At 48.5% G+C, this 72,089-nt stretch overlaps 1 pseudogene; it reads left to right on the top strand.

The window, feature by feature from the left end:
- Positions 1–35,129: 35,129 nt before the first annotated feature.
- LOC146177654 (uncharacterized) lies at positions 35,130–50,885 on the top strand (annotated as a pseudogene).
- Positions 50,886–72,089: the final 21,204 nt, after the last annotated feature.

Here is a 72,089-nt window from a genome sequence, read left to right as displayed (position 1 = left end):
GAACCTTACACCTGTAACCTAGCAGATTGATGGGAAAACGAGATCAGTTGATCTCCCCAGAAAGCCACTACGATCCGGTTTACGATATGCGAAGATTATAGGATTGAAGAAGGATTATAAACAATAAATAATGAAGACTTATAGTATATAATAGATGCGCATCTCCATACGCTAGCCGGATATCTGCTGTATTTTAACGGTACGGAGTACAAGGCTGCGTTTTGAGTTTTTTTTTTTAAATCCGGTCTTGTAGGCGTTATGGGCAAAATATTGTCGCGTAAATGAGACCCCTCACAGTTGCGCCGGGGCAGGCTCAGAGTTCAGAAACAGCATTAGAGCTCAGTCTTGGTGCTGGCACACTTCGTTCTCTCACACCTCTGCGCGTCTTCGTCGCCAGCACATGCTGCATTAGCCCCCCCCTTTCGAGAAGCATCGGCGCGATGCTAAATTGAAGTGGGAGCAGAATAGTACAGTCCCTGTTGCCTGGCATGAAAAGGTTTCAACAGGACCACGTGGACCACTTCAGAACGCTTGGGATGTCGGGGTTCTGGTTCCTCATGAGGAACGACTTCATAGTCCAGATCACCAACGCGTCGAAGAACGCGATAGGGACCGAAATAACGGCGCAAGAGTTTTTCACTGAGTCCGCGTCGTTGAATAGGGTACCAAATCCAGACAAGGTCACCTGGAAGATAATATTGCCAGGGGGCGCTCGCAGCGAAAGACGTTGAAGTGGCGCTCGGAGAAAAAGGACGAAGTGAATCGGCTCCGGACTAGAAGGACGTACCTAAAGCTTGGACCTTATAATTCCACCTGCACCGGCTCTGATAGCCTAGCCCTAGCCGCCAATATCGTGACAAATCTGGTGGAGGTCAGGTCTGATGTCCCGCACCCCTCCGCTAAGCAGGAGTGCTGGTCATGTATTCGAAGAAACGCCTGTTCACCGCACCAGCCGCAGGCAATGAGGCCTACCACCTGAGTTTTCCCCATCGGCTATGACTACCGGCAGCCACGACGTCGTCGCAATGCCTGGAGCGGCCCCTACTTACGTGACGTTTCAGAACCCCCGCGTCCCAAAGACCTTTCACGGGGACACCTATGAAGACGTCGACGACTGGTTGCAGCACTACGAAAGGGTAGCTGCCTTCAACCTCTGGGATGACGCCGCCCGGCTTCGCAACGCCTACTTCAGCCTTGAAGATGGCGCTCGGACATGGTTCGAGAACCATGAAGACCAGCTGTCATCCTGGAGTGAGTTCAAGCGTCATCTTGCGGCTGCTTACGGTAGCTCAGATCGCCGCGAACGGGCCGAACGCGCTCTCCAATCTCGGGTTCAAATGCCTAACGAGACGGTCGCGGCAAATATCGAAGACATGACACGCCTCTTCAAGCGGGCAGACCCTACAATGTCCGAGGACAAAAAGCTGCGCTACCTTATCCTTGGCGTTAAAGAGCAGCTTTTTGCTGGCCTGGTGCGCAGCCCACCGAAAACTGTCGCAGAATTCCTTGCGGAAACATCCACAATAGAAAGAGTGCTTCAGCAGCGAGCTTCGGCACAGAATCGTACCGTCCACGCCACCTCCGTCTCTGCCGAGTTACCATCGCATGGCACGGACGCATCGGCGCTACGTGAGCTCGTACGTTCGATTGTGCGCGACGAACTCAGACTGCTGTATGGCGCACATCAACCAGCTTCTACCTCCATTGCGAGCGTTGTCCGCGACGAAGTGCAGCAAGCGCTCCGGCCTCCGTTTCCAAGCGGTGAACCTCACCCTGCTCCTCCCCTTACGCCACCTGAGTGCCAGCGTCCCACATACGCCGAGGTGCTACAATACTCGCCACCCCAGTCGCCGACTCTCATTCCTGCTAACGTAGCTGCACCAACAGCTCCGGCTCCCGTGATCCAGTACGTAACGGATTCCCGACAGTCTAGACGGAAAGCAGACGAGTGGCGTACCCCCGACCGACGGCCTTTATGCTTTGACTGTGGCGAACCAGGACATGTCTATCGGCGCTGTCCCTACCGTCGACTGGGCCTCGAAGGTTTTTCCGCCGATTCTCCGCGGCCTCGCTACGGCGAACGGCCCCGAGCCGTTGAAGATTTCCTCAATGACCAGCGCCGTGGTGTTCCGTCTCGTCTGCGGCAATCTCGATCACCGTCGCCCAGGGCTCGCCCTTCGCCATCTGCTGCGAGGTCCTCATGGGCAGCGCAGGGCCGATTGCCCAGCCCCCAGCGGGAAAACTGAAACCAGCGACCTTCGGGGGTAGGCTCGCTGGACATCGCTGCGCGGGAGACCCCCCATCGACGCGGACACGGAAACTCTACGAATCGACATTGGAAAAGTCCGCGGTTGCCGATTATAACGCTACCTCGACGCCACCACGACGCACCCGCAACGACGACGAATTGCCGGTGGAACCGACGACGCACCAACGCACCCGCAACAACGACGAATTGCCGGTGAAACAGACAACGCAACAATGCACCCGCAACAACGACGAATTGCCGGTGAAACAGACGACGCAACAACGCACCCGCAACAACGACGCATTGCCGGTGGAACAGATGACACGACATCGCACCCGCAACGACGAAGAATTGCCGGTGGAACGGACACCGCAACAACGCGCCTGCAACAACGACGAATTGCAGGTGAAGCATACCGCGTACACCGACGGAGAGCACTCAAACACTCAGAAGCCTGATATTCGCGAGAAGCTGTCGTTGGACATACCAGTAATACTGGATGGTCGCCATGTTCGAGCTTTGTTGGATACTGGCGCTGATTATTCTATTTTGAGCAGCCAGTTTGCCGCGATTCTCAAGAAGGTTTTGACTCCGTGGGCTGGCACACACGTTCGCACTGCGGGTGGTCATCTGGTTACTCCTCTAGGCATGTGCACGGCCAGGGTTCAAATTCAAGAGTCGACATTTGTGGTAAGCTGCCTCGTTCTGAAAAGCTGCTCACGTGACCTAATTCTGGGCGTAGATTTTCTTCGTGAATATGGCGCAATTATTGACCCCCGGGATTTTAAGGTCTCGTTTTCAACTGAGAAAGCAGTGGCCCTCAGCAGTACACAGCGACCACTCAATGTGCTTTGAGTTTATGCGGACAGTGTCACGCTGCCACCCCGAACCAGCACCTTCGTTAATGTCAAATGCAATGCACTTCACGATGGTGATGCAATAGCCGAAACTAACCTCTCGTTACTGTTGACGCAGGGAGTCTGCGTGGCTCGCAGTTTGATCCATCTTAACTGTGGCCAGTCCAAGGTACTTGTTACCAATTTTTCGCACGAGTATCGACACCTTTTTCGGAATACTTCCGTAGCTTTCGCGGAACGCATATCTGAAGTCTCCGAGTGCTTGTCCACAGAAACCGTACCACCGCCCACATCCCTCGACAACCTCGATATTAGCTCAGAGCTATCGGTGAACCAGCGTGAACAGCTGTTTTCATTGTTACTTGAATTCAGAGAGTGTTTTGCATCATCGTCAAAAGTGCATCAGACTCCCATTGCCAAGCACCAGATCGTGACGTTCGACGATGTCCACCCAATTCACCAGCAACCCTACCGCGTCTCTTCAACCGAGCGCGAAGTTATTAAGTCACAAGTTAAACAAATGCTCGAAGATGATGTTATCCAGCCTTCAAATAGCCCATGGTCCTCCCCAGTCGTTCTAGTTAAAAAGAAAGACGGCAGGTTACGTTTTTGCGTCGATTACCGCAAGCTGAACGCCGTAACCAAGAAGGATGTATACCCCTTGCCGCGGATTGACGACTCTCTCGACCGCCTTCGGCGTGCGAAGTACTTTTCGTCAATCGATCTAAAAAGTGGCTATTGGCAGATTGAGGTAGATGAGCGAGATCGTGAAAAAAACGGCCTTTGTCACACCCGACGGAGTTTACGAATTTAAAGTTCTACCTTTCGGACTTTGTTCCGCGTCGGCCACATTTCAGCGGATGATGGACACTGTCCTCGCCGGGCTTAAATGGCAGTGTTGCCTAGTCTACCTAGATGACGTGGTGGTCTTCGCAGAATCGTTTTCACAACATCTTAAACGCCTGCGGTCAGTACTCGAAGCCCTTCGATCCGCTAACTTGACGCTTAAGCCACAGAAATGTCACTTTGGCTACCAAGAGCTTAAATTCCTCGGTCATGTCGTAAGCGCCGCCGGCGTAAAGCCCGACCCTGACAAGCTTACTGCTGTTGCGAAATTTCCGATTCCACGTGACAAGAAAGCTGTTCGCAGATTTCTCGGCTTGTGCAGTTATTACCGCCGTTTTATCTATAACTTCGCTGATCTTGCTGAACCGCTGACTCGGCTCACCCGGGGAGACACCCCTTTTGTTTGGAGTCACGAGCAAGAAGCTGCTTTTACCGAGTTGCGTCTCCATCTCCAATCGCCGCCTATTCTAGCCCATTTCGATGAGCACGGTGAAACAGAAATCCACACTGACGCCAGTAACATTGGCCTTGGGGCGGTTCTCGTGCAACATCAAGAGGGTGTGGAACGAGTCGTCGCCTATGCCAGCCGTGCTTTATCCCGCGCCGAGATGAACTATTCAACTACTGAGAAGGAATGCCTCGCCATAATTTGGGCGGCTGCAAAATTTCGCCCCTACCTTTATGGTCGCCCATTTAAAGTGGTCACTGACCACCATTCCTTGTGTTGGCTGGCCAACCTGCGTGACCCATGCGGCCGCCTGGTGCGATGGAGCCTTCGCCTACAGGAGTTTGACCTTACTATAGTCTGCAAGTCTGGACATAAACATGAAGGTGCTGACGCGCTCTCTCGTGCGCCCGTCGACCTCGCTTCACCACATACGGGTGACTCTGGCAGTTTTCTCGGAGCTGTTGATGCTTCAGATATGTCTCATCAGCAGCGTGCTGATCCAGAGTTACGAGCCCTGATCGATTATTTAGAAGGTCAGCCAGCCACAATACCTAAGTGCTTTTCTCAGAGCCTCTCAACTTTCTGCCTGAGAAGTGGTGTACTCTATAAGCACAGCTCTAGATCCGATTCGAGAACCTACCTCCTCGTGGTACCCGCAGCTCTGCGAGAGGAAATCCTTTCCGCGTGCCACGATGAACCAACTTCTGGCCACTTGGGCTATACTCGCACACTTGCTAGAATACGAAAAACATTCTACTGGCCTAACCTTGCAACTGTCGTTAAGCGCTATGTTAAGAGCTGTCGGCAATGTCAGCGTCGGAAGGTTCCGCAATCAAAGCCTGCAGGCCTTCTCGTGCCCATAATACCACCACGCGCACCGTTTGATCAAGTCGGCATGGACCTTCTCGGTCCTTTCCCTCGATCCTCCGGGGGCAACCGCTGGATAATCATCGCCACAAACTACCTGACTCGATATGCCGAGACCAAAGCGTTACCTAGTGGTACAGCATAGGAGGTTGCCCATTTCTTTGTACACCAGATCATGCTGCGGCACGGTGCTCCGACCTGTATTATTACTGACAGAGGGACTGCCTTTACTTCACAAATGATGGCCGAAGTTTTTCATCTCAGCGGTACGGCGCATCGAAAAGCTACTGCTTACCATCCGCAGACCAATGGGCTGACTGAAAGGCTTAATAAGACCATTGCGGACATGCTGGCGATGTATGTCGACGCCCAGCACAAGACTTGAGATGCTATCCTACAATATGTGACATTCGCGTACAATACGGCAGTCCAAGAGACGACACGCTTCACGCCGTTTCGCCTAGTTTACGGCAGAGAGGTTCGGACGATGCTGGACGCAATGCTCCCTTGCGAAACAGATACCGAGCTTTCTACTGACACCGAACACTTTGCCCAACATGCTGAGCAAGCACGCCAACTAGCACGCGTCCACATCGCCCAGCAACAGGACAAGGATTCACGCCGGTACAACCTCCGCCACAAACAAGCTTCCTACAACACCGGGGACCAGGTGTGGGTGTGGACTCCTGTTCGACGCCGTGGCCTATCAGAAAAGCTGATTTGCCGTTACTTCAGACCATATAAAGTCTTGCGGCGCCTCAGCGACGTTAACTATGAGGTCCTCCCAGATGGCCCAGAGCAGAGAGGCCGTCGGCTACCTCGTCCAGAGAAAGTTCATGTCCTACGCATGAAGCCGTATTTTACGCGGTAACTGAAAGACGGCATCTGCAAACTTTTTTTTTTTTCATTTGCTTTTGTCCACCTGTGTGCACGTGTGCCGTGTGCGTCACGCTTAAGGAGGGAGGAATGCCAGGGGGCGCTCGCAGCGAAAGACGTTGAAGTAGCGCTCGGAGAAAAAGGACGAAGTGAATCGGCTCCGGACTAGAAGGACGTACCTAAAGCTTGGACCTTATAATTCCACCTGCACCGGCTCTGATAGCCTAGCCCTAGTCGCCAATATCGTGATATTCAGTGCGCCGCCGCAGGTTGTAGCGTTCTGCATCTCGGCCTTGCTGCTGCTGAATCCGCACTCGGGCAAGTTGGCGGGCCTCTTCGGCACGCTGTAAAAAAGAAGCGACATCGTCATTTGGATTTTCGTCTATATGAGGCAGCATGGCGTCGAGCGCAGTCATCACTTCTCGTCCGTAAATTAGGCTGAACGGAGTTATGTATTATATGCAAATGTTACGTAAGGTAATACTTCGTCCCACGTCTTGTGATGGACGTCCACATACATCGACAGCATGTTGGCAATGGTCTTGTTCAGACGTTCCGCCAGGCCGTTTGTTTGGGGATGATTGCAATTGTACGGAAATGGTTGGTGCCACTATTAATAAGGATATGCTGGATGAGCTCTGCAGAAAATGCTGCTCCTCTTTCTGTAATCAGGCCCTGTGGTGCTCCATGTCTAAGGAGAATTTGAAGGACGAAGAGTTTAGCAACTTCAAAGACGGTAGCAAAAGGAATAGCAGCGGTTTCCGCTTAGCGGGTCAGGTAGTCAGTAGCTACTATAATGCACTTGTTCCCAAAGGTGGAAGTAAGGAACGGTCCAAGCAAGTCCATCCCTATTAGCTGGAATGGTCTGAACGGTGGTGTAATGGGCTTTAAAAGACCGGCTGGCTTCAGAGGAGGAACCTTTCGGCGCTGGCAGTCACGGCAAGTTCGAACATAATGTGTGACATCGCTTCACAAACGAGGCCGATAATACCGTACTTTAATTCTGGATAGCTTGCGAGTGACTCCAAGGTGGCTGGATGTGGGTTCATCGTGACAGGCTTGAAAAATTTCGTCCCGTAAGCTTGCTGGTGCAACGAGTAGGTATTGGCGACTGTTGGCGACAAAATTTTTCTCGACGAGAACGCCGTCACGTAAACACAGAGAGGACATAGTGCGACGAAAAGATTTAGGGATCATGTTACCGGCACCTTGAAGAAAGTCGATTACCTGGCGAAGCTCGGGATCGTTGCGTTTACTATTGGCAAAGTTGGCTGTACTGATTGCATTCAGAAATGCGTCGTCATTACCAACTGCGTCCGACGCTGGTTGCGCAGGAGCACGAGACAGGCAGTCCGCGTTTAAATGCTTGGTCGGTCACCAATTTAAAGGGTCTGCCGTATAGGTATGGTCGGAACATCGAAACAGAACACACGATGGCGAGGCATTCCTTCTCAGCGGCAGAGTAGTTTGCCTCGGCTTTAGACAAAGCCCGACTAGCGTAGGCGAACACACGCGTTTGGCTGTGCTGTATCTGGACTAGGACAGCGCCCAAACCTACATTGTTTGCATCGGTGTGCAGTTCGCTGTCTGCCGTTTCATCGAAATGTGCTAGAACTGGAGGTCACTGCAGACGACGTTGAAGCTTGTGAACTGCTTGCATTTGCTGTTCTCCCCACGTGAACGGTATATCAGCCTTAGTAAGAAGTGTAAGGGGGGCGGCTATTTTGGAAACGTTTTTCACGAAACGCCAGTAATATGCACATAATCCAAGAAAGCGCTGAACTTCTTTCTGGTCCCGTGGTGTCGGAAAGTTGACTATCGCAACAGTGTTTATCCGAATCCGGCAGAGCTCCCTCCTGGTAAAGACGTGGCCTAAAAACTTGAGCTCTTCGTAGCCGAAATGACATTTTTCGGCTTTCAGAGTGAGGCCCGACGATTGGATGGCTTCTAGTACTGCGTCTAGGCGACGAAGGTGCTCCTCGAAATTCGGGGCAAACACAATTACGTCGTCCAAGTATAGAAGACAAGTCGCCCGCTTCTGATCTGCAAGAACGGTGTCCATGAGCCGCTGAAAGGTTGCGGGCGCGTAACAAAGGCAGAAGGGCATAACTTGGAATTCGTATAGACCATCAGGTGCAATCAAAGCCGTCTTTTCGCGGTCCCTCTCATCGACCTCTAGCTACTGGCTCTGTAGCTGAGCCACCTCCGCTGCCTCTGATGTATTTATAGGAAGGGAAAGGTGAGGTAACTGCCTCACTTGTTTTCTGTGGACACCGCAACCGCGCCGTAAGGGAAGGGAGGAAGATGGGAGTGAAAGTGGAAAGAGAGAAAAGGGAGCCTTAGTGGAGGGCTACGGAGTAATTTCGACCACCTGGGGATCTTTAACGTGCGCTGACATCGCACAGCACACAGACGCCTCTTCGTTTCGCCTCCATCGAAACGCAGCCGCCGAGGTCGGGTTCGAACCCGGGTACTCCGGCACAGTAGTCGGGCGTCTTACCACTGCACCTGACTACTGTGCCGGAGTACCCGGGTTTGGACCCGACACCTCGTGCGCACAGAAGAGAAAATAGAGAAAGGCAAAAGCAGAGGGACAGAAAGACACGCGCCGCAACAACAGCCGTCGTCCAGCACCGCAGCAGTGGCGGGTGCAATAACGGCTTACAACAGAGTGGCTGGCTAGCCTCAGCCGCAAGCGGCGTTGACCTACCGTCCCAGCCCCGTAGGGCTAGGACTGCCACACTTCACCATCTCCTCTGCCCTCCAAGCTCGCAGTATATAGCTGCGGCGACGCTCTTTCAACACACATCTGGGTGCAGTCGAGTGAGCGAGACGCATGGCGCTAAAGCGGGCTAGAGACTGCGTGGCAAGCGGTATAGACAAATGGCGACGGACGCCTGATTCCCCCAAAACGAAATGTGAGAAGGAGGATCAATTTTGTTGCCCCATTTCCGGTTCCGGCGTTTCCTCCAATCAGAAGACTCCAGATCAGGAATACAGCGACAGTTTCGATAACGACGCAAACTCGGAATACGGACCCAGAGGCAGACGCAGTAAAGCAAGAACCAGAGGCGTTTCAAACAAACGCTTTCGCCTCATCGCACTTTAGTTATTCTAAGAGCCTCATAATATTTAACCACTGCGCTCGTTTCCAATAGTTATTGTATATGGCGCTTCAGATTATGACCTGTAATGACACTATGGTTTTAAGGCTCTACTTGTTACGTAGCTGTTGTTAATGTATGACTGTTCTATGTTTAGACAAAAATTGGCTAAAAATGTGACAAAAAAAATTACAAGGGTTCAACGCTAATAATAATAATTGGTTCACAGGAAGGGAAAGGCGCAGTATCTGTCGACTTATTTCTGCGGACACCTGTACCACGCCGTAAGGGTAGGGAAGAAGGTGGGAGTGAATGTGGATAGAAGGAAAGAGGAGCCGTAGTGGAGGGCTACGGAGTAATTTCGACCAACGCTGCTAAACCAAATATTGAGCGAAAGCACCAGCTGCGGTTGACCGAGCGTTCTTCTTTTCTTTTTCTTCTTCCTGAGTCCACATATAAAGTCCCGCTTTAACGAAGCCGTATTAACGTGCTTTAATGACCTACATGGGTAACGTGAATGCCAGGGTTCTAGCAGGCTAAAACTGATTGTTATAGGAAGGGAAAGGCGCGGTAACTGTCTCACTTGTTTTCTGTGGACACCTCCACCGCACCGCAATGGAAGGGAGGAAGGTGGGAGTGAAAGTGAAAAGAGAGAAAGAGGAGCGGTAGTGGAGGGCTATGTATAATTTCGACCACCTGGGGATTGACGTGCGCTGACATCGCACAGCACACGGACGCCTCTTCGTTTCGCCTGCATCGAAACGCAGCCGCCGAGGTCGGGTTCGAGCCCGAGTACTCCGGCACAGTAGTCGGACGTCTTGCCACTGCACCACCCCGGCGGGGCCCTAGAAGGCTAAAAACTGATTTATTTATGGGAAGGGAAAGGCGCGGTAACTGTCTCACTTGATTTCTGTGGACACCGCAACCGCGCCGTAAGGAAAGGGAGGAAGATGGGAGTGAACGTGGAAAGAGAGAAAGAGGAGCCGTAGTGGAGGGCTACGGAGTAATTTCGACCACCTGGGGATCTTTAACGTGCGTTGGCATCGCACAGCACAAACCTCTTCGTTTCGCCTCCATCGAAACGAAGCCGCCGAGGTCGGGTTCGTGTCCGGGTACTTCGGCATAGTAGTCGGGCGTCTTACCACTGCACCACCCCGGCGGGGCCCCTAAAAGGCTAACTCTGGCATAACCGTCCCATGAGAAACGAGAGACCCAGAGAGAGAGAGAGAGAGAGAGAGAAACAACTTTGTTTGCCCAGATGTGAACTAGGGCAGATGGGTCCTATGTGGCCCACAGGTCGGAGCGACATCCTGGGCTCACGAAATAAGCTCAAGTTGTGTTCTATGTCTGGCTTGGTAAGGAGTTGGTGCCAGCTTTCCGTTGGGGGCTAAGCCTCCCCGAGATCCCATACCCCACCGTGCGCTACTTCAACCCGCTTCCAAAGGAAGGGCGCAAACAGCTTGTCTTCACACTGGCAGAGGTCAACTATCAGGTGTGTGTGGTTGGCCCGCTGCAAAGCGGCCTACTCGAACAAGACTCCGAGCCTCCATGAAGTGAAGGCCAAAATCAGAAAAGAACTATGGTTCCACCTAGAGAGAGAGAGACGCCACTTAGGGAGAAAGAAGTTTTTTGAAGAATGGGGACACCCCATGGTGATCTTCAAAGAAGAAAACGGAAAACTCGAAGTGAGATATTAGAAGACTTGCTCGCGTCAGGCTTCGACCCACCGGGGTGGTGCGGACGTGGTGCATATGCACTGCGACCCCGCGCCGGTGGGAACAGGCCGGATTGCATGAGCCCCTTGGCTGGGAAAAGCCCACTCAACGAAATAAAAAAAACCCCAAACCTTATGGTGCGAGAGGCCTTGCCTGGGGTAGCCGTAGGATGATGATGGTCGCAGGTTGAGGCCTGTACCCTCACAGGAGGATCGCACCTAGTGCATCCTTTCATCCATTTGACAAGGCAACATGTGATGGCTGAACAGAGGGCTAAACAGTGCACTCAGGAAGGAGGGCCCTTGGGGGCGGGCTATTTTCGCATCCCCTGAGAAGGTGTGCATGAGTGGTGGGTTCTGCGTTTTTGCAATTTCGACATGCGAGGCCGTATTCCCCGTTAGTAATTAGTGATAGCCTAGAATGACTACCAATTGATTGTGTCTGTAATCTCTGTAAGTCTGTAAAGTCACCAAGTATGAGGAGCATTCCTGTTCTTGTGACCATGCAGGACTTGAGAGTAAGGGTGGCTACTCGTGTGACTTTGTCATCTTGGTGGGCTGTAGACATTTAAGATAGGAATAGGGGCGTGTGATTGGGTATTCGGGCGGACCTGCAGGAAGGTGTGCGGAATCTAACCGCTAATCCAGTTGATTAGCGATTAGATTTTGTCAACCAGTATCGCGGTGTTGGGTTTCTGGCTTTGGGTTTTTTGCTGGTTGTATGCGGCATAACTTACAAGTTTAGTGTCTGTGTATGTTTCTTGGAGTGCTATTATGTGAAGGGTATGCGGCTGGGCCTGCAGGTAGTGCTCCAAGGCCCGCCGCTTTGCCTTGACGCCCCTGCAGTTCCATTGACCGACTATGACGGGGGAATTAGCCATCGCGCTTGGCGTACGATTTGGGGCGCTGCGAGGGCGCCAGAGGTGATTTTAAAATACCTCCTCCACGGCTGCGCGGGGCTGCATTTTCCGACGTGGCGACAATAACGGGTGGTGGATAGGTAGCGGGATTTGGAAAAGTTGCAGATTTCGGAGGGGTGGTGGGCTGTAGTGGGCTGGTGATGGCATCGAGGCGGATCATAAGGGCTTGAATATTTGCTGCCATTGTAGCATAGCTGTCTGCGAGCTGGTCGAGCATGGGAGTGAGTTGAAGTAGGGTGTCCTCAAATTTGGATATACGCGCAGCGGAGGCCTGAAATGTGGCGTCGATATCTTCTAACGAAGAGGGGGGAGATGATTTACGTTTTGTGCGCTTAGGTTCGTCGGTATCCATGTTTGCATCACTGACTTCGTCAGAGGTAGGAGCGCGAGTAACCGGATGCGGTTGCAACTTAGGGTTCATTTGCGGAGATTCTAAGGTTTGAATTTTTGCATTCGCTTGAGCTAGTTGGAGTTGGAGTTGGAGTTTCTTTACCATGTCTGCTAGCTCCCTTAACTGCGAGTCGGGAGACGAGGCGGTGAGATGTGTGGGGGTTTCCAGGCGACCTGTTTTGGTGTCTTGGCCTGTTCAGTCTGGGGTCTGGCCCGTGGGCTTCGTGAGGCGACAAAGAAACGGCTCCGGTTAGAACGGCTCTCACTGCCTAGTGGGGGAAATGATTGATCCCGAGGAGGCTGGTAGCGACTGTGGGTATGGACGAGGGGCTGAGACAGGCGTCTAGGGTTTGTCTCGTCCGCGTCGTTGTATGTGTCGGTGGTTGGTGAAGAGGAATTGGTTGGAGTGGATTATATGAAGCGGTATTTACAGCTTCTGCTGCCTGTAAGGTGGCCTTCCTTACAGACAATACAAGACGCCTGGCATGTCGGTGGTTGACCGGCCTGGGGGAAGATTGTGCGCAGAGCCGTAGTGGCGGCAGGTCGGCTTTCTTGGATGGGGACATACATCCGCTCTGTGGCCAAGCTTTCGGCAGTTAAAGCACGCCTCCGGGCGGCTTTTGCACGGAAAAACTTTGAAAGTAAAGTCAAGGTACCGCATATAACTGGGTAACTTGGCATCGGCGATTGTGATCACGAAGTGGCATGTGTCACAATGAGGTCCGGGTTCCTTGCTTTCAGCTCAGCCTTCAGCGTCCGTGCCAGAGACCCAAGTTCGCAGCCTCTGCCAGCCCACATTGCCTAGTGTCACGCGGGGTGTGACATCACAGCGTCACGTGGGTAAGACGTGGCAACCGGCCACGCTACGCTGAAGGCTCGAAGCCTAGAGTACTATTGCTTTCGAAATAACAGTAGAAATTAGCAGACGTGCCATAATAAAAAAACATAACATAGAATAGCATAGAGCACAGAAATATCTTAAGGAATCTTGTATTAAAATCACGTATTACATTCTATCATATAATCCCTATTGTCTGAGTTGCTATGCCTCCCTGCGGCGAATTTCGTTCTCCCGCCCACCCGTTTGCCTGGAAGGCTGCCTCCGTGCCCCGCTTGCTTGCCTAGGGTGACTGTTTCGCTGCCTAGCTGTTTGCCTGTATGTTGATATACAGCATCGCCTGCCTGTCTGTTATTTGTGTCTCTATTGAAATGCTACAGCTTTTAAAATCATTTAGGCGCTCCTGCCATCCCGCTAGCCCTCTGCAGCCTTTACCGTGCCCAGCTCGCCCGTTTGATCGCGTGGGAATATACCTTTATAGTCCACTACCATGCACAGCCGCTGGTAATCGACGGGTCATCGTCGCCGTCGATCATATGACCCTTTAAGCGAAAACCTCTAAACTCCCAGCGGCCATGTCCCGAAAGGTAGCCCATTTTTTACTGCATCCCTTTGTTCTTCGATACGGCGCCCCTCGCGAGCTGCTTAGTGACAGAGATCGCATTTTGTCACGAAAGCAATACTACGCCAGGATCGGCGCGCATGCTCGTATGCCGTAGCCACAAATGGCAGGAGCAAAGAAACCGTGGCAGGAGCTGCCAATGTGGGTCTCATCTCACATGGAACGGTTATGTCAGTATCAGCCTGCCAGAACGCTGGTATTTACGTTATCCCTATAGGCCGCCAGAGCACGCTCATATGGCTTGGATAAAGCAGGGCTTTATATGTGGACTGGTAGCCTACGCTATCGCATCATACCTTTGAGTGTTGCCGATATTTTCAGTTGCCATAAACGTATTTACCACTACCAACTAAAACGCCGGTGAACTTTGATGCGTTCAACGAAACGCACGTCGACGCCGCTCCCGTCGCTGTGTAAGACTGCGAGACGGCGGTCGTAGTAACCGGGGGTAGATATCTCCCTAGGCCAGCTTCGAAACTGCGTTGGACGCTCTTGCAACCGGAATGGCTAACCGAACTGAAAATGAGTTGGTTGTCGGGACGGGGGCTATAATGAAGACAACAACTCCACCTTCGTTCAAGCTGCAGAGGAGCGGTTTCTAATCGACTTAAGCCAGCATTAACCTCAAACCAGCATACGTTGGGGAAGATATTTAGACTTTACACAGAGCCTAGGCAGATACACAGCCCGTCACCAGCAGAGTGGAAACCAAGTACCAACACTTCACTGATCATCGCACCGTCATCATTGCTATAAAGAATAAAATCCTAGTTGTTACCTGAACAATTTGTCTTCTCATACACAATGGAGCTAAGCCAAACGCTTAACCACAAGCTACAACCACAAGCGTAGCCATGCAGCCGTTACTTTCGCAGTTCAATTAGATTGAACGAGAGCAAAACAACAACCAACTTTTATTGCGAGAGTAATACTACACTAGGTAGAAGAACCGTTCTTCAGCGTGGCCTGTGCTCTACAGTTTTGCTCCGTTGTTGCGACTGTAGGAAGAAGGAAAAGAAAATGCACGGGCCTGCTACTGGCTTTGTAGCTGAGCCACCTCCGCTGCCTCGTGCGGACAGAAGAGAAAATAGAGAAGAAAGCAAAAAGGCAGAGAAAGATGCGGGCCTTCTCTCCCTTTTTCTTTTTTTGACATTTCCACCTGCAGCCACAATGTACGCACCGTCCTCTCCATGGCTGCAGAAAAGGCTTATGATAACATCAGTCATGCTGCCATTCTAGATTCAATTGAAATGCTCCATTTCCCACTTAGAGTATGCAATTTTGTAAACTATTTCCTTGAAGGTAGACAATTTGCAATACGCCTCAATGGCGAGGCCTTAGGATCATTTTTCCCTCTTCGCGGTGCACCCCAGAGATCTGTGTTGTCACCAACATTATTTAATATTGCGTTCATCTCCCTTGCATGGTGGTTACATGAAATTTGTGATGTTAAATTCTTAATATAGGCTAAGGACATCACGGTGTAGAGCACTCACAACGACCTACTGACTCAATCCTCTGCCCTGCAATCAGCTGTGGATATTACGTGTACATATGCATCTTCCATTGGGCTTGAACCTTCCGCCAGTAAAACAACATTCATATCAGTCGCCAACCACTGGGCCGCCGTAAACTATCGGCAACATCTATTCGTCTACATCTATCCGGAACCCCACTGCAGGAAAATTCAACAGCAAAAATTCTTAACAATTCACGAGTAGGAACTGGAACCTCATGGCTATCTGGCGGTAAAAAAAAAAAAAACAGGCGTTACAGTCTCTGGGTCTGATTAGACGCATTGATCCAAAAACGGGCGGCGCTCGTTCAGATGTTGCAAGACAGTTGGTGCGGCAGTTGTGCAACCGCGCCTTGTTTATCAAGCCCAATTTCAGCATTTGACAAGGGCACAATGGGATCGACTTAAGGCTATAAAGCATTACACCAATCGTGGCGCTCCAAGACATCGCACAACTAAACAAAATAGATGAACTGGTGCAGCAACGACGTGATGCCCGCAGGCTTAAAGGCACTCTCTCGCGCAACGCGCGCTCTGAGGGCTTATGCTTCGACGCATTCTCCACTACCACCGCCACTGCCAGTTCTTCCTCCATGGCGTTTTGTACAGCTGAGCAATAACAAGCCAACTGATTTACGACGACCGAGAACACAGGAAACGGCGTCGTCACTTCGCGACCGAATTATGGAACAAGATGCCCGCTTGCCACATGGTTCCGTTCTGATTTATGTCGACGCAAGCATCCAAGCCTGCGAAGTGATAGCAGCAGTTTACTGTCCTAGCAGGTCTTCAATGAACAAGTCATCAACATTTCAATTATCCAAACCTCCGTCTTATTTTTGTGCGGAACTGCTTGCAGTGCAAGAGGCGCTTAGCTCTGTGACCGCCTTTGCCATGCTTCCCACGGCCCGTATTATCATACGTACAGATGCCCTCCAGGTGACAAAGCTATTTAGACGCGTTAGTAGTAGCCCGGAAATCTGCCAAAACATACACGGTCTAGCGGCTCGCATACCAAACTCAATTCGTATTGAATGGACTTCGCGTGACCTTTTAAGTGCTTAAAGACATGCGGATTCTGCGATGCGCCTTTCAAACTCAACCTCGACATCGCCAAGCCTCATAAAATTGGACAATGCTACCCTGCTTTTAACAACAATCTTAATCTCGTTCCCCATACGTTGCTCTTGTGAGTGGAATGTTCAAAATGTTCCACATATTAGGTGGAACTCCTTTAAAAGTACCACTTACAACTGGAAACTATGTGGAACGAGATTTAGAGTGAAGAAAGGAGCACCTCCGGCGCCGTACACGTGCTCTTATACTTGCGTGTACGGTAAGCCCCCCCACGGTCTAACCCGTTAGAGGAGGTGGTGCTTCGGAGAATTAGAGCTGGGGTGGCCCTAACACCAGCAGTGATCCGAAAATGGCCACAATTTCGGTATGCAAGTAAAGAAATACAGAAGCTGACATCCATCACCTGCTGTGGGAATGTCCAGCCCTGATGCTGACGCGGATACGACACCTGCTGGCACCTGGCCTCTCCCGCCATAATGCGCAGTCATATGCCGTTTAGACGCTGGGACCACCTCATCGTTCACCCCTCAATTTCATTGCATCAGCCAACCATTTTTCATTTATTTGACCACACCCTTCATCTATCATAACATCCCTTTTACGCCGTGAGGCAATAAAGTTCGCAAAAAAAAAAGATGCGCGCCGCAACAGCCGTCGTCCACCAAATAAGCGGTGGCTAGGGGTGTGCGAATAGTACTTTTTCCAAGCCGAATCGAATACGAATAGTGCACTCTTGCTATCGAATCGAATACGAATAATGTAGCTAAAAAGCGAATCGAATACGAATCGAATAGTGAAAGCAGCAAATCGAATACGAATCGAATAGTGAAAGCAGTTTATTTAGTGAGCTAGATTGCATGATACAATATATCAGAGATTACGAATGGCTGAGCGACGCTTTCGTCCGACTTGCGTCCGCGTAACCCGAGGCCATAGAGTTGCGCTTCCCCTGCTGTTGGCTCTTCGAACAAGTTATCGCCGAGCGCGCGATCTCCTCATCGTCCTCTTCTTTTCAGTGACTTTCGTTGCTTTCGTTCTTTCTCAATTAGCTCGCGTGCTCCCCTCTAGCTGGCGCTAGGCGATTACAACTGGCGCTAGGCGACCTGAGATATATAGTGGACAGATGTATGAGCATGAGCTGACAACATTCATGCAACTCTCATGTCATGCGCCAATCGCATAATAAACTTAACCTCACCTATTGATGATGAAAGTGAATGAAATTTTCAGGGAATAAACATGTAGCGTTACTTCTCGGCCGATTAGAGACGTGTGAACTATGACACGACTACTAGAAGTTGCCTCCGCGATTCGTAATATGTCCAATCTTTAAGAATGTTTTCATGCGAATGGACCGTGTCACGGCCACGCTGAAGAATGTAGGCTCCCTAAAACGGTGATCTCTGCTTCTCGCGTAGGTTTATTGCGGCAGCAAGCTGTGCCTGCTCGGAGGTAACCGAGACGTTAATTCGTGCCAGTTGTTCGAAAATTATTCGAAAATTTGCGAAGATATTCGAACAGTTTCGAACAATTTTCAATTTCCACTATTTGATTCGTTTAACGAATCGATACGAATCGTTTAACGATGAGCCAATTTCACGTTCTGCTGCCGTAAGGTGTAACTATGGCGTAGAATAGCTGATTCAATTATTGATAAATGGCTGAATTATGCGCAGACGATTCTTTTCCTGAAGTTTTCTATCTATTCCCGAAGCTCGGCGGATGAGGCTAATTGTTTGAGATACATGCCGCTCAATCCTCTGAATAGTGTCTCTGTTATAGCCATTATCTTGTAGAAGGTGACATAAATTACAGATCTGCTACACCCGGTGAACTTGTCCTTGTAGCGAAATTTGTATATTACCTTTACGCTCGTTCCGCAGGTACCGTGGATTGTAAATATGGAGTTCTGAGTTTTCCGGCGAGCATGCAAACTCACGTTCTTGTACAAACCGCACGATCGTGTCCACCACCTCTTGAAGCGTGTGTTCAATTTCGGCATCGCTGCCCCGGCTGATCCATAGTGTAATGCAGTCAGCACACATAATACAATTTAAATAAGGGTAACGTTACAGTTGTAATTTCACCATTGCTACGTTGAAGAGAAGAGGCGAGAATACCGAGCCCTTGTGGGTTACCCTACTGCCCAGAGGGAAGAGTGAAACTCCGCGTGCCGGTCTTGCGCTCCAGGCACGCTGCTGTCGATGTTTGTTTTCCACATATCGCCGCTTGGGCGCTAAAACGTCCCTCAGCCGCCGCCGAAACTGAGGTAACCACGCGCTTGCACTCTGCCTAGCCTCGTAACAACCATGTCTTCACGGGAGCCACAGCTACTCAGGAGCAGTGGATCTCACTCTGTCAGATAGCGTCCGCTGCCGCTTAGCCGGTGCCAATGGATCGCAACAGCTCTCCACAATTTAACGTCAGCAGTCTTCATCAAAGATATGGGCGAGGCGCCTCGTGAACTGCATGCGTCTCCTAGGATGAGAAGACGACAGTCCGAATCTGATCATCCAGTGAATGTAGCTCGCCGAGAGGCTGCCGCACAAGAGAGGTGGGTCTAGAGCAAAGTGCCGCCGCTATAGCTGTAGTTACTTACGTTTACCACGGTTAAGGCTCGTTCATACTTGAGCATTCAGTAGCACAAGCGAGCCAAATCCGTTACCACCGACATGCTCCTTCCTTCATACTTTTGTGCCAACACATTACCGCCGCCGCCTCTTCGACTGCGAACTCGCGTTAACCCTAAACTGACCACTCGACTGAAGCTATATACGTACGCCACCTAAAGCATACAGCTGTGCTAAGTGCTATAGGGAAAACGTATCATTTAATTCTTCGCTGTATCACGGCACATCTGACCCACGTATTGTGGCAACATGAGCTTCAACATGCTATTGCAGACATAGTAAACAAAAGGGACATACTTCCACTCAAGCCAAGGACAGCTTCGATCTTATTCCGAATGTCATTTTTTAAGACATTGTCGTTGTGTTCAGGGTCATGCTTGTCCTACAGCATACAATATGTATTCATGGCTTCAACAAGCATTCCGGCTGTGGCCGTCACTTATTTTTAGCCAATGTTCAGTAATGTTGGCCTCTGAGGGATGCTACCGGTAGAGGCCGCGGCTAGTGGCACCACTGCTTCCTCGATGTCCTTGTAGCGACTCGCGTGGCATGCGTCCGGCACGTGCCGAAGAGAAGGAAGCAGCGCCGGCACGAGAGCTCGGCCGGACTCTACCATCGTCACCTCTTCAGCTTCTCCTCAAATAAATGTGGCCGCGGTCGCCCCTGCCTGGCGATCTCTACATCGGCTACCGGCTGATGGAAATCGGCGGTTTTACGGCGCTAAGATTCCGTCCCGGACCGAGCTGGCTTTCCGCCGAGATTTCCGGCGGATTCTCTGCCGGGCAGCGGATTTCGGTCGCTCTCGTCACCGAAAGCTCAAGTGTGAACGAGCCTTTGCCTACTCTTTTCCTTCCTTTTTTTTTTATCTCCACCTCGGCGTATGTTCCCCATGTTACTCTGCAACATTCAATGTCGATAAGGGCAGATGTGTGATATAGCCTTGCTAAAAGGTAGTAGATAACATCACTTACAACCGTTTACGATTTCCGTGCACCGAAATATATCTCAGTATCTGCTGCGCCGCCGTATTTTTGAAGCGTTGTCAGCTTTTGGGGCCACTCCTTTCGTTAGGAAAGAAACCTTTATATGCGTTGCAGGCGTCTTTGTTCCTTCACATACGGTAAGCATTCGGTTTAAAAACAAATTGCTACCAGGTTCTCATAAAAAGCGCATGCGCCTTCGGAGCTGAAGTCTGCAGAATAAATACCGAAGAACACCGGAAATCACGGCTAGAGTCCAACGCTGAGATCAACATCCCTGAAAGCGGTATGTCGCACAAATGTATTTGGCAGGAAGCAATCTGACTGCGGCGGCCGTAAATTTTTGTTGTTTTCAGCAGGTGTGACTCTTCCTGTTGTTTCGAATCCCCTGAACTGGCACTAGACGGCTCGGTAAACGTAGCCGACCTCTTATTCGACACCAAGAGTTAAGCATTCACTGTTAATGGCCGTGAACCGAGGCCAGGAGGAGAAAGCAGACGACCCAACCACATCACGATTAGGGTCCCTGCAGCAGCTAAAGCATAGAAAATACAGCACGAGTATTGTGTATAGCTGTGTCTAAATTCTTTTTCTGAAACCTCCCTTAAATTTCGTCCATATATTCTCTGTCTGCAAATTTTGTTGTATTCCGAGTATTAGTATTCCTTGATTTTGACTTCCAAACTTGAGACATGTTAAATATAATTTCGTTTATCACTTCAAATCGCGTCCTGCTATGAAATTTTTTGTTCCTATTTTTATGCTTATTGGGTCATGTGAAACGTTTTGTATGGCCGAGCCAAATGGCCGGGCTAAGTCTCGGAAGCCGCTAGTGGTTAAGGCGAGCCTGTTGCATATTGTAACCAACTATAAAGGAAATAAATATTTATTAAAAGTAGTATTATTGATATATAGTTATTTTCCGAGATTTAAAAACAATTTAACCGCTAAAACAGGCGTATTTTAGGTTTGGTTTCAGAGTATTGGTTTCGAGCTGTCAGAGCGGAGTTTGAAACATAGTTAAGAAGAGACCATATATTAAACACGTAGTGAAGTGGACTGATTAAAAATTTTCACTCCATGGATCACAAAAGCGACAAGACATATTAGCATTCTGCATATGGTAGGTGGCAATGTTCCTAAAAAGAAACATGAAAAATAAAGTTGTGCTTATTTACTGTTTTTTCAGCTATATATTTTAATTTGTATCTAGAAGGTGTTAAATTGTCGAAATGGCCTTTTCATTTCAAGCATGCCTCCATTGTGCAGCGTTTCAGTGGGTAAACAATTGCATTAAGAGCCTAGGCGGAGCAAAAGCCGGGAGCGTCTCTAATAAAAATCATTCACTGGACGGCAGATTGCGCTACGTCATAAGATCATGAAACGTGGCCGAGCACAGTGGTGGACTCGTCGATAATTGGCGACCCCGATCGGTGGTGGGCAAACGTGTTCTAGAGAGTTTCAGTCATCAGGTTTGAAGGCTCCGCCTTCTAGAATACGGGTTCGCGAGCGATGGTCTCGCCCGACGAGTGAAAACCAAGTCTTTCTTAAAAGCACCGGTTTATTCCGGATCAACAGAAAAGTATAAAATAGAAAAGAAACAGCATTGGTCAAAACTGCGCTGGAAACATGCCGTCGAAGTTCGCGACAATGGACTATGCAGAATAAAACGGAACATGGGTCAGGGCTTCACCGCGACAACACAAAACACACTGCGGCGCGGCGTGGCAGCACTCACGCTAACACTCCTAAGGCTTCCTTGAAGGCGCCGCTTCCGTCTTCGCCTCGCAGGACTCCGCTCCGTCGTCCGTGTACATCCCGCCGGATGGGGCCGCTGCCACTCCGCCCCTCTCTGGCCGGCCGCCCGACGAAAAAGCCCCGAGCCCTGCTTCCAACGCGCTTATCTACCCTCTGTCTCGCGCCGATAACATGCCGCCCCCGCTCCGGGCAGCTCGCTCATGCGTACTCGCGCTGCCCGGGCGGACACCAACACAAACAGAAAAAAGCGCGCGCGGTTCGAAACGCTAAAAGGGGCTGTGGGGCCCCACACTCCCCCCCTTTCAAGACGGGACACCTCCCGAAGTGTAAAACAACAATAACGCGTGATAAGGGCGGAACTGGTACTGCTACTGGCGGGGCGCATGCTTGGAGGTATCCGCCGAGCGTGGGTACCCGTAGTGCTGCATGGTAGGTCAAGTGGTTCTATGTGGCTAGTGGACGGCCGTGGTAAGCTCGGAGATCAGCCACGTTGACTGGTCCGGCTTCTCGACCACCCTGCACATGGTGAATAAAGTAAGAAAGCCGAGACGCGCGCTTTGTTATTGTGTAAGGGCCAGTCCATCGTGGAGCGAGAGAAGCAGCAAACCCTTTTGCTGCATCACTTAGTGGGTGCGTGCGGCGAAGGACTTTGTCGCCGACTGTGAATTCCAAAGGTCGCCTTCCCTTGTTGTACTGGTTACAGTGTTCCAGGCGGGCAAGGTCCAGGTTTTCCCTTGCCTCCTTCAGAGTCTGGGCCAAGCGGCTGGAAAGATCATGAGCAAATTTAGAATGGCTAAGACCCGGTAAATCAGAGCCATTCAGAGCATGCTCAATAGGGAACCTGAGCTCACGACCAAGGAGAATGGCCGCTGGCGTAAAACTTGTTGACCGGTTTACCGTGGTTCTTGTGGCGAAGGCCATCTCCTGGATACGAGCGTCCCAGTCCTTGTGCCGCTCCGTGAATGCCACCAGCATAGTCTTGAGATTTCGATTCACTCGCTCTGTAATGTTTGCTTGAGGATGGTAGGGCGTAGTCTTTTTGTGCTGCACGCCAAGAACTGTCAAGTGGCAGTGAATATCCTACCGGTGAAATACGTGGCATTATCAGTGATAAGCTGAGCTGGGAAACCAAAGCGAGTGAATGTTTCTAGTAGCTTATCCCAAATTATTTTCGAGTCTAGCCTACTCAGGGGATACAATTCTACCCATTTCGAGAAATGATCAGTAATTACTAACAAGTAGCGATTCCCTTTCACTGATCTGGGATAGGGACCCATTATGTCGCAAGCTACAATTTCCCATGGGTATCGGCTCTCTACAGGTTGCATGAGGCCCGGTGGTTTTCCTCCCCTTGGCTTCGCGGTCTGGCAGGTATGACAAGTGCGGACGAATGTCAGGACATCCCTTCTCATGCAGGGCCATGTTGCAACGCGACACAATTTGTCATATGTTTTCTTGCCATCGCTGTGACCTGCGAGGCGTGTATCGTGGAAGTACTCTAGAAAATGCTTACGTAGGCCCTTAGGAACGACCACACGAAATGCGGACTCACCACTGTCGGTGTCCGCAGCAGGTATATACCGCAGGATCGAACCATCTTCTGCTTCCACGTAGCTGTCCTAGCTTCCGTTAAGCGCCCGGCTCCCTGCATGGCTGGCGCTGTTCAGGCTTTGGCGTATCCGGTTGCACTGGTCGTCTGAAAGCTGAGCGTCAAGGAGCTGTTGACGGGACACTAGTGTGCCCCAGGTGTCGGCAGGAGCTGTCACAGCATGGACCGTGGGTGCTCGCTCTCCCTCGCCCGGAAGTGGAGCTCGTGACAGGGCATCGGCCACTTTGTTGAAAGTGCCTCTTCTGTATTGTACCCTGTAATTATACTTTTGGAGAGCGAGTGACCAGCGGGCCAGACGGCCAGCTGGATTTTGCAACCTCGAAAGCCACGATAGGGCCTGGTGGTCGGTCTGAATAGTGAATTCTGCGCCATCCAAATACATGTCAAATTTCTTGAGGGCAAACACAATCGCGAGACACTCTTTCTCTGTCACAGTATAGTTCCTTTCCGGTGCCGTCAGTGTATGACTAGCAAACGCCAATGGGCAAAGCTTTCCTTGATGTTCTTGAAGCAATGCCGCCCCAATTCCGTACTCACTTGCATCCGTTTGTACCGTGAATGGCCGGTTAAGGTCTGGAAGCCGCAGGCGTGCAGTATCCGCGATGGCTGCAGACAGTGAACGGAATGATCCCTGCTCGGCTTCTGTCCATGACCAGCGGGCACCCTTCCGGAGGAGCTGATGGAGGGGTCGCGCCAGGTCAGCGCAGTTCGGGATGAAGTGGCGGTAGAATCCCACCATGCCCAAGAAACGCTGGAGGCTCTTTATGTTGTTTGGTGGGGGGAGCTGCAGAATGGCTTGAAGCTTCTCTTCATCCGGGCGAACTGTGCCCTGTTCCACAATGAACCCAAAAAGATTGATTGTGCTTGTCACCAACCGAACCTTGCCGGGGTTAATGGTGATGCCCGCCTTCTGCATTCGTTGAAGGACATTCGTTAGATGACGAAGGTGCTCTTCTAAGCTTTCTGAGAACACTACTACGTCATCCATGTAGGCCATAGCGTAGTTAAATTTAGCGTCTCCGAGCACAATATCCATTACCCGTTGAAAAGTAGCAGGTGAATTGCACAACCCGAAAGGCACGCGCACAAATTCGAACAGTCCCCGGTGGCAAGTGAAAGCCGTTTTCTCAATGTCGCAGTGGTCAATTGGGATTTGCAGAAATCCCCTACTGCAGTCAAGAGTTGTAAAAAATTTTGCTGACCCAAGTGCGTACATGACAGAGTCAACAGACGGGAAAGGGTAAGAGTCTCGCACTGTCACAGCATTCAGACGTCGATAATCGACACACAACCGTGCTGTTCCATCCTTCTTAGGCGCGAGAACAACAGGAAACGCCCAGGGGCTTTTTGATGGTCTCACCGCACCGGTAGCCACCATTTCGTCGAGGGCCCCATCCAGCAGCGCTCGCTTGTGGACACTCAAGGGCCTTGGATTGAATCTGATAGGACGAGAATCGCCGGTGTCAATCCTGTGGGTTAGTACGTTGGCCTTCCCCGGAGCCTCCGTGAACATTGCTGCAAAGGGCCTGAGCATTGTCTCGATTCTGCTTTTTTCCGCTGGTGACCCCGTGAAGGAATTCAAAACGGTTAGAATACCACAGCCTGCGATATTGGCCGAATGACCGTTCGTGGCAAGCAACTGTGATTGTGGCTCAGCGGCCTTAGTCTTGAACTGAAATGCTTCTGTACCGGTGCCATACCAGTAGGTTCCCTTACTGAGATCTATCACGATTCCTGCCTTCACTATGAAGTTACGCCCTAGTATGACTGGCCAGGATAGTCCGGGGAGGTGTAAGAAACGCTGTCTAATCTTTCGACCATTTATAGCAACTGTTAGGCGGGCTGCTGAGGTTGCGGGTACTATGTGAGTCGACGCCATACGAAGGTTAGTGTTTACACTCCGCAACCGGACACATTTTGTCTCGCAGGAAGTTTTCACCTGATCGCCGAAGACTGACACTGTAGACCCTGTGTCTAAAAGGGCTGGAAGCTCCAGTCCGGCCATTTTGACCAAGACCAGCGGGGTCTTGTCTGGTTGGCTTTCCTCTAAAGAAGTTGACGGGACTGTACTCACCGAGTGTTTGTAGGGCTTCTCGGGGTCTGCCTCATGCATAGCAGGTGGTGACAATGGTACCTGTGTCGAAGCCACCTAGGTCGGTGGCACCTGGTTCGATTCAGGCAGGAAAGGTAGCGACTGGATCAGCTCTCCCGGTGGTTGGCCACGTCTGTGCGGCCTGGCCGCTGGATGGTGCGATGACCAAAACACCCTCCCCTGTGTTGTCCTAGATCTGCGAATCGGAGGACAAGTTGTGCCCGGGGGCGACGACCGCTTCTCACCTGATGGCGACACCGTTGCACCCGGTGGTGACACCCACGTTGCACCCGGTGGTGACACCCACGTCGCACCCGTAGGTGACGTCCACGTTGCACCCGTAGGTGACGTCCACGTCGCACCCGTAGGTGACGTCCACGTTGCACCCGTAGGTGACGTCCACGTTGCATACGGTGGTGACAACCACGTTGCACCCGGTGGTGACACCCACGCTGCACTGGTAGGAGACGTCCGCGTTGCACCCGGTGGTGACACCCACGCTGCACCCGTAGGTGACGTCCACGTTGCACCCGGTGGTGACACCCACGCTGCACCCGTAGGTGACGTCCCCGTTGCACCCGGTGGTGACACACACGCTGCACCCGTAGGCGACGTCCACGTTGCACCCGATGGTGACGTCCACGTTGCACCCCATGGTGACACCCACGCTGCACCCGATGGTGACACCCACGCTGCACCCGATGGTGACACCCATGCTGCACCCGTAGGTGAATGGTAGCCGGCAGCCGCTGTAGATCTCCGGGATTTGCGCGCTCTTACGTGGGGTGTCCCAACTGCTGCCACACAAGGGGTACCAGCGCCTGCGTATGGCAAGAAGACACGGGGCCCCGTCTGACCTGTCGCCCCATGAAATCGGCTCGTCACCTGAGTAGACGCATCAGGGCTTGTGACTCCGTGCAAGTCGCCAGCCCCCGTACGGCAGCCTGGCGTCTCCAGGCTGCCGATGATCCGATGCTGCCGCTGATCCAGGCCACGCACAGGACGGCTCAAGGCAAGTCTCTGCAGGGGGAGGTGGTTTGTACTGGAGCTCCGCCAGGAAAGATGCCTCGATGCGGGATGCTTCTCTAGCCATGTCATCAAAGTCCGCGAACTGGCGACGCCGGAGATATGGCTGGCACCTTGGATGGCACCGATGTATAGCATGAGCCACCTTCTCTGGTTCCGGAACTGCAGGATCTGCCCGCTCATGCAGCTCTTGAAAACTGCGCAAAAACTCTAGCAAACCCTCGCTTTCGCCTTGCGTCCTGGTGCAAAGCTCGTCTTTGATACGGATGTCATAGTCAGACGGCAAAAACTCTTCTCAAAAACGGTCTATAAAATCCTGCTTTGTTGTGAACGGCCGCTGTCTACGCCTCCAGGTTGCTGCGGAACCTAACAAAGCTACGGGAAGCACACGCGTGACCAGAGCGCTGTCCGAAATTGCCATTGCCATCTGATAATCGTCGATTTCATACCGAAAATCGCACAGATTTATTATTGGCGTATCCTTCAAACGTTGGCACGGTCAAATTCAGCCGCAGCTGATTATCGCGATACAAGGGAGTGGGCGTTAGCGAAACTGCCTCGCTTCCTACCATTTCTCTGAAATGGGCCTTTGATTCCAGTAGCTCGTTCAGGAGGCCAAGAATTCCGCTACAAATGTCCGACGGTTTGCTTTTCCTGTCTTCTGAGTGCTCATGCTCGGAACCCGCCCGTGTGGGAGGCCGAACTGTCTCCGTTAACTGGGCGCTTGCACCCGGCAAGTCCGACATCGCTACGCACGAAACTGCATGAACCTCAAATTGGTACACTCGCGGAGCAAGCCAAAGCTCGAGTAGAAATCACGTTGGGCGCCAAATGAAGGCTCCGCCTTCTAGAATACGGGTTCGCGAGCGATGGTCTCGCCCGACGAGTGAAAATCAAGCCTTTCTTAAAAACACCGGTTTATTACGGATCAACAGAAAAGTATAAAATAGAAAAGAAACAGCATTGGTCAAAACTGCGCTGGAAACATGCAGTCGAAGTTCGCGACAATGGACTATGCAGAATAAAACGGAACATGGGTCAGGGCTTCACCGCGACAACACAAAACACACTGCGGCATGGATAGGGCGAGTAATAGGGCCAAAGCGTTGATCACGGTACAAAAACATTGCTACTCGCGTGGCAGCACTAACGCTAACACTCCTAAGGCTTCCTTGAAGGCGCCGCTTCCGTCTTCGCCTCGCAGGACTCCGCTGCGTCGTCCGTGTACATCCCGCCGGCTTGGGACGCTGCCACGCCGCCCTTCTCTGGCCGGCCGCCCGACGAAAAAGCCCCGAGCCCTGCTTCCAACGCGCTTATCTACTTTCTGTCTCGCGCCGATAACATGCCGCCCCCGCTCCGGGCAGCTCGCTCATGCGTACTCGCGCTGCCCGGGCGGACACCAACACAAACAGAAAAAAGCGCGCGCGGTTCGAAACGCTAAAAGGGGCTGTGGGGCCCCACAGGTTTAAGAGGAGCATAATGTTGTGCGGTGATTTAAGGTGCACAATAAATTGAGGCTAATGTAAATTTGAATGTAAAGCCGTCTGATATATTTTCTCTTGGTCTTTCAAGTTTTGCTATGTGAGAGGTAGATACGGTTTACTGTGAGAATTAGTCCACAGCCTTCACATATTGCCTTATGTTCTTTCTTGAGAATAAAATTATGTGTTGCACGTGTGTAGGTGAAGCGAGTGCGACATAACACTACTTCGATTAAACGTTTCCGATGACGGCATGATTTCCATTCCTCGACGATTGGTTTCACAAGGTGGATTTTGTTGTTAAATTAATTGGATCGACTTTCGTTGTACATATTTTGCTACGCCTTTATGCGGTAGTTTATCTTTTCTATGTTAGGCTCGAGTGAGGCTCCAGCGCATGTATCAGCTGCCTCGTTACCGGTGATTCCAACAAGGCTATGTACCAAGCACAATTTAATTTCGCGATCTTGTGTTTCGGCTGTTTGACGCAATGGATTATATTTCCTACTAAGGATTCCCTTGCACTTTTGCAGTGTAATGCCGTGATTACGTGGAGAGATTCGGTGTCGATTACACTCCTTTCGAAGTTGCCCTTTACTATTTTGCCTACACCTAGGGAGATGGCCTAGCATTCGGCAGTAAGACTGGGGCAGACAGGTAACCTAACCTTTTTTCTTTTTTGCTTTTTCCTTATACTTCACCGCTATATAAACACAAAGCTGTTTTGGAACCATTTTTGAAACTGTCAGTGTAAGGTTGCACACAGACGGAAATCTGTAAACGGAATCTGGCTGTACCAAGGTGGTAGGTGGTCAAGTGTCTGGATGATGTTGGGCAAGGTGTTCATTACGTCTAATGCTTGAATGAATGACGCTGGTGTCTGCCGCAGTGAGAAATCCGCGAAAGTGGGCCCCTCAGCTACAGGAGGAATTTAGCTGGCCGCCGATGAACCACTGTAGATGATTCCTTTGTATCTCACCCTCAGGCTTAGAACGGCTCACACATTACACCTATTCCGCGCATGAGATTACGATCGGCTCAAGCGAATTGATATTCTTTATGTACCAAAGCTCGGTGCTGAACGCGTGCTTCGAGCAGGCACAGAAATACACGCTGATCACACTGAACAACTAAAGAGAGTTATGCTGACTTTTTGTGCAGGTTCCCTGGATGGGCGAAGTATAACACCAATTTGTTATGCGAGCTGTGCTTTGGAGTACAAGCTTATATACCACAGAATTCAAAACGTTACGTTTCTCTGCTCGATCTGTCACTCAGTATGCTTTTGAAGATCTCACTTGTGCCCGCACTGTCAAACTTATTCTGTCTTGTTCTCATAGGGTGCAAACAGCTCAGGCCCCCAGCACACTGGTTTTCTCTGTGGAGCGCTTCACAAGACGAAAAAATCGCCACTTGTCGCTGCGCTTGCCCCGATCTAGATAATGGAAGTACTCAGCACCATTTTGTACAGGGCGCTAAATATGCTTGCTCTGAAACATAACAAGACCGCATGCATGCCCAAGTTTGCCGAAATGTGCCCAGCAGCTCATGGCGTGAGAGCTTATATTCCTATCTCCGTGGTATTTGTGAACCATTTTGCTGAATCGCTCGCCTAAAACGAAGATCACATCTTGCCGTTTGCACAGCAGGGAAAGTCATGCGATAGCCACTAACAGTCTACTCCAATGCTGCCAACGTTCCTTGAGATAATAGAGACTTTTAGTATAGCGTACGGACGCTTTCGTACGATAAATGCCAGCAAATTATGCGACGTTATTCCGTGTGTTGCATCGGCGCTTTTAGCTAGCCGTACGAAAGCGCGAACGCTAACTACGGTGGCGACATGTAGATTTAAAATTAAAAAACACATTCAGGCTTTTTTTTTTTTTTACACGGAAGCCAAAACTAGCCAAGTCGCACTTTAGCCAGTTTCTTTGCTGCGGCAGTTTGGTTGTAGGTACTGTAGTTGTACCGTTGTACTGCGCGTTGAATGTTTTATCTTGTACAGCCGTCATGGTGCGTACCGGCCTTCTTCCATCCCCGTACTGCCAAGCATATTTGTGCTGGAACGACATCGAAGCGCTGATGATGCGCGAACGAGAACCACGGCGTCGAGTATATGCTTCACGGTATGGGCTGCTGAACGTCGACACCCTCACAGATCACACATTTCGGAGTCATTTTCGCTTCGAAAAGGCAGACTTTCCCGTGCTTGTGAAGGGGTTAGAACTGCCTGAATACGTGATCAGCGCACAGGGAGTGCGAGTGCCAGGGCACGAAGCTTTGTGCATGTACTTGCGACGGCTGGCGTATCCGAACCGGCTTTGTGACCTGCAAGATTTCTTCGGACGGCACTATTCTGTAATATCAAGCGTCACCAACAAGACTATGCTTCATATTGAGCAGAGGTTCGGGTTCCTGCTCGATGATCTGCTTTGCCACCAGTGGCTGACCTCGGCTGATTTGAGGGACATGGGCAACGTAAGTATATAAATAATTCAATAAAATGAAATGATGCAGCATCCATGTTTGAGATAGAACCCAGGCACGCTGTTGGTTGATGTTATCTAAATGCTGACATGAACCTGAACGTATGCAGAAACTTTTAAGCACTCTGTATTTACTTGATTTCAGGCAGTTCATCTTAAAGGAGCCCCGCTGCAGAACTGCTGGGCCTTCATAGATGGGACGGCACGACCTATTTGCCGGCCATCCGAGAACCAGCGGCTCTACTTTTCCGGCCACAAAAGGGTACATGCGCTGAAGTACCAGGCACTGATGTGCCCTAACGGGCTCATCTGTGAACTTGATGGGCCATATCCAGGCAGTAGGCATGATGCTAGTGAGTACCATGTTAAGGGTATTCATGTTTCCTAGTGTTGCATTTCACTGCACTGTAAGTATGAGGAAAGCATTAAGGGGAATATCAAAACTCATATCACAGGGTTTGATGAGGTCATTGATGTTCTTGTATGCTCAATTGATTTTTCTTCCATTCAACGAGCAAAAATATTCGAGTGGATATGGCAGCAGAAAGGATGTGGAAATAGTACCTTTTCAAAGCCAAATCAAATAGTGATTCAGACAAAAGAATAGGCGTCTAAATGATAGAATTTTTGCTACTAGTGCGAACGTAAGCTGCTTTCAGAACTGTCGTCAAAGAAAATTACACCTGGTTTATTTGTATTCTGTGCCAATTATTGGAAAGTTGAGAAGCTCAGAGCATATTCGATTCACCACAAACACTTTGAATGTAAATCCTTCCATTTTCTTGAATTGTCAAAATTTTCAATTAGCTATTTGAAATTTCAAATATTCGCTTCCCTTGTGCAGCATGGTACCTTTCTTGCAGACAAATGTTGTGTTCAGTGAGAATTGTACCTGATGTATTGCGTAGAGCATTCTGTGCTGGCCATGTTGCCTTGCGACAAAGGACAGAGTGTTTTAATTTTTTACATTTTTGTTTCAGGAATTTTGCGACAGAGCAACCTGTACCAAAAACTGGAGCAGCTGGTCCCAGGTAATGATGCAGTAATATACGGGGACCCTGCTTATCCCCTCCGGCCCCTGCTCATGAAGCCATATGGTGGTGCACACCTCACAAGTGCTCAGCAGAATTTCAATGCTGCTATGAGCACAGTCAGGCAGGCTGTAGAACGGGGTTTTGGCAAAATCATTGCGCAGTTTGCGTTTCTACATTTCAAAAAAAAATCAAAAGCTGCTATTGCAGGCTGTACCAAGAAAGTACAGGGTAGCATTTCTTCTAACTAACTGCCATACTTGCATGTATGGCAATCAGGTTTCAAAGTACTTCTGCCTGGAGCCACCTTGCCTGTTTGATTATCTACACCCCACGCAGTTGTATACTATGCAATTGAACAGCAATGCAGCCTGATCACAGACCTTTTAGTTCAATGTGCAACAGTTCATTCAATTTGGGTGCATTTGTTTTTATGTAGGAGTACATTACAAGTTCAAATCCTTTTATATTTAGTTCGATTTTTCTTCGTAATGTGTAATAACATTGTGTTGTTCTTAAAGATATGTAAAATTAAGCACTGTGCACAGAATATCCTTCAAGAGGAAAGTATATAACAGTTGTATTTTACCGGTATACTTGCCTATAGGGCAGAAACATGGAGGCTAACGAAAAGGGTTCATTGTTAACAGTGCATTAGGTTTCGGTCTTGTATTTCTGTTATTGATGTTTCTCGTTTTATTTCCAAGCCTCTTTCGATGCCTCTGTTTGCGAGACATTGTATAACTTATATCAACGTTACTGTCTGCTGCTCTCTTCATGTTCTTCCCCTTTAAGCTTCAATGTTTAATTTTGTGTTTTGTATTTTTGCTAATATTCATATCCTTGTATATGTTTTGTAGTTTTTTGTAATTGTGGCTTGTTTATTTTTGATTGCATGCCTGTATCCCCCCCCCCTCCATGTAATACCCTCGAACTGAGGGCCCTTAGGGGTATGTTGTATATAAAAAAAAACTGGGCTGAATGTTTGGTTCCGTACTAAACTGTCTTTCGGCTACTGCTGCCTTGTCTTTTTTCACCAATGCCAAGCTGTAAACAGCACACTTTCATTCTGCTGGGATCGGCGAGTCATGACAATCAGACTGTTTTCACAATGTACGATTTTAATGGCCCTTCATTGTCATTACTTGCTTAGTCTCTGTGCAATGGCACTTAACACATTCACCAGAGCCTGCTGCGTTGCATTGTAGAGCTCGCTTTGTTGCTGCCTTTCTCTGAGCTCGTGGGCACGAGCTTCTAGTTCAAGCTCACGCAGCTTATACTTTTGCTCCAATTTTTTTGTCTTCATTTCTTTTCGCTTCTCCCAGCGTTTCTGCTTTTGCTCGAGGCGCATTTTTTCAAGCATGATACGCTCTTTTTCAACTTCTATCTCCTTGTCTTTCAATGCCCGTTCATGGCTCCATCTTTTTTCTAAAAAATATTGGTCTTCAGCCCCGGACCTTGCCTTTCTTTTTCCTGCAAATGCACAATTAAAACAATGCAAATAATGTGCAGCATTGTTTTAGTGCAGAATGAAAATAGGGCAGGTATGGACGAGCAAGGTAGATTTTTATGTTTGCAGAGCAGCATAGGTAGCAGTGAGTACAGTATATCGACTACTCAAACCTAGAATTACGCAGCTCTATTGAGTACTACACTTACTCCGCCTGCTTTCAATTGTGGCAGCAGGCTCATCTTGTGCATCTGCTGTTGTGTAGGTGTGCTGATGCACTCTGCACTTGTACTTGGTATTTCCTGTGGTGGTGTTGGGCTTTGATGCACCCTTCCTTCCTCCTCCGCTTCTGTGCTGCAATACATCTGTTCAAGAGTGGAGGATGCAGATGCCAGTGCACTGCAGCTGGCGTCAGGAGCTGATGGTGAGCCTGCACAAAGCAGCATATGCACATCATCTGTTTTAGCATAGAGACTTTGTTCTCAATAAAATACATTTCATCTCGAATGCACCCTGACCATTATTTTTTGTCATGAAGTTCTGCAATACCGCCAGGTACTGGGTGATTGTAAGAAACACAGCAGTAATGCTTAATGAAAAGTGCAGCATACGTAACGAGTCATTTCTACTCTGCAGATGTAATTTTCTTTATTCACTTAATCCACAGTCACTAGTGCAAATGTTCGCCTGCCACGCATAGAGTGCTGTTTGGAAACTTGCTTGGCCTTATACAAATGACTATGTTTGGATCTAATGTCTAAAGCACAATATAATATATGTGGTTTGATTTGTAGGGTCTAACACCTCAAAGCGCTTAGGATGCCTGTTTGAACGCTCCGGTTAACTTCGACCAACTGGGGCTCTTAAAAAAAATAAAGTTACGTGCTCTGAGATCGTACAGCACACAGGTGCTTTGTGTTTCGCCTTCTTCGAAACGCGGCCGCCTCGGGCTGGTATCGAGCCTGGGCTCCCTGGCTCCGAAATCGAGCGCCCCAACCACTAAGCCACTGTGGCGGAGTCAATACAACAGAAATAGCCTGTGCATACACCATGAACAACATTTTGATGACAGTAATTAGCAGGTGAATTAAAAAGAAGTGATGTTCTCGTTTACATACCATTATAATCGTGCACAGGTGATGCTGCAGCACTTGCAGCGCAGGCGGAGTCCCGTAACTCGTTTGCAAAAGTTTTCTGGGCAGCACTAAGCTGCATTTTGCGGGGCTTGATTTTGTGTCCAAACTCCCTCGCAAGGTCAGAGATCTCTTTCAGGAGTCTTTCTTTTTCCTCATGCTCTTCTTCTGTACCAGATCTAGGAGGAACAGCAGCTATATAAAACAATTGCAAAACAAGCACCAATTGCAAACGCAAGCACCATCGATGTTCTCTTGTTATCCGATTTCTTGCGCATGCACGAATGGTTATGAGGAAAGAGAAGGCGCCGCAGACACTCACGCATGGTGGGAATCTGAACTGTGCCGTGAGCGAAGCGTTGAAGGAGACGATGAAGCAATAGAAAGAGGCGCCTTAGAAGAGAGCCGGAGGTGGCTGATGGTAGTTTCCAGAACACTGCAAGCAAATTCTGAGGTACAGTATAAGCTTTACATCAACCAAATTGAGTACTCACTTCCGGAGGCACATCCTGTCATTTGCTATGAACTGGGCTAGGAGCAGATCAAATCGCTCCCGCAACGCCCGAACACTAAACAATTTGCCTACGTCAAAATGAACATTCCTCTCAATCATCGGCCATCGAGAAGGGTCTCTGAAAGGGTTTTCAGCATTGACCTCACGAAGTAGTGCTAAATCGTCTGCGGCTACAAACCGCAGACGAGCAGCAGGTTTTCGCTGCGCTGCACTCGCTGAAGCTGCCATCTCACACACGCGACGACGCGACGACAAGGGCTGCAAGGGCGACGACTGAAAAAATCAACCACTGTTTACGGATACATGCTTGTAAGCAGTCAAGCCAAGGCGATCCACTTCATGACGTTGCCATGCCAACAAAACAACGCTACTCGTGAGGCTTAGGGACTGCACTGTCGCCGTGCAAAATAAAAAACAGAGGTAAATATTCGCTAAATATTTGTGCTCAATGCTACACGAGGCAAAGCGAAGACCCCCTGTGCCATTTATAGACCACATTTTTCCGCATTTGCCGATCGCCGCCATTTTTTTTTCGCGACTGCCGCGCCGCGCTGCGAGCATTTCCTTGGAGACTGCGGGCTAGCAGACGATCGACGTCGGTGACACTGCTGCGATGGCTGTTTGCTCGGTGCACGCGCCTTCTTTGAAGCTTGGTAAGTAAACTTCGCCAAAGTCGTTGTATTCTACCCTTCGCAAGTGCTGAAATACCTTTTGAGGACGCAAAAAAAGCACTATCTCAACAGCATTTAGCGAGAACAGCGTGTTATGTATGCACGCCGCTGCGGTGGAGCACGTGTGCAGGATATTGACTGAGCGTGCGAGGACCCGGGGCGCTGTACAGCTCCACTATGAAATACAGTCACGTCGATCATTTTAAGCAAATGATTTAGCAGTGATAACTCGTTGCAGCGCATTTGCTTGGTGTATGTGTTCACATACACCAAGCAAATATACCAAATATACGTTCACATACGTGAACGTGTATTTAGCCGTCCGTCGCCCTGCTGCGCGGGAGGCAAGCAACGTGCACTTCTGCACCTGCGCGCTATGCATGCTGATAACAATACATTTATTAATAACTAAAATGACGCACTGCAGCTAATTTGTCGCAATGGTTAGCAGAGCCACGAGTTGACCACAATTCGAACGCATGCACAATTTAGCACTTTCATGTCGGCGGGTTAATGGGTGGTTTTTGGGTGGCGTCATTTTTTTTTTTTTACAAAATTTGCTTGGTACAGGAGCGTCTAGTATCAAATTGTAGAGGAGGAATTCCTCTTCACAATAGTATTAGTGACAATGAACATATCTATTGAGTAAGTGATGAAAGAAAATTTAGAAAAAAAAAACTTGTAGTTAAAGAAGCAACGCACAAAAGTATCAAATTTTTCTGGCACAAATAAAACAAAGATTTTCAAACTCTACGTTTTTTTCAACCGGGACCAAAGCAACATTGCAGCAAATTCTAGCTTTCTGTGTACAATATCTGCCCCCCCCCCCCCCCCCCCATAGTTACGAAAGAAAACACTTCTAGCGCAAAACACGACTATTTGCGCTACCGGCGGGAAGTAATACCGCCTGAAAAATGTTGACACCCTGAAGATAACAGTTGCCATCTTCAGAACAATGAGTGATCAGGATGCAGCAAAAGCGGAACTTTTCGAGGGAGAAAACTAAACATATCGGGGCATGGCTGTTGACGTTCCGGTTCGGTTTGACATAGTTTCGCTGTCGGTGCTAAAGTCTGAAGAGCTGAATTCGTCTTCCGAGTCATCACTCCTGCTGTTCGCATCCAAAAATGAGCTCTCCGATTCGTCAATTTCAGTGGAAACGGGCCGTTTCCGTGCAGCTGGAGTGCGCGACGTCGACGCCGAGATGTGAACAAGGTGCGCCGATCACTCCCGGAGATCAACTGGACGGGCGCGGAACGGCGAAAAAAATTAAACCAAAAGCAAAACTGACAAGGTTAAACAAAATGATGGTTAGGGAAAGGAGGGATACGCCTCATCTGTTCGTTCAAAATCTGCCATGGTTTTTGAAGCTAATTCTCGACAATGAAGCGGTTGAGCTTACGCGAAGTGTTTTTCTTGATAACCGACCATTGTTCAGGACAAGCCTCCTTTTAAGCTTTTGTTTCTTACACAGGTACCCGAGTTTTGCCGCACCCTGCCACAATCTGTGACAAGAAATGGTTGGACGATATGAAGTTGTGGCCACCAGTGGCAGAGCACCACATAACATACTATTTGCTAAAAACAAAGGCATGCGACCTGGAAGATGTCCAGGCATTGAAAAGCTTGGACTCTTACAACTATGTGATCAGCGGCAAAGTGGGGCAGCTCCTGATACATAAAGTGGATGAAGATGTATGTTACATTAAAGGAGCTGTGGCACCCTCACAAGCCGATGATACCCGGCCATATGAAGTGTGGGTGTGCCTGACAATGACATGTAGCATAATTTCCGCTTCCTGCACATGCAAGGTTGGACTGACAAAAGTCTGCAGCCACGTAGGTAAGCACACAGGCTGTTACAGGTGAACTTTTGGCATAGCAGATTATCCAGACCTATTGAGAGTAGACCGCAGTGATTTGTACAGCAAAATCTTTGTGTGGGAAATGCGTTATGACAATCAAAGGAGAATCTGCTCGGGTCATTAAGACTGCAACAGCAATACAAATCTGATGCTTGTATATTGTGCATGCTTGCAACACCATACTTTCATTGATTGAAAAGAACTCCCGTCAAGGCTGTTCTACTGGGACGTGCTTGTTTGATGCATGAAATTTTCTCTGCATAATTAAGAGCATGCACCCTACTGCTCATTCCACCTCTGTGAATTAAACCTTTTGCGGCCGCATCCCGACTAGGCTTTCCATGACATTATGGCGTTCTTCAGCTAATGGGGTTAACTGAAAACAGACAAAAAGTTGTCTAGAAAATGTGTGTATATAGGAAAATGTCAAACACGCTTTGTACTAAAGAAAATAGTTACTAAAATATATCTGCATTTAAGATTGTTTCCTTGTGTAAGTCTGAATGCAAGTTTTTCGACTGCAAGAATCATTTTCCATTGCATGTAGACTGAGTACGGACAGCATGTACATCTATACGTATGTCCTGTATGTGCCAAAAGATAACCAGGCTTTGTGGTTTGCTTCTCGGCCATTCATTGGAGACGGTAAAAGAGGTAACAAAAAACTGAAGGGTTCTCTTTATTATGGAATGATTCAATGCTATGGTTGTGCAATCATGCACAACCAGGCTGAAAAGCAAGCTGCACAGCCCGTTTACTCCTGGAAGACTGTACTTTGGTGTTCAATGGTTTCCTTGATATTTCTTTCGATAAGCTAGACTTGTGAAACAAACTTTTCGTACTGCTGTGTCCACAGTAGCATTTTCTTGCAATGGCAGAGAGGGAAAATTAGCTCTTGGTGTGAATGGCTTTCTTTCTGTATTCCAGTAATGTTTTGTGTGCCTATATATGTTTTGCCAAGATGACGCCAATTGCTTAGACACTGCCCCTTATAGAAATAGCCTCGGTTATCAATTACCGACGCTTAAACAAAAAATGCTTTATTCTGTTTTGGGATTCCAGGTGCACTGTTGTGGAAAATGGAATCCGCCAACAGAGAAGGACTTGCTGGGCAAGCTTGCACTGACCGAAGCGCAATTTGGAATCGTGGAACTGAAAGAAATGTCGTGCCAGCCAAGGTGTCTAATATGAACTTCAAAATGAAGAAGAAGTTTTCAGAAACCTCAGTGAAAACAGAGAATGTTGATTTGCCTTGCTACAATATTCACGAAGACTATGTGCAAGCAATGAGAAGTTCCGACATAGCGCCTCTTCTCGACATAAAGGGGAGCTTGTTGCAACTGACTGTCGATGCAGCAGTGCCAGGAAACATGCCTGTAGTCGATACTGCAGTGCCTGCAGTTGACACTGCTGCACCTGCACACACATTTCATGAGGGTGATGATCTTTCCTGCAGCGTTTGCGAAGACTTCTACAACAAGTGGGTCCGCCTGAAAGAACCAGCAAGGCTGCAGCTTACAGAACGGACGACGCATCAGACCGGCCTTTTATGGCAGGACAGTCGCAAGCTTAGGTTGACTGCATCAAATATCTCCAAAGTTCCACGAAAGAAGGAGACATTGCCAGATAAATTTATAACATCATGTCTTTTTTGCCACTTTAGGGGAAACAAAGCAACAAGTCATGAGCAACGGTACGAGCCTGTTGCTCGACAAACATTCGAGAAGCTGTGCAAAGTTTAGGTGAAAAAGTGCGGCACTGTTGTGAGTGAAACTCACCCTTTCTTGTCGGCAAGCCCAGATGGATTAGTTGGTGAAATCAGCATTTTGGAGATTAAGTGCCCTTACACAAACGATTGCTTGGAGCTTGTGGAAAGCAACAGGTATGATGTGAAGAAAAATAAGGAAGGAAAGTGCTACCTTAGTAAAACTGGAAAAAATGGATACTACTACCAGGCACAGTTCACTGTGTTGTGCCTGCAGAGATCCCATTGTTATTTTTTTTTGTATGGTCAGTGCTCAACACTGTTTTGATAGAGGTGCTGTTGGATGTGGATTTTTTAGTCAGCCACCTCACACGGCTGTCCGAATTTTATTTTGAGCATTATCTCCCCAGGCTTGTCAATGAAGTTCACAGCAGAAGCCTAGTGCTTTGCAAGGATTACGTTGAACTCTGCACTAAATCATAACAAGCAGAGATGTCGACTGCTACGACAATATACCGAGTCCTGTAATAAACTATTACAAAAACACAGCAATAAAATGTTTTATCGAGCTGCCTAAAACAACTGGATTAGTTTTCAGAGCAGATCTGAAAATAAAAAGGATATTGTTGCAACCATAAAATAAGTGAGTATAGATGAGAGGGTGGGGAAACAAAAAAGCATTGCAACTGTCTTGAAATGCACAGCTCAACCACATTTGCAAGGATAAGGAAGTAGAGCTCTTGGTTCACTTCAGAAACTTGCAACAGTTTATTAAGCACTTTGCATGCATACGTTCATGCTTTATCAATATAAACACTCTGATGCAAAGAAAGACTTTCCACAAAAAAAAATCTTCTATAATAGTCATAAATGTGAAAAATACAGGGCATTCTGTTTCATCAGAGCTCCAAGTGCACTTTTGAAGTCATCATTACCTAAAAATTCAGTCAGGTAGAACCACCCAGCAGTCTTTGAGGTGTACTAAGGCATCTCATGATATACTGATGCACATCATACACATTCTCTTCACTACTCAGGAATACGTAGCATATATCTGTACACATTTGGCAGACAGCTGCTTAATGATCTTTGTGTCAGAGCTATTCATGCATTATGCAAGTAAAGAATGCATGTTGATCTTGCACTTTACTGCAGTGCATGATACACCCTACAGCAAGGGTTCTCAAACTTTTTGATCTCTGGAAAAACCAGCAGTCATCAAACTTGCCAAGAAACTCACCCCCCTTGCAATGCATTTCAGCCTGGTGCCAAGGTCTGTGCGATGGAAAGGGCTTGCACTGAAGGTGCGAAACTGAGTGAAGAGCTAGGGTAAGAAAATCTAACGCTGTATAAATTATGTTTCAACAGACCAGGCACTGTTCCCGGTCTGCAAGTGTGACTGCAGCAGTGAAGTCCAAAGGAAAAGAGGGGGGGGGGCACTTAGGAGAGCTTACAGTTTGCCAACCCTTGCTTTAGAGTAAAAAAGAAAGCCTAATAAGGCACTGTTGCACTGCGTTTCAAAAGTGTCCTACACTGAAAATGCGAAACAAGAAGACACCTGACTGTGCTAGTCAAATTCATGCAGAAATCACTGTCCATGTTAAAGCAACAATGCATGGACACCAATGGGCTCTGCATATTCACCCTGTTTACTGAGTTAACAGTTCACCATGTTCACTGAATTTCCATACTAAACAAAGGTACATAGCACAGTTATAAAGCTTTTTCCAAAGACACATTGTTCATAATTAATATCGTTGATATTAATGCAGCTCAACTTAACTCAATAGTAAACAAAGGTAATAGCACAATTATAAAGCTTTTTCCAAAGACACCTTGTTCATAATTAATATTGTTGATATTAATGCAGCTCAACTTAACTCATTTTTCACAAGAACAGATATACTTGGGCGTCTCTCATAGCCTGAGTAGCTTTGAGACGTTAAACTCAATAAACCAAACCAGAAACAGTTTGTATACTTTGCTGCCTTCAATGAAAAGGTGCAGAAAGACTGCCTTCATAAAGAAAAGGTGTAGGTGTAGGCATGGGAAAGGTGTAGCACTGCATTTATAATCATAGTTGTACCCGGATATGTCAGTGCACGTTAAAGAACCCCAGGTGGTTGAAGTTTCCCCGAGTCCTCCACTAAGGCGTCTCTTATAGCTTGAGTTGCTTTGGGACATTAAACCCCACAAACCAAACAAACAAACAATATCTGAACTCACTTGATATATTCGGGCTCGACTTAAGTTATTTTTACTCCTTCGGAGCTATGAGTGGGCCTTTTAAGTTGCACAGACCTGCGCAAACACGAACAACGCTGTCCATAAGCTTCTTGTGGTGGATAGGAAGGAAGCACTTTAAGATTCGGTAGCACTTGATGCGGTTGATGGCGCGCTCAACGTGGATTCTCAGCTGAGATATCCTCCTTGCTGCTGTAGCTTCAGCCTTTGGAAACTGTTCTCTTCCCTTGAAAATGGAGGTGCATTCAACTTCACACCTTTCTCTTTCATTGAAGGTGTTAGTGCGAACCCCCTGTCGGCCATTACTTCTTGGTTTTTGAAGAAGAGCTTGACAATGCCAGATTTCTCAACAATGAATTTGTCGGACGCCCGTCCCCCATAGCAACGCGACACAAAAGTGATAAAACCACTTGGCGCTACTGCCACAAGAAACTTCAAAGTGTTTCCACTTTTGTAATGACTATATGTCTGTCCTCGTGGATAAAGCTTTTTAGGCCGCTGCAGTGGTACCTCTGCGCAGTCAAGGATGCATGTAGTATTGCAGTAGCTACTATCTTTAAATTGCTGTGGCAATGTTGCTAGAATTGTTTCTTGTGGTAGCCATGCCACGACTTCTGTCATTAGGCCATCCAGAATTGCGAGTGTTGTCCGAAACACCTGCCCAGCTTGGGACACTGAAACGTCAAACCTTACCGCTAGGTCAAAGTACAGCAGCCCTAACCTCAGGCGCATGAGCGTCAGCAGTACCTGGTCTCCAATGGTCATGTTGCGGCTAGCACGAGTTTTGAGGCAGACTGCAGCTACAAGTTTCCAGAAGGCAGTGCAGTTAAGGCCAGTATAAAAACTACAAACTGCTTCTGAAATGCCTTCAGAAAACTGCCTCTTAATAGTCTGCACTTCTGACGACATAGTCTTAACAGACCGCGCAGCATACGAGTGGTCTTCTTGTATAGCAGTGCACAAATCCTCACACTGCACACCAATGCTGCAGACCTCCGGTTCGGTCAAGCAGATCTTTTCACGGCATTCTGATGTTTCCGTATGATATGGAGCTGAGTGGCTGCTGAGGTCAAGTGGCTCCTCTGTCTTTTCCACATCAACTGGAAAACCCGACGGTCCTGCGGATGTCTCTCCAGTTGCAATGTCAGAACTTGCATCTCGTACAGGGAAGGTTTGACGTATAACCTGAAACATAAAGAAAAATCTGGCATAAATAAGAGATAAATGTACATGCCGCACTAAACATCCAGATGAAGGTATGAGGAAATCTTTGGATCACATTGCAATCAGCATGCTGATACCTCACTAACAGGCTGGCCATGTAAATACGAACTGATATGTTCCCTTTGTTTCAGTGCATGCAACCAGTGGCACACTAAATGTCATAAAAGAGCATGCTTTGGTAGTCAAACTCTACTCAAGCATTACCTGATGAAAATCGGGATGTATTATAGTTGGCTACAGCTCAAGTCTGCAGTAACTGTCACACATAATTCTTTTGTGACAGAAAGTAGACCACTTTTAAAACATTCTTTGTTACTTAAATAAGAGCTGACCAGCACACAAAGTTATAAGCTCAAGATGTATTATGCCTTTGACTTGTATGAAATAGCCAAACATTAGAACTATTTTTGTTTACTGCTCAGTGGAGTAATGTGCTGCATACAATAGCCTGTGAAAAAAAAGTTACCAACTGCTATTTTTCAACTTGTATCCTGCTCTAGTGACTGTTGGTGCTGTGCTGACATTATTCACTTAGCAGCCTACATTTTATTTACAGATTGAGAACGAAAATTCCAAACACTTAAGTGTGCTCCATAATATTTCAGCCAAACCTGTGAACGGGAAAGAGGCAAAAATTCCTGAGGTCCCAGCTTGTAATGGTTGTATGTTGTAGAAATACCCAAATGGACTCTTATGTTAAAAGCAACCACTTCCACTGTACTTTTGCCGCTGCGATTGTTACAGGGGCCATGTCAGAATGGTGATTGGTGATGCTATAAAGTTAAGTTGAGCACATACCTGGTGGAAGACGACACATTTGGATCTGCAGCAAATAATGCGGTTAGAAACAATAGGGCAGTAATGAGCGCTGTGACACTATTACAAGCTGTCTCGTATGCTATAATCAAACCTTAAATACGGATGTACTTCCACATGGGATGACTACAGCGGAAAGCTTGCACAACATTCTAAAGACATTGCATCTTACCTTAATAATGCCCTAAATCATGCGATTACACCAGCCAGTTTAGTCCCATATAGTACTTTATTGCTCAAAAAGAAACAGTAGATGCACTGATTGGGGCACTAGGTTAATAGAAATGAAAATCCCCTTTGTCCCATGCTGTGGCGGCTATGCCATAATACATGATGCTAGTGCACAAAGAGTTTTTAAAAGCAGATACAATGCCAGAAGGGATGCTTCCCGAGTGTTGCCTTTTTTGAAGTGGCAGCACCATTCTGGACACAAAAGTTACTCTGGTCTGAGAAATGCAGGTTTTGTATTACTCACAGGGTGCAATCTATATGAAGTAGTAGGGTGGTAACACGCACCTAAGGTGTAACGTGCTTTGAATGAAATGTGATACAGAACAAGACAGCATATTGGAACTGAGGTGCTCCTTGTTAGTTTTCTGCATTCCTCTCGTTTCATATCGGGTGTGCGTGTGACACACCTATCATGCTTCATAAGCTTTGAATCTTTTTGAGTTTGTCATATTGTGTTTCCTTAGTCTTAATAAAGTGCAGCTATATTAATATTGCAGTGTACCAGGAAAAAATTATTTGCATAGCAATAGTCTTACCTGTGCCTGTGAGCTCTGTGAGGTGACACCTGGAGCAACATGCTCCAACGGCTGACCTTTCTTGATGACTGGCCTTCGTCCATGAGTCACCAGCGCTTGCCAATAACAGTAGTCTGCATTTATTTTCAGTAATGCATTTTGTCATCATGCACATGTATTTTTTGTTTCTAATGAGTAAAACTTGCTTCAAAGTATTACTACATCCAAATATTTTGTGTTAGTAATAGTAGACAGGCAAATTTTACAGCATTGCATCTACTGAATCTAAAACTAAAAAAAATGACTGCATCTGCCGCAATGACTTTCATGGTAGACCTCAACTGCATAACAACAAGCCACATATACTCGTGTAGAATTCTAATCGGGTATATGACCACATCTAGCTGACCATTTTATTTCATGCACTGTAATTACTTAATCCATTAGTTGTGATTAAAAATTGAATGTTAAGATACATTATCGTCATACATTGTTGGACAATCTATGCTGAGTATAACTGCATTAGTTAATTGTAGGCCTATACTACTTATTGTTAATCAGTCAACTGTGACAAAAATTGAGCTTTATAGCACCTAGTTGTGTTGTTGGATAGTTATGTCATATACGGTGGACTAATTATAGGCCTTGATTAATTAATTACTGGTTTGGTTTTTTGGGCGGTTTAACAACCCAAAGCGACTCAGGCTATGAGAGATGCTGTAGTGGAGGGCTTCCGAAATTTCAGCCACCCTGGGTCCTTTAACGTGTACTGACATCATACAGCACACGAACGCATAGAATCCCAGCCGTCCAGGCTGGGATTCATCCCGTATCCTTCAGCACAGTAGTCGAGCGCCTTTAGCACTGTGCCCCCCCCCCCCAGCGGGGTTAGTTAATTACAGTAAATTACTTAACTGTGCTTAAAACAAACTTTATTCGACTGAATAGTTTACATCAAGTATAACTGCACTATGCTAATTGCAAACATTACCAATATATATAGTGATTAAGTTCCAAATTTTAGAACACGAGTCATATCATGGAAAAGGTACCAATGAGTGGAATCCGAATGTTAAACTATGATGTCAAACAAGGCTAACGCTAATCTGATCTGCGTTCAACCGTGATTAAACCACTACCAATTTTTTGTATTTCACACTGTGTGCCATTAAAATTTTTTAATGTTTCCATCTCTGCAAATAAAGATGTTGGCATGTCCCCAGAGGCTTTATTTGAAACAATAACTGCTGAGTCTATGTCTGCTCTCCATTTCTGACCTGCCTCAGTCTATTTACAAATGCTCGCTCAAAAGTGTTGAAAACCTGTTATGAAAAGTCTAGAAGCCCAACCTTGCTGCAGTCATATACATTATACAATACATGTACTGATACACTGCATGCCCATGCCAGAAATTATGAACACCTTTGGCCAATAGCCAGGGCTACTTGTACTAAATCATCGTGCATTTCACTTGCACCCATTTTAAGCAGTAGCTCATATAGCTCATTTGGTCAATAAAGCCATTGGCATGGCTGGTACTGCATATTGGAAATAAGCGCAAGTCATGTAAAAAACTGTACCACGATAATTTGTGGTTATAATGCTTGATGCTTGATTAGTGTGTGATAGCTGATATCACGAGTGAATGAAGCCGCTGTAATTAATTGATTGACTGAAGAAATGAAAACATTGGGAAAAGGGGGTTCAACTGTGTGAACATTTTCAGAATAGAAAAACCAGTGCTTGATAAATTAAATAGTTTGTAATTTATCAATAATTGCAACAGTTGAAAAAAATGGCTTTCAAATGTGTCAGGCTACTCGGAATGGAACGCTAGTGCTTGTCGGTGCTAATCGGTGTATAAAAAAAATAAACTAGTAAAAAAAAAGGTGTTAAAATGTAGCAGGTCTGTAACTTGTTTCGGGCAAATGAAACGTTCGTACCGCGATGGTTGGTTTGGCGTATTGGGCGTCATGCTTAAAGCTGCGTTCTTGGATTCAGCAGTCGAGCGCCCTACCATCGACCCATCCCGCAAGTGCCGTTCCACGATTGATACAGAATACCGGCGCGCCGCAGATGCGAGAAAACATGCACCAAGCATCGCGCGACGCGGTACTTTTACTGCGTTTTATATCTGCTCAGTGCCTGGTGAGCAGACGTAACACGGTGAGATAACCTTGTCTACGAAACCTCAGCGCGCATGGAAACTACCCGCGATTCACGGCAATGCGGTTTACTCTCGTTAATTCGGCACACTGGCTTCATAGTCGCAAATCCTTTCAAGTTCACCTTCTTTGCGTACCCAAGGTTCAGAATTGGGCAGGGAAGTCTAGTAGGCTTCCCATCGATAAAATGGATAGAGCACACCTGCAAACAGTTCCGAATTAAATATACATCTTTCAATAGTTGCAGAACGGACCAAAGATAGAGTCGTACTTACTCGAGAAAGCTTGCTAGGCTCGAAGCCTTTCCTGTTGAGCTCGACAGCCCACTGCGGTCGGCTCTCTGCCGCGGCTGGAAATTTGTGCAGTGAATAAACACCGCACATGCACTGGCTTCTTAAGTTCTAGTGCACGGGACGAGTGCCTTGCAAAAGAAGTTTCCGCTTGCGCTGGTTGTTTGTACAACCAACGACAGCGCAGTGCCGTCCAGAAGAATAGCTTCCGTACATTTCTAACTGCAACCGAAACCGAAAACAATGCGTCGGCACGGCACACGCGACGATTCCCGCAGTCCCCACCGAGAGGAGGCGCCTTGCGTCGAGAGTAGCGCGCGCGCTCGTGCGCTGCTAGCGAGACTAAAAAAATCTGGTCTATAGGCGGCAGCGCGCCCAAAAACGCGGTAACGAAGACAAATTCACTCTGAAGCGGGCGGCCTGGATGCCGCCATCTTGTCAACGCTAATCTCTCATCGTACGTGAGGGCCGGGCACGATAAACTCGAGTTTCGGCGTACGCTGGCCGATCGTACGAAAGAGCTCGGCCTCGGATATCGTATAGCGCATGCGCAGTGCGCGTCACGTTATTTTTGGCATGCGCTTTTCCTCTGCGTGTGTCTGTGTACTCTGTACTAAAATTCTCAAATGGCGTCCATAAATTGTGTTTGAGTCAGTCTTTGTTCATCTCTCAAGACTCACGGACGGGTGAGCAGGCGTCAACTCGCAACACGACCTAGACTAAGAGAAGGCCTGCGCAAGTCCTCCTCTCCACAGCTCTACGTCATGGCCGTTAGATCTGGAGATAGACTGGCGACGCCGAGCACAAGCGTACGCAAGCAAGGCGATTTGGAACGACTCGGCATTAGTGTCCCTGTTTTCGACACCTGCGTTTGCTGCGTTTCTAACCCGTTCTGTAGAGGCGCTTGAGAGCAATGTACCGACAGTGTTAGAGGGCTGTTGGGCATCAAACTGTCACTCTAACTACATCAATGGCCCCGCCGGAGTGGCGCAATGGTTACGGCGCTCGGCCACTGTGCCAAAGGATGTGGCATCGAATTTCGGCCTGGGCGGCCACTTTTCAACGGAGGCGAAAAGCAAGGCGCCCGTGTACTGTGCGATGTCAGCGCACGTTAAAGATCCCCAGGTGGTCGAAAATACACCGTAGCCCTCCACTACGGCTCCCCTTTCTCTCTTTCCACTTTCACTCCCACCTTCCTCCCTTCCCTTTACGGCGCTGTTCAGGTGTCCACAGAGAAAGTGTGACAGATACTACGCCTTTCCCTTCCTGGGAACCAATTATTATTATTTCGGTGTACACTCCGTTTCCATTGTGCAACGCAGCAGGTGTACACCTCCCCGTCAAAAAAAAAAAAGAAGAACACTTCAGAATCTGCATTGGAGTAATGCGAAAGCACGGAAGCGCTGTTGGTTGCTTCTGGTTGCTACTAGTTACCTAATTCACGTATTGTTTGTCCATTTCAGTATTTGGTACTTTAAATTGCGCGCAATCCTTTCTTATGCCCTTATCGGCTCTACTTCCGGTTGCGTGACGTCACATCCTTGACGTCATATCCACTACGGCACCCTTTTCTCTCTTTCCGCTTTCACTTACACCTTCCTTCCCTTACGGCGCGATTAAGGTGTCCACAGAACAAGTGTGGCAGATACTACGCCCTTCCTTTCCTGTGAAACAGTTGTTCTAATTATTTGCCTAATTATCTTCTCGGACACAATATTACGTGACCCTCTATCGATTGACACCTCTCATTAACCTCTACCACTTCTCAATTACTCACAACTGCTGCGGACGCGATTTTGCGGACACGGTCTGCGGATAGAAATCTGTGAACATAGCGAAGTAATATTTCGCATAAAATCGGCTCTTATGCAGTCAATCACCAGAACGTTGTACGGCAAAATGAAAGGGATCACTTACCGTACCTGTTTCCAAGGCTTTCAATTCTAGACTTAATCTCTTTCATTGTCTTTTAAATGCCTTGTGCACGTACGCACTCGACAATGGCCATATAAACCTTCATGTAGCGCTTGCCGCAGTGCAGGTCACTGAAGTGGTCCTCCCATGTTTTTTGAAAGCGCGCGTTTGCGACGCTGCACCAAGCACGCTACCTGCATAGCTGTCTTTCATGGTGATTGCTGTCGATCGCAAAGAATAAAAAAAAATAATCGCAGAATTGATCGAACGCTGACACACGCTTCGCAATGGCGGCTTCGCGACTGGGCGACTAAGAAGAGTATAGTTGTTCCAATATCTTTCTACTAATGCGATGCAATTACGTCAAAGAACAATTCAAAACTCTCTTAGAACAATTATTAGAAACTTGCATTGAATGTATTTTAACTCATCATTTTTGTTAAATCCATCAGCGACTTGCGTCGAGATAACACAAGTCGCGCGTGCATGAGTTCGGAAAACTCGTTTACTGGGTAAATGACTTCAGCTGCGAACCTTAATACCTATGCTCATGTAGTAGCTAAAAAAGACCCATTAACTACAAATGTCATTCGCTGCGACTTATATTACATGTGCAGTGTGAAAAGGGTGTAAGGCATGTGCAATCTTCCCGAGACCCGGGATCTACCGCATTCAACTGTTCTACAAAATGTGCTATCGCCTATACTTTACCCTACAACCGGCCCGAGGGGCTGATGTCATGCTAGAAAAAGCGCTGATATGGCGCAGTTTAACTGGACCCTTCTTCTCCCGCAACTCGATTTCAAGCCCTGGTAACTGTGCGCTTCGCTTTGCTGCACTTCATTTTTAATGTCAACACATCCATTATACTTAATAATTACGTAGGATAAAAGTGCAAGGAAAAACTTCTCGGGGACCATTGGAACCACTAAAGTGCGATGAGGGGAAATCCTTTATAGCGTGGTGAGCCGAAGATCTCCACTAAAGCACCTCTTTCTTCTTTCACTCCCACCTTCCTCCTTTCTCTTAAGACGTAGGTCAGGTGTCCGCGGAGAAGTGTGACAGATAGCCTTTTCGCTCCTATATCTAACTTGGTAACGGTGCACCCAGGGAGCCCGATGTCACCCCAAGGAGCAGGGAGTAGTGGACGAACTTAACACCGTTGATTCCTGCTTTACTCCGTCTGCTTCTGTGTGCTGTGTGTTGAGGCGTTCGAGTTGTGCCAAATAAAAGACCTGGATCAGACGCTCGGTGGGGTTAGCTTCGTATATGCGTTGGTTGGTTCGTTGATCAGTTGGTCGGTCGGTCGATCGGTCGGTCGGTCTGGTCTGCTCTGGTCTGGTCTAGGTTGGGCTGGGCTGGGGGCTTTGTTGGGTTGGGTTGGGCAACTTTTATTGAGAAAGCAATACTGCTTTCACTTTTCAGCCCTTCGCATAGCGGGGCGGTAGCTACCATTGACCTCTAGCGTGACCTTTGGCGCGCCGCCAAGCACAGCTGCGCAAAAACAGCCGGAGTGACGTCATCCCATCTGCCGCAAAAACAGGGGCCCCAGCTCGCGCCGTCAACTTGTGAGGCGGTAGCTACCAACCGCAACCTAACTCCCGCTCCTTCCACGAGGGGCGCTACAGCCGGAGTGACGTCATCATCATCATCATCGTCATCCTATCTGCGGCAAAAACAGGGGTACACTGTAACAGGGGCCCCAACTCGCGCCGTCGGCTCGCGAGGCGGTAGCTACTAACCGCGGCCTAACTCCTGCTCTCTGTTCGTGGGGGAGAGCCGTGGTCGGGGGTGACGTCATACAGTAGGATAAATTCGGGGCCCGGCATCAACTAAATGTTGCGATGTCGCCTACGTCCAGGGCAGTTCGTCAGAATAAAAAACTAAGGTGGTTGTCGAGCAGTGCGGACGTACGTCGTATGAGCTCCCGCCTCGAAGCCAAGAATGCCGGTCCCAAGTTGAGTAACCTGCTACTCCCTGGCGGTTTTGGAATACGACGCATGAGTCGGTGAGTCGGCCAGTTGGCCTTCTTTTCTGAAGATTGTGTGTTTGAAGAGGCAGTGTTACCTCGCGTCACCACAGGGACACGTGTGCGCCTGGCGCGAGCAGGCGCGCTGTTCGCGATAGCAGGCACGAAGCGTCTGAAGCCGTTCATGTTTTTCGGCCGTGTGCCGCAGGGCACAACAACACTTGAGCTTACCAAGATTTTGGTGAAGCGGTTCACGAGGACAGAACTAGGAGGCGTGCAGGACTTTAATATCGGCAAGTTTGAGATTTTAATCAAAACACGTGCCGCGATTGAAAGGTTCTTGAAGAACCCAGTGGTTGAAGTTAAGGGTACTTCGGTGACTTTCGAGTGCCGGGGAACACGTGCAAAGCTTGTGCGCATCTTCAGGTACTCATCCGAGCACCAGGACGTTGAGCTGATGAGCGCGTTGCAACCCTATGGCAACATGGTCAGCATCGCACGCGAGACTGTCCCCGGTTTCCCATTCGTTACCACGGGAATCAGGCGAGTCAAGATCGAGCTCGAGAACGTCATCCCGAATTTTCTGGATGTGATAGACACGACAATCCAGTGCGAGTATGAAGGTGGGGTGCGAGTGTGTCGAGTGAGCCCAGCCCTGCTATTGCGTCACCTGTGGTCGCCACAAAGAAGCCTGCTGAAAAAGATGTACCTGTTGTCCACGAGGTGTCCCCAGCGCCCACCGCCAACTAAAGTTCATTGAGGGGCTTTACCGCCAACCTGGAAGCGGTTAACGCTGCACCCTCTACCTATGAGAAAAAGAACCCCGAAGATGATGGGGGAGAAGAAGCCGCACAGGTGCCGCTACCGGCTACCAAGGAGAAGGAGACAGGACGTGTGGCCGCTGCGCTGGAGAGCCGCGCCGCCGCCACCGAAGAAGACTCAGACATGGACATATCTCCCATGCGCGGCCCAAACGCAGGCGCAGCCCCCGCAAAAAGAAAAAGCCCAAGAAATCCGCTGTGTCCACCTCGTCAGGATCATCGCCAGACATCCCACTGACGAAGCGCGCCTTTCTGAAATGCCCGCCGCCATTAAGCGACAGCAGTTCAGATAGCGAGGATGAGACACCACAACACCCATGCCACCTATGCAATGCAACCAACTGTGACTGCTGTTCCCTCATTTCTTCAAATTCCACATCGGAGGCGACTGACGCCTCTCCCGATGCCTTCGACGTCGCCCCCTCCCGAAGATGTGGCGGCGCACCCCCCCCCCCCCGTCCTTTCTCCCAACCTCATACTGGCATTTTCCCTTGTTCTGGCTACTCTGAACGTCCGAGGATTTACCAAAACTGCTAAACCATCCGCCTCGCACGAAGTAAAAACATTGACATCCTCGCCCTACAAGAGACGTATTCTCAAGCAAGAACAGATAGCCAACTTCGACGCCCAGTTCAACACCCGATCGTATTGGAGTTTTGGAAGAAAGGGATCAGGGGAGGATGACGCTAGTATTCCTAAGGAACACCGGTCTGTTCATCTTGCGTCATGACCGGGACACCACGGGTCGTTACATTTCAACTGACCTCAACAACGGCATTCGCATCATGAACATCTATGCCCCATGCCGATCCGGACAGCGCGAATTTTTCGAAGGCCTCGAGGCAAAGCTAATTGGTCCAGCCCGTGCAATCCTCATGGGAGGCTTCAACTGCGCTCTTTACATGGAAGACCACCGCTCCCTGCGCGGCACACCCAGACGCCTTTGCCGTGACCGAGATTTAGTGGACGAACTTGATTTCAGAGACAGCAGGCGCGCACTGCAACCAGGCCGCGCCGGTATGACCTGGACGGGACGCGGCTTGGAGAGCCGCATAGATCGTGCTTACGTGTCTGCCAACATACTGTCCACATTGCAATCAATTTGGGTTTTCCCAACTGCCCTCAGCGATCACAAGCTCCTCGTGCTGCGAATCTGTGCGGCAGACATCATACCGCGTGCTAAGGGGTGCAGGCGCTTAAACACGCACCTTCTTGACAGCGAAGACGTGCAGAAAGATGTCATTGCCACAGCGAAAAAGTACCTATCCCTCTCTATGAGTGCCGCTACGTGGGTCCAAATGAAGACTGCGGTGCGGGAATGCGTACAAGAGTGGGGAAAAAGAAAAGCTCGCGATGAACGCGAAGAGATCCGCGTCGTCTCTGACGCTATTCTTGTTCTTTCCGCTCCACTATCTCAAGGCCCCAGCATCGCAGCAGCACTTGCCGCACTCTGCAAGGAGCTACACCAGTTGTTGAACCAACAGTGGGCTAGACGTCGCGTAACGGCACGCGCCGAACGATGGGAGTGCGAGGCGTGGTGCTCTCGCCACCTGCTGCGCCACCGCCTTGCAACAAAAAGCGACACCCTTACCGCAATCCAAGATCCCTTCTCCGGTGTCATCACAACATCGCTGGAAGACGTGTTGCAGAATGCTCGCCTTTTTTACAAGGAATTGTACACCACCGAACCATGCGCCGCGGGCTCTTTCACCATCCAACGCCCGCAAGACAAACCAAATATGGATGGAACATGGCTTACAGAGGAAGAACTGTTTGCAACTCTCAAGTCTATGAAACCGAACAGAAGTCCAGGGACAGATGGCCTACCTCCTGCTTTCTAGAAACGTTTTTGGCCGCTTCTAAAGGTGCCATTCTCCAACCTACTTAACACCCTGTTGGAGGATGGAAAACTCAGCGCTAGCATGAATGAGGGCCTGCTGACACTCATCTGCAAATACCAAAACAGGGCCATGAATCTCAAGGCATGGAGACCCATGTCCCTTTTATATACTGACTACAAACTCCTGACGAAATGCCTTGTACAGCGCTTGACACCAGAGCTTTCTAAAATCGTTGGACTACATCAGGCGTGCTGCGTGCCCGGCCGATCAGTCGAACTTCATGGCCTCGCATTAAGCAACACCATCACCTGGCTAAAGTTCCGCAGATTAGGAGGCATCGTGCTCTCTCTCGATCAAGAAAAAGCATTCGACAGGCTCAACCATGAATACGTGTTCAGCCAATTACAGCACGCAGGAATCGATAAGGGGATTGTGCGCATGGTGCAAACATTGTATGCAGAAACGCGCTCTGCAGTGATAATCCAGGGGAGGATTTCCATTCCCTTCATGGTCACGCGAGGCGTCAGACATGGGTGTCCGCTCTATCCACTGCTGTACGCAATAGCGATTGAGCTGTTGCTGCAGCGCTTTGCCGCCGACCCCTCCATAAGCAAAATTCATTTACCAGTTGGCTGACCGGGCACACCAATTTTTGGCTATGCCAACGACATTACCATCATAGTTCCGGATGCGCGCTCGGCTGAACGGATTCTGCAAATTACAGGCGACTACTGCAAAGCAAGTGGGGCGCGCCTAAATAAACGAAAGAGTTCTTTTATTCACCTCGACAACAGCGCCCCCATGGTGGCAGACATCCCAGCAGTCCACGAAACCAGGATGCTGGGCTTCTACTTTGAACCGAGTGGCGCCTCCATGGGAAAAAACGGAGGAGAAGGTGCTCAGGAGGATACAGGATCTGAGAGCATTAAAATGCCCCCTCACCGCGCAAGCAACAATCATTCGTACCCTCCTCATCACCTTAATAAGCTTCACGGCAAGCATCATGGACATACCCACTGACACCAAGAAGACTCTGGATAAGCACATATTCCGCTTCATATGGCAGGGTGCTCCAGATAAACTCCGAAGACGCGTCATAAAACAGCCAAGATACAGAGGGGGCCTCGACATTCCTGGCCTCTCTGCTCTGACTAGGACACTACATGTTTGGTGGACAGCGCGTGCAGTGGAAGGTGATATGCCTTTGACAAGGATGCTCACCAACTTCTTCCTTTCAACAAGGCTCACTGCCTTCACACAAAAGCCTCTATCACACAGCTGCCCCCGCACAGGGACGCCGCTAGATTTCTACCGCATGGCGGCAGAAGACCTCATGCTACTAAGGGAAAAGTCTGCCGAAGAACCTCTCGGTATTGAACTTAAGAGCGCACTTGACCTACTGACACCGGCACTTCCGAAACACCTATCGAAAGAACTAATGCCCGCAAAGCGCCCCATGTGGAGTTTCATCCCTGCTCATTTCCTCGATGCGCGTCATGCATCGTTCATGTGGCGATTCGCGCGAGGCATACTTCCAATCCGCCGACGAGCATTCGTGTCAAGACTATCGGGCCAAATCGACAACTGCCCATTCTGTGGAGTACGAGAGACTACAGAGCACATTTTTTATGATTGCATCCTGCCAACCGCGCTCCATGATCGACTAAGAGATTTGTTCAAGGTCCCAGGCATCCCGTACTGCACGGTCAGGTACCTCAGTCCGCTGCCCAGTGAAGCAAGAAAACAATTCGTCTTGCACTCGCAGAAATCAACTACCAAATATGGGTAGCAAGATAACGCGCTGCCTTCAGCCCCAAAACGCTGTGTCTCCTCGAAGTGAAGAATAAGATCAGAAAGGAGCTTTGGTTCCACCTTCAGCGAGAAATACGGCACCTTGGCGCAAAGAAATTTTATGAAGAATGGGGGACACCCAATGATTATATTCAGAGAAGAGAATCGAAGAATAGAGGTCTCCTATTAGGAGACTTGCTCGCGTCAAGCTTCGATCCGCCGGGGCGATGCGTGGGCGGTGCATTCGCACTGCGAACCCGCCCCGGCGGAGCGAATCCAGATTGCATGAACCCCTTGGCTGGGATAACGCCCACTCCCCGAAACAAAAACCTCCCCAGCACTGTGGTGTGGGGGCCTTGCCCGGGGTTGCCATAGGATGATGATGGTTGTTGGTTGAGGTTTGCATCCTCACATGAGGGCGGCACCCAGTGCACCCTCCCCTCCATCTGACAAGGCAAGAGGAAGGAACAGCGAGCTACCGAGACGGAAGAAGAATGAGAAGAGCCACTTTCTAAGCGGCGTTCTAACTATGCAGCTCGCCGGCGACGTACAATCTCTTCTACTGCGGAAACAACAACCGAAGAGTTGGAGTTGATGAGTCTGCTCAAAAACAAGCACGACGAGACCCACGACGACGCAGTATCTCTTTGTAGTGCTACCAGTGTAGAACGTTGGAACGCGAGCAAACGGCAGCGACGTGCTCAAGAAACCCCGGAACAGCGACAGCAGCGGCTCGACAAGGAACGTCCGTTTCGAGACCGGGAAAAGAAAAACCGAAGAAAACGGCGTGCCGAAGAGACACCCCAGCAGAGACAGGAGCGTTTGAAGAAAAGACGGGAGAAATCTCTCACCAGGGCTGGCCTGGCTCAATCCGAGGGAGACGCTGCGGAAGAACGACGCCAAGACTACGAGCGAAGAATCGAGGTGTTTGAGTCGGCAACACGCGAATTCCATAGACGTTTCACCAACAACCCGTTCGGATATGCCGTGGCCAGAGTGAATCACTGCATAACCAAAAGCATAACCACAATCACCACAACCAGTTACACCACCAGCTGAACCTAGGCGTAGCCATAGTTCTTGTTTTCGCAATTACCAGGCTTAACCAAGCTAAGCCATTGCCAATTTTTATTTCCACCGAAAATGGATGTCCTCTTCCCTGCCCCCGGCAGGCATGCCGGGGAAGACGGGGAGTCGTGAGCCTGCGGATTAGAGGCTGGTAGGTAGCCCTTGGCTTGCTGCGGCCTCTTCCGCCAGATGGATGGTGCTTAGCTTGATCGCAGGGTCCGCGCTTCACAGCAGGGTATCCCAGGCTTCTCGACATGTTATAATTTGTCCTATCCCTGAGGATTGTAGGCGCTGACATTAGGGGTTCAGTGGACCAAATTCTAGCGGCATTAAACGGCCTCGCCGAGAGGTTGGCGAAAACTGAGCTCGTAGGTTTTGCCAATAAAAGACAGGAATCAAAATAAGAAAGAGAACGCCACCATTTGACAATGGATTGCCGTGTGTACCGACGGAAGCGAGCGCTATTACAGCAGAACTTGGAACATGCAGAAGACAAACCAGTTGCTATAGCGCTGCAGGAAACCGGAGGAAATCAAGTCAACCTGGCCAGATACCAAAGCTTCTGTAGCAATAAGGGCGAAAAATACAGAGTGGCCACGCTGGTCAAAAGCAATATAGCAACCCTAGAGCATGACGTGACCACGGGAGACAGCGACGGTTATGATAGAAATGATCACGGGACGCAAGAGAGCAAAAAGCGTATTCCTGCTTGATATCTACAGCAACCCGAGGCAGAGGAAAATGAAATTCGGTACGATATTCAGAAAAGCCATCAAACTGGCCGGGCCAAGCCCGTTCGTGATCGTGGGGGACTTTAATCGAAACACCAGGAAAGGAAGTACACGAGGCAAGATTCGATGGGTAGACTTCTTGAAAAGTCCCAAAACCTCAGACTAACCTTACATACCGACCCGTGTGCACCCACTAGGTAGAATAGGTAGCAGTGTAAGCAGAGACACCGCGCCGGACCTCTGCTTCAGTAAAAATGCTGGCAAAATAGAATGGGCAAACACCACGGAAGATCTGGATAGCGACCACTTCACTGTAGCCACGAAGCTGGGAGAAGGCGTCAAGCTGACGAAACTCGAACAGGCGAGAATTGTGGAGTTAAATAAATTCTGGCCGATTCTCAGAAGCCACAAAGCTAAGAAATTGGTGACATAGGAGACTGAGCAAAGCAGCTGAGGGAAGATGCCGGAGACGGGGAAGCGGTGGCCCAAGGGGAAGATTCACCGGAGATAATGGACAGCAAACTAATGAGCATGTGGAAGGAGGAGGAAAGGCTCGAGAAGGGACTAAAATCTCAAAAATGGAACAGAAGCGTACGGCGCTTGTTATCCAGACACATAAAAAAAGGAAAGGTGTGCGATAAAAATGAACGAGCAAACTGATTTAAAACTGATTTATTTATAGGAAGAGAAAGGCGCGGTAACTGTCTCACTTGTTTTCTGTGGACACCGCAACCGCGCCGTAAGGGAAGGGAGGAAGGTGGGAGTGAAAGTGGAAAGAGAGAAAGAGGAGCCGTAGTGGAGGGCTACGAAGTAATTTTGACCACCTGGGGATCTTTAACGTGCGCTGACATCGCAGAGCACACGGACGCCTCTTCATTTCGCCTCCATCGAAACGCAGCCGCCGAGGTCAGGTTCGAACCCGGGTACTCCGGCACAGTAGTTGGGCGTCTTACCACTGCACCACCCCGGCGGGGCGACTGAACGAACAAAATTGGTATGGCAGGTGCGACGAGATGGAAAGGAGCATGAGTCTAGCTTAGACGTGGCATATACTTGTGACGTCAGCCTGCAGACAAAAAACAAGCACACTTCTTTGGCTCAGACATCCAGCACTTATCACATGTCATGTGACTAGCGCTTCTGTATATATTGCACATCATCGGAATAAAACGGGGCATTCTCTTTACCACCGCCCTTACGAAGCGTGTCTGACAATACTGAGGCATCTCCTCGGCGAGCGTCAACCAGGTGAAAGCGAGACATGCATTTCAGGGGACGGACAGACAGCTGATGGACAAGCTCAGGGACATTTACATAGGGGACGCGACGGAAGTGCGACAGGCAGAATATGGAGGAGCGGAAAATGAAGAGTTGGACGCGGACATTACAGTAACGGAGATCAGAGCAGCTATCGCTGGACTAAGAACTCGCTCGGCCCCTGTCCCGGATAAAATATCCAATGCTCAGGAACCTAGACGACGATTCGATAGACTAGGCAATTGAACAATACAGGAACCAAGTATAGAAGGAAGGTAAATTGCCGGAGGAATGGAAACAGGCAGATGTGGGTCTCATCCCCAAGCCGGGGAAGGAACCAAAATTGGAAAACCAAAGACCGATCTCGCTGACTTCGTGCTTGGGGAAACTCATGGAGCACGTAGTGCAAATGAGGTCAACGAAATACACGGAAGATAGAAACATGTGGCCGCATGAGATGGTGAGATCTGGGCCTAAGCTCAGCTCGTAGGGACATTATAGACAAGAAAGGATTAGACGTCAAGGTGATCCTAGGTCTTGACCTCACAGAGGCCTTCGACAACGCCCGACACGAGGCGGTGCTCAGAGGTCTGAAGGAGGTACACGTGGGCAAGAGAAAATACCAGTATATCAAGGACTTCCTCCGAGATAGGAAGGCGGTGATTAAATTCCAGGACGCAGTCTCCCTGCATAAGGCTGGACAGCAAAGGTACCCAGCAAAGAGCGCTGTCCGCTTTCCTATTTAACATAGCGATGAGAGGTCTCCTGGCGATGCTGAACAAGTTTCCTGATCTAAAATTCAGCATGTACGCCGACAACATACATTTGGATGAATAGCGGAATCGACGCGGAAATTGAGTGGACTCTGCAAAGGGCAGCAGACGTAGTGGTGAAGTATGCGGCCGGAAGAAGCCTGGCGTGTTCCCCTCAAAAGTCACAGCTTTTTGTGTCTAATAGTGACGGCAGGAACAAGACAGAAGTAGAAATTAAAGTGGTGGTGGAAGGCCTGGAAGTGCCCATGGTCGAGGAAATGAGAATTATAGGCACGTTTATCAACAAGAAGGTCAACAGCACCAACAGCACCATAAATAAATTAGCCGCATATGTAGACCAAGTAGTGGGCATATTCACGAGGGTGGCGGTGAATGGGAGAGGACTAAAAGAAAGGAACCTCCTGAAAATGTCACAGGCATAGGTAATAAGTCGGATCTGCTACGCGACACCTTACCTAAACATGAGCAAGTCAGAAATAGAGAAGATAGCATATTGAGGAAATGCATCAACCGAGCTCTGGAACTACCCATATCTACGACGACGGAGCTGCTTGAGAAAATGGGGGTTCACAACAGATGGGTTGAGCTTGCAGAGGGGGTGAGAATATCCCAATCGGAACGGTTGGGCCACTCTGAAACGGGAAGGGCAATAATACTCGCATGGGTAGGCATCCGGCCAGAAAGTAGCACGCACAAGATGGTAAACATTCCGCCAGGAATCAGGGCCAATACACGCGTCCCACCTAAGCCGCGAAACATGCACTCCGAGTACAGCAACGAAAGCAGAGAGCACAGGGCTAAGGCCTACGAGAGGAAGATGAGGAAGCGACCGGCAGACCAGGTGGCTTATGTGGACGCGGTGTGCGGACAGCAGGGGCGGCTGTATCCGTAGTGGTCGAAGGGGCAGGAGTATCCAGGTAGCGGCTTCGAGCCGCACGAGAGATGCCAGCGCGGCGGAGTTGGCGATAGCGCTCGCTTGCGTGGGTACCATGGCAAAGACAATGTTAAGTGATAGCAAATATGCAGTGAGGAACTTTGGGAAAGGAAGAATCTGGGAAGAGACCAAATGCAGCCTCGAGGCGAGGCCGATAGAACGTAATATACAGATAATATGGATTCCAGCGCACGAGTCTATTGTAGGAAATGAGGCTTCACACGAGCTTGCCCGAGCTCTCTATCACCGGGCGGTCGTAGAGCAGCCCTCTCGCATAGACATGAAAGCTTGATTACATACAACGAGATCACGGAACATTATAGGCTGAGCAGGAGAGTCTATCCGCCGCCCGACCGTTCCCTCGAAAACGAGGAGGCAATTGCATGGAGAAGATTCAAGGGGGAAATCATATCTGGGTATACATGACAATCTCTAAGGAGGAGAAAGACCAGTATTGCATAACGTGCTGGGAGAGGGGCACTCTCGACCACATAATTTGGGAATGTGCTGGCAGCCCGGGCGCCGAGCAAAATATAAAATATAGAGAAGCCTGGGAGACCTTGCTGCGGAGCGAGAACCCCGCTCACCAAGCCATCCGCCTGGTGGCTGAGGCCGTGAAGCAACAATGTATCTGCAGCAGACCTTAGTTTGCGAGGCTCCTGAGTAGGGCTCCCTTAGGCCTGCTTTCCGGGGGGTCAAAAAAGGAGTTTCATTTCGATGGAAATAAAAACTTCTTGATGATGATGATCCCAAATTATATAATAATAATAATAATAATAATAATAATAATAATAATAATAATAATAATAATAATAATAATAATAATAATAATAATAATAATAATAATAATAACAATAATAATAATGTTTATTTGCATCAAGAATACACAAGATGCAAGAGGCCTGCACAAAAAGCTGTCAAAGACAGCTTGACGAGGCCGCAGGCCCCCTTGTAGACTGGCCATTTCACAGCGTCGCCAAAAACAGAAGGCCACAGAAGAAATCTAAAGTCATATTGATAAGCACTGAAGCATGTATAACATGAAGCATGAAGCATAATAAACATGAAGCATGAGAAAAAAAAATTATCAAAACAGTGGTAAACAGCATAGCACATCAATCAATATACAAAATTAAAGCCACGCATCAACAATAACAAAAACACTACGCAAAACTACACAAGGCCTGATACAAAAATGAAATCGACAAGTAAGAAAGAAAACGTTATGCACTGCCATCACTTTGGCACGAAGCAAGTAGGAAGCAGAAAACTCTAAGAAAATAAGTGTGAGATCATAAAATGTGCTTTTAAGTCTTTGAAAGAGATTTTTTCGAGGGAGATTTGGTCATGTTGCAATTCTTTCAGTATCCTAGGTAGCTTGTTATGAAGTGTCTACATTCCGTACATTGATCTGTATGTATTTACTTTCCATTCTTCGTTATGGCGCAGTTTATGTGCTTTAACATTTTTTTCCAGGTTTGATAGAGATCGCAAAAGGAAGTTTCCGACATTAATTCTTGTTTAAAAGGTCTACACAACCTGTAGTCATAAATCCTTTGTACTGGCATTACATTGTATTTTTTAAACAGCTCGTGAGTGTGGTAATGACTGTGCACATTCTTAGCGGCTCGGAGGAATTTTTTCTGTAAGACATGCAGGTTTTGTAAATTTTCTTTTGTCGTAGATCCCCATACCAAAAGGCGATAATTAAGTCGGGAGAGGAAAAGAGCATTATAAATTAACATCATTACTTTGCGAGGTAGCACATTGCGATGCCGGTATATTAATCCTACAACAGAGGATAGCTTTGCTGTCAAGTAATTAATATGTGCATCCCAATAAAGATTCTCCTGAAAAATTACGCCAAGTGTCTTAAATGAGGGAACTATTTCAACCGGGGTCGAATGTAAGGTTAATTCACTATGTGCTTTGATGATTTTGCCTTTGCCTCGGAGCAGGATGAACTTAGTCTTGGGTACGTTGATGCTTAGAAAGTTATTTTTTTGCCCATTCTTCGAGCGCCGCCATTATTACATTCGCTGTGTCAAATAGGTTTTCAGAATTATTCCCTCTTAAAAAAATACTTGTGTCATCTGCGTAAATGATGAACTTTGCAGTGGGAGCAATGTTAGTGATGTCATTGATATACCTATTAAACAAAAATGGTCCGAGAATGCTGCCTTAAGGAACGCCGCTAGAAATCTGTTGTGAATCCGATAGGTAACCATCAATTCCAACTATTTGGCTGCGGTTCCGCAAATAAGATTTTATCAGGCTTGCCGCCTTGCCCCGAAAACCATACCGTTCCATTTTTTGAAGTAATAACTGATGGTTTAGATGATCGAAAGATTTCATTAGATTAAGAAATATTGCAAGTACCAGTTTAACTTGTTCTAATGACATCAGAATGTGTTCTTTTTGTGCAAGGAGAGAAAATTCTGTGCTAAGGCCTTTGCGCAAACCGTATTGAGAGTCAATAAAGAGGTCATACTTTTGTTCAAATTTATTAAAACGACTCAACAGGACTTTCTCAAAGGCCTTAGAGAAGATAGGTAGTATCGATATCGGCCTGTAGTTCCCCATATCATTTTTATCCCCTTTCTTATACACCACAGTTACACGAGCAATTTGCATTTTACAAGGAAAAACACCTAGACTTATGCAAGAATTAAATATATATGTCACGATAGGCGTAAGAAGGTCAGCAACGTACTTAATAGGTTTCACTTGAAAGCCATCAATGTCTCTAGCACTACTGTTTTTTAATCCTAACAATGCTGCGTTTACTTCATTCTCACTAACAGGATCTAGGAAAATAGTGTGTTCGTTCCATAGCACGTTTGTTTGATAATTGGTCGCGCTAGTTCTGTGTTTGATATCTACAAAATATTTATTAAATTCATCAGCTAATCGCTTTCCAGTCATTTCTACGTTATTTTTATGCATTTTACGAATGCTGCTTCGCGGAACGTTAAATTTTATCAGACCGTTTAGTTTTTTCCACATCACGTAGGAGCAAATAGAAGCTGAATCAAAAACGTTACTGTAGTATTCGCGCTTTGCCCTTGCTAGCTCCTTATTAAGATGATTCCTATATGTTTTGAAGTCTTTTAAGTGCCCTGGGTCTTTACCTTTGATAAATTGCTGGAATAGGAAGTTCTTTTTGTCGTATTTTTGTGTTGAGTTCAGGTGTAATCCATGGTTTACGTATCTTTCTTTTCCTCTTAACACACACTGTCGGAAAACTGGCTTCATATATTGATTTTAGAATGTCTATAAACTTGTCATAAGCCATGATTCCATCCTTATTTTCAAACACAGTATTCCAGGAGGTTTTGGTAACTTTATCACGAAATGTTGAAAGTTTTCGTTTTGTTATGTGTTGTACAGCTACTGTTTTTAGGGGCTCATTGCTACGTACTAGTGCTTTGGAGCAAAAAAAAATGTAGGAAGGTGGTCGCTGATATCCGAGGCGAATACTCCTGATTTAATATCATCAGCAGAGATATTCGTCACAAATAAATCAATGAGAGTTAGAATTAGTGGTTACCCTTGTTGGGAGCTGGATTACGTTTTGGAAACCGCAAGAACTCAATGATATCAAACTTCATTTTGGAGGAATCATTTTTTATTATATCAATATTAAAGTCGCCGCCCAATATAAGCTTAAAATTATTGTCACATACAAACGCAAAAAACGTGCCTATGTAATCGAGGAAAGCCTGGATTGAGCCGTTTAGTCGTGATGACATACAGCAATCACAGTGTTATTTAAATTGATGGACAGAAATTCATAATCATTACCTGTTTTCGAATATTCTTGTAACAGCTCACATGTGTACAGGTTTCTAGTCAGAATGCACACTCCTCCACTGCGACTAGAGGTGCGATTCTGGTAAAATGTGTCGTATAATGGAAGACGGTATACATCGCATTCATCTGTGCACCACGTCTCAGTTAACATAATGACATCAAAAGGCTGTGCTACCTCATCAAACGCAAGTCTAAATCAGATATTTTTGTGTTAACAGATCGAACATTTAAATGAAAACATTTGAAAGATTTTAAAAATGGCTTTTTTAAAGTGCTTGAGAATTTATTTGGAGTTATGTAGGCGTTAGAATCACTGGCTGCCATGCTGTACGAGGTTATTCGAGCTGCTCGAGATCGCAAGTGCTTCTGATTACAACTGCCGTCTCGCCTTCACCTTTTCAAAAGAGAATTTTTCCATTGCTGTGCCACGCAAACTTGTAGTTGTTTCTCTTGCTGCAGGCTTTTGCATCAGACAGTAGTAGGCGGGTCCTTCTTGGCAAATTTTCTTGAACAAAAATCTTATCATCACTGTCATGCAAGTTTGTCCTGTTTTCCCACCACGTGTCTCGGTTACTTTGTTTAGTGAAACGGCAGATTATGCCTGGCACTTTATCTTTTTTTTGCCGGCAGAAGATGAATCGCCGTTACGTCATTCTCCGAGAGCAGCGGCAGAGTAGCCTGCACAGCTAGCTCATTTATCTTGGTCATTCGGTTTTCATTTTCTGTCTGAGGAATTCCGTTTATTTCAAGATTCAGCCGCCTGCTCCTCCATTCAAGGTTATCAACGTCAGCTTTCAGTTGCACGACATCCTGGCCCTGAGCTTTAATCTTTTCGAGCCTTAACTTTACATCCCGTATCTCCTTCTCGTTCTTCTCTGTTCGTGCTAGAAGGTCATTATACTGATCTGACATGAATATCAGTGTGTCTTCCATGCTTTCAACCACTTCTTTTAGTGGAAGTAGGCGATCAAGCTTATCACTTATTGTTTTCAGCCACACGCGTACATCTGGCGTATCTGTGTCACCGGCATGTTTTTCAGGTTGTTGTGGCTTCATACGCCTACATGCGGCACAACGCCAGTTTTTGCGGTACAAGTCTCCTAGAAAACATCAGGGTTCTTCTTGTTTTTTCAAATCTTCCGTACCTCTCCAAGGTGTTTCTCGATTCGGCGGGCGACGTGCAGTTCACACACACACACACAATCAGACGTAAGACGACGAGCTTGCCGTAACAAAACGAAAATTAACTTTATATAACAAGAACACGAAGCAATGGGTACAGAAAACTTATTCACACGAGACAGAGAGGCGACACACTTCACAAAAGAGACTGAGCGAAAAACTAACTGCAAACTGAGCGCATCGCTCTTTTTACGACTTCTCAGTCGGGGCCTGCCTGCTACGTTGTCTTCTCCGAGCGAGAATCAAACCAAACTCAGAACCAGAACCGTCGACGACTGCGCGGCTCGCTCTTAAATAGCCAGCGCAGAAACTTCTAGGCGCGGAAGAGGAACGGAAAACAGTTTAGCGCTGCCAAAGCTATGCCTCCCCCCCCTCGGCCCTCTAAAGAGGCCTCGAATTTACTCGAACATGGTCAGCACGCGCAGTCCTCCCACGCGAAGCGAGGAGGAGGGCCGGGACCGTGTGGGGGAATGCACGCGTGACTCCGCGCATGACGACGAGGGCGAGGAGGCGCAGCGCGGTGGCCGAGATTAAGTAATCGGTCGCGTCGCGTTCTCGGAGCTTGGAGGAGGAGGAGGAGGAAAAACTTTATTTAGTCCTATATTATTTGCCGGTTTTTGGACGTCTTCAGAGATGTCTGCTTGTTGTATCCACAAGAGTCTTCTCCGTCGACTTCGTCCACTTTTTACAATGGTCGGTTGCCCTCAGTCCAGGGCTCCGCTGGCTGCTGCCGCCCGTTGGGCTCGCTGTACCAGACCTTTCTGGTCTTCGCAGCGGTCGCTGGACAGCAGAGTCTCCCATTGCTCCGCACTCGGGTTTCGAATTTTGGGGACCACATCTATGTTTTGACATGCCCATGTGATGTGATACAGTGTTGGTTTTTCATAGCACCACGGACATCTGTCAGCGTATAAGGTAGGGTGCATTTTGTTTAGTATGTGTAGGTTTCGGTATGAACCCGTCTGTAATTGTCTCCATATGACAGTTTCCTCTCTGGTGAGAGAACTGTGCGGTGGGGGATATCGCATTCTTCTTCCTCTATAGTTTTCTAGTATGGCCGAGTATGCCTTGGGTGCTGGCAAAAGTTCCGCGGACCCGTCGGATGCTCGGAAAGTAGTGTATGCTCGAGCTATCCTGTCAGCCTCTTGGTTCCCTGCCACCCCCATGTGCCCCGGTACCCATATAATTTTGTGTCTGGTCTTGTTTTCTTCGTGGTTTTTAAATCTGTCGCTCGCTTCGAGGAGTATACGAAGCGCGTGACGACCAATCCTACCATTCATGAAATTTCGACAGGCTGTTTGAGAGTCCGTGAGTATCGTTAGCGACCGCCCAGCTCTATAGCCCTCCGCCACCGCTAGAGAAATGGCTACTTCCTCGGCCTCTGCTGCTGTGCAGTGTCGGATAGAGGCGCTGGTCACTTCGCGTAGAGACGAATTGATCACCGTGGCCACTGCAATTTTGTTCTGTCCTCCTCTCGAGGACGCGTCTGCATACACAGTCGTGTCTTCAGGAGCGTATGTTTTTTGAATAAAATTGGCCCTTGCTTCTCTTCTACCTTGGTGGAGGTTAGGGTCCATGTTTCTCGGGATTGGAGCTACCTTGAGGGACTTGCGAAGTTCGTCGGGGATCGTTACCGTCCTCGCTATTTCTCGCATCTGCTCACAGTATCCGAGTCTCTGTAAAAGCGCTCTTCCAGTCGTTGTCTGCAGCAGCCTGAGTTTTTGCGACTCAAGCTGCGCCTCGCGTAGTTCTTCGAATGTGTTTTGCAATCCAAGCGCCATGAGCTTTTCTGTAGACGTGTTGCGCGGTAATCGGAGCGCCGTCTTATACGCTTCGCGTAGCAGGGCATCAGCTTGTTGTATTTCACTCTTGTTGAGGCACTGGTAGGGCAGGCTGTACATAATTCGGCTCACTACCAGGTTTCTAACTAGTTTTAGTGTGTCCTCTTCGCGCATGCCATGCCGCCTGTTGGTGATGCGGGTGATCATGCGTGTCACTTGTAGCGTTGTAGTTTTGAGCATGGTAAAAGTGTGACTACTGCGTTGGTTCGATTGAACCCACATACCTAATATTCTTATTTTTGTCTTTTCAGGGATGGGCATTCCTTCCAGGTAGATGTTGAGTTTCAGGCTCTCACTGGTTGGGACGGTCCGGTTTTGTTTGCCTCTCCACACTCGAAGCAGTTCCGATTTCTCGGTCGAGCATGCGAGTCCTCTTTCTCCGAGATATTTCTGTACACAGGAGGCCGCTTCCTGTAGTTTTCCTTCCTTCTCCCCGAGGGAACCGGTGTTCGTCCAGACTGTTATGTCGTCTGCATACATGGCGTGCCTGATGCCTTCGATCTTCTCTAGTTTTCGTGCTAGACCTATCATAGCTATATTGAAGAGGATAGGTGAGATGACTGATCCTTGTGGTGTTCCTTTGTTTGGCGCGTGAATTTTGTTCGATCGAAGGTCTCCCATGCCGATGGTGGCAGTTCTATCTGACAGGAAGGCTTTGACGTACCCGTGGATTCTGCGTCCGCAGTTCAGGTCGTCTAGACCTCTAAGGATCGCTTCGTGACTGACGTTATCAAATGCTCCCTTGATGTCAAGGGCCATTATGACATTTTCACCTGTTCGGGGTACGTTGCGGAGCACATCTTCTTGTATTTGAAGCAGCACGTCCTGCGTCGAGAGTTTTGCTCTGAAGCCGAACATGGTATGGGGTACATGTTCATTATCTTCCATGAAATTTTGCAGTCTTTGCAGCACCACCCGCTCGTAAAGCTTGCCGAGGCACGACGTGAGCGATATGGGCCTGAGATTTTCAATTTGGAGCTGTTTGCCAGGTTTAGGTATCATAATTACTTCGGCGTGTTTCCACTCTTCGGGAACCGTCTCCGCCTCCCAGTGTTTGTTTAGAAAACTTACGAGATCTTGTATGAGGTCGTCACTCAGGTTTCGGATCAGGGCATTGTCGATTCTGTCGGCTCCTGCTGCCGTGTTTCTGGTCGTATTCCTTATGGCCGCATAAACTTCTTCCACAGTTATTGGGCGGTCGAGTCTCTCGTTTCCGGCTCCGCGATAGTTTCCTTGGTATCGTGAGGGGTTGCGATCACCGAAACATTTTTTTCGTGCCTTCTCTAAAAGGTCGGTGTCCGAGCCCTTGAAGGAGTGGATGAATCTGTGGATGCTTTTATTGTTTTCTGATTTTGTTTTTGTCGGATCGATTAGTGCTCTTAGGAGATTCCAGGTTCTGGCCGTACCTAAGGTTCCCTTAAGCGAGTCGCTGAATTGTTCCCAATTTTGTCTCGCGAGTTGCGCTGCGTATTCTTCAGCTTTTGCCGTAACTTCTGCTATCTTTAGTTTTAGTTTCCTGCTGTGTTTTTGCTTCCGCCATCTTTTGGTGAGACAGCGTCTGGCTTCTCATAGTCGCAGAAGGTGCCCGTCTACTTCGGGCGTTGTTGTTGTTCGTCTTACACTTTTTGTGCATTTGTCTCGCGTTTCTGTCAACATGCCGCTCCAGTCTTCTAGTGATTGAATGCCGCCTTCAGATTTTTTGCAAGCCCCGCGGAACGCGTTCCAGTCCGTGAGTTTTGCTTGTCCGATCCGGCATCTTACCCTTTCCGATGCTATTCGCGTCCGGAGGATAAAATGATCGCTACCTAGGTTTTCCATCATGTTTTCCCACTGTGACTCCTTGCTCTTCCTTACGAACGTGAGGTCCGGGCAAGTGTCCGTGCTCACACTATTACCGATTCTCGTTGGGGTCGCGGGATCTGTGATTAGCTTACAGCCAAAATATTCGGCTACGTCCGCTAATGTTCTTCCCTTGATATCTTGTTTCCGGTATCCCCAACTCGTGTCCATGGCGTTGAAATCTCCCACGATAATGAGTGCATTTTCTTTGGCCAGCTTGTGCGCTCCGTGGAAGAGTTCGAAGAATTTGGCTTTTCTTTGTCTTGGCGGGCTGTACACGTTTAGTACGAATGTGCTCCTTTCCTTTCGCTTTTTCGGAATGATTTCGACAAGCGCGTGCTCGATGTCCGTGTCGGCGATGGTATCGTGCCTGATTGCGGTGATGGCTTTGATGACTAGAACGGCTGCTTTACCTCCGTTTTGGCTCTCGTAAACATCGTACCCCTGTAGAGAGGGCCTGGTTCCAGTCTCTTGGAGCGCAATCACATCGGGGGGTGTGAGCTGTGTGTTTATGTATTGTTTTAGTAGGGCCTGTTTTTTGCGGTAGCCTCTGCAGTTCCATTGCCAAATTTCTAAGTTTTCTTGGTCTTGCTGACGCGTCTTGGTCATGTTTACGTGTTCGTGCTATTGCCTTGTTCGACAGCGAACGCCGTTAACGCTGGACGGTTGTACGCTCTTTCCCTAATGTTTTCGTTATGTCTTTGTTTTCGAAAAGCACTTTTGATTTCTGAGATCTGCCCCTGAAATTGTGCTTGAATCTGTTGCATTTGAGATTGGATTTGCCGCATCATATCCTGCATCATCTGCTGCATCATCTGTTGCATTCGTGATTCAAGTTCTCCATTGTTGGATGCTTGTGGCTGTTTTGGAAAGGCTCTAGTGATTTCAAGCTCCCGCTGTTGTGTCTTTAGTGTTTTTGTTAGTTCCTCGACCTTGCGTTCGAGCTCATTTTGTTTGAGTCGAGCGAGTTCAAGCTCGCGTCTGAGTGCATCACTGCTCGCGTCTTTAGCTTCTTTGACAGGAATATTTTTGTTGTTTGTATTGTTTGTGTTACTATTTTCTACCGAGTGCGGATCAATGGTAGATGCCCAGCTTACCTTGCTGCCGCCTTTCTGGGAAAGCTTCGTTTTCTGCTTTTCTTCTTTGTTCCCCTCCTGTGAACCGGCCGGCGACAGAGGTGGGAAGGAATTGGACCTTGATCGGCTCCTTGAGGTCTCTCCTTCTGAGCTGAACCATCGCTTGCGTGGTCGCCCGCGTTGGCCACTGCGCCCTCTTTCCCCGCTGGGCTTTGGTCTTGCTTTTTTCAGTCTCTCGGGGCACTCTTTGGATCCGGTGCGATGTGCCTCACCGCATATTAGGCACTTGAGCTCACACACATGGTCTTTCGTCGGATTTTTATCTCCGCACAGTCCGCACACAATAATGTCCGGTGTGGGGCACACGTCGGAGCGGTGTGCTTGCTGGAAACAGACGTAGCACACTTGCCTCGTGGGGCGGTACTGGTAGCACGGTAGTTCACCTCCGTAGTATATTACGAATTTCGGCAAGATCGGGCCGTCGAACGTGATCACGGCGGTCTTGGATTTTCCAAGCATCCTTGCCTGGAGAATGGTTACTCCTTGAGTTCTGACTCGTAGGTGTGCTTTCAGCTCTTCGGGAGACGTACCTGGGTCAACACCGTGAATTACGCCGCGAAAGACGTCCTCCGGAGCTGCCACGTAAGCGTTGACCTCGTACGACTTTCCGGCGAACTTAAGGCGGGTAATGCGCCGCACCAGGTGAGCCGTTTCTTCATGTGGGGTGCTAACGATAATGATATTTGATCCTGTGCGAAGCCTTACAAGTATGTCCTCGTCCTTGCATTGTTGGCCGCACGCCATGATAACGGCGCGCGCTACTTGGTGTGTGGTGAGTGATTTCACCATGAGTCCTTTCTTGGGTCGAAAAATTATTTTGATGTCATTTTTGGGGAGTGGCGGCAGTCTTCGCCTAGGCCTCCTCTGCTCCACCTCTCCGGTCTTGTTGCAGCCGGTCGCATTACCCTGTGATTTTCGATCATGAGGTTGGGCGTCCGGGCCGGTTCCCGTGCCTTTCCGTTGTCCTTGTCTCTGAAGTTTTTTTTTCTGGCGCTTGGATTGAACAAGCTCCCAACTGGCATCGTTGTTGTACCCGACGCGCTCCGATGAGGAATCTGACGGCATTCCGTCTTCGCTTCCTGACTCGGCGTCTCCAAAGTCGTCTTCATCCATCCCTTGGAATTCGTCAAGGAGGGCATTTGGTGGTTGTGGCGACGCACTTGGGGCTTGGCTTGGCCCTGCCATATGGTCTCCCTTTGAAGAAGAGTCGGTGCTAGGCGCCGCCGTGGTCAATAAGCCTAGCGTCCCATTCTCTCCCGATGTCGTGCTGGGCGTCCCGTCAGGGTTAGCGGGCTGGCGCCCGCTTTGGAACTTTCAAGTCCGGTAAAGATCCGAAAAAATGGTCCTACCGCTTGAAATATGGCATCCAGGGGATCCAGCACTTGATGTCTTCCAGTTCCGAATGAAATCCGGTGGCGAAAAAGCGTTGGTCCGGTGAAATCGGTCAAAATTTGCGGAGCTGAAGTGACGCGTGTCCGCCTGCTTCAACCGCCATGAAGGAATCCCCTCGGAGCTTGGAGAACATTCCATCGTCGTTTTCTGCGGTGCGCGCGCCGAAACGTTAGAGAATGAACCACCATGGCCTTACACTCCTTTTGATTTCAGTGTCTTATTTATGGGCGAGGATCCCTCTCGCCCCACAGTGTTAGCACTGCATAATGTCCCTAAGGTATGGTAGCGCGTGAAACGCCCAGACCGGGTTCATGAAGGCATTAGTTTGCAGCCACCTCCAAGCGATAACGTCTGTATTACTTAGGCTAACATATGGCGGAAGTACCAGTCTACGTCCCAATTTATAGTGGTCGATGATTTTTCCGTAATTTTGCAAACGCTTGTTGTATCCAATGTTCGGGAGCTCGCCGGCTACCCAGAAGTAGAGAGCTCGGGCTAGCTCGTGAGCCGCCTCGTTACTAGGCACGGCAGTTTGCGCGGCTGTCGAAATTAACTGAATTTTACTATTAGGCGTTCTTTGGGCGCCGATTTTGGCTGCCTGCGGCTATATCGTCCTCCTTCCAAAACTTTGGACGGCAGTTCTGTTGTCGCTAATTATGAACGTGGCTTCCGTTCCTACGCAAGCTAGCGCTATCGCAACTTCCTCCGCAGTCTCTATGTTGCGGCCTTTGATGGCTGCCGCGGATACCGGCGCCCCTAGGCTATCGACTACCGAGGCTACCGCCGCACCTGTTCTACCACTTGCCGCATCGACATAGACTACTTCCTTCGCTTCCATGTTTTGAACCGTCGCTCTAGAGCTTCGACTTGTGTGGCCCGTTTTTCGACATTAAATTCTGGATGCATGTTTCTAGGAAAGGGAGCAATACCAAGGCGTTCCTGCCTTCCCTACTAATTGTGACTTTTTTTGAACTTTCCGGCCTGTGTTGAGGCCTGCTTTTGCAAGGCTCACCTTGCCAATCTCGGTCGTGCTTTGTCCATCTAACTGGGAGACTCGCACTGCTTTCGCCAATTCTGCGCACGCGTTGTGCACTCCGATTTCGAGCAGTTGTTCGCTCGAGGTACTCATGGTAATTCCTAGCGTCTTATCAGGCAGTCTAATTTCCCCTTTTCTCCGGGATTATCTCGAGGTATGGAGTGGCGTAGCTGATCCTGTTTATTACGTACGCCTGGATAAGTTCTAGCAAGTTTCTCTCCTTGAGGCCCCTTCTTTTATTGGCGACCCTCCTCAAGAGCCCGATGGTTCGCATCGCGTTACTTTCTAATTTCTTCAGGACTTCTTTTGCCCTTGACATTGAATGACCATTCCCAAAATCCTGATCTGATCTACTTTTGGCACCCGTTTGCCCTCTACCTGAATATGAAACTCCCCGCTTTATTGCAGTGGAGGTACTTTGGGTTATACGATTTTTGCGGGGAGCACGAAAGCCCCCTTACAGCCGCGTAATCGACAATGATGTCGGTCGCTGCCTGCATGCGTTTCTC

Source organism: Amblyomma maculatum, chromosome 10 (genome assembly GCF_055883805.1).
Source record: "Amblyomma maculatum isolate TAMU_Amacu chromosome 10, ASM5588380v1, whole genome shotgun sequence".
Classification (NCBI taxonomy): Eukaryota; Metazoa; Arthropoda; class Arachnida; order Ixodida; family Ixodidae; genus Amblyomma; species Amblyomma maculatum.
This window is presented reverse-complemented; position numbering and strand designations above follow the sequence as displayed.